The following is a 72,089-nucleotide window of genomic DNA, read 5'->3' as shown; positions in this document are numbered from 1 at the left end:
TACTCTACTGCTCTCTGCTCTCCTAGTAAATTTATAATCTGAGAAGCCCTATAGCAGAGATGATTTTTGTGCCACCCTTGGAATTCCCAAAACTGATATCTTTGCTTGGAAATCCCAAAAGGCAGAGTCTCAATATGACTATTCTCCTTGGAATTTCTAGAATTTCCTGAGTCTGAATGCACAAGTGATTAATGACACATCTCCTGAAAAAGATAAATGATGCCAAAGTTATTGAGAAGTCTATGATTAACAAAGGCAGAAGCAAATGGATACTTTAGAAGGTAAAATGCTTCCTGTTGGTCACTTTATTGATTCTGATGACAAAACTGGAGAGAAGTAGGGGAAAGGAAAATTGCATATGATCTCCTTTTGTTCATTTGCATCCTTCATTTATGGGAAGATGAATGCCCACAGGTGACAGTGGAGCCTGATCAGCATTTGATATCTTGGAGAAGATGAGCAGGTGGTCAGGCCGCTCTTCAGAGATTTCTGAAGACAAGTTGTTACAGAAAAATAGTTCACCTTGTAGGACCTTGCTCAGAGACTTTAATACACTCAGGAGGTATTGAGGCTGTTGACACAGCACCAAACATCACATTCTCAGACAACAGCATGTAAGACTAGGAAGACACAATGGGACTAAACCTGCATGTGCCATTGTTTTTATTAGGAGGGAAACAGTCCCATGAACCACTCCTGAGATGTTTCCTCAGGTATCTTTGCCAGAATTGTGTCACGTGCCCATAAAATAACTGGAAAAGCGGTTATTAATGCAAACCTATGGCGTTTTAACTCCATGGTGGGAGGTGGGAATGGTCAGTTTGGAGGAATGGGGAGAAATTGTGGAGTAGTCAGCCAACAGTGCTATGTAACTTATTCCTAACTTTTTTTGATCATGGCTACAATCAGACACCACTACCTCTGAGCTTTCCATGAAATCTCATTTCCCAGGTGGGATCAGTGCCACTCAGCTTTGCTTTCGTCAAAACCTTTGCCTGTCATCATTGCATCTCTGTGACCTTGCATTGAAATTGCATGTTTCTCTATCCCTCCTTACAAAGGGTGAGCTCCTTGAAGTCAATGAATATATCTAGCTCGTGATTACATAAGCACCACCTGGTGTACTGCTTGGCATACAACAGATATTTTAAAATATATAACATTTAGTTGAATGCTTTCAAGACACATTTCATTTCTAATTTGACAGCATTTGGATTACATACTGAGGGAAAACTTGTCTACAGGTTTTGATTTTCCAACCTGTGTTTGAAAGAAAAATAATATAAAATATGAAACTCAAGGAATAATTTCTTCTGAGGCCTGGCATTTAATCATTTCATTAGTCTCACTAAAGGGATAAATTAACTGCGGCCTCAGAGAGAGACTTGCTTTAGCAATCTGGGCTCACTGTAGGGAACAGAAACCCCTGTAAGTATTTTAAATAGAATGTAAATTAACACAAGGAATTATATGTTTATGGAATCCTGGGAAGACTGGAGGAGCTTGCAACAGTTAAGCTTAGAATACATTCTGCCGTAGGTGCTGGGGGATGCAAAAGTGGCTGATACAGCTGCCATCACTACTGCAGCAACCACTTCTTGGTAGCCACGTGGCCAAAACTTGACATTCTGCCAGAAATTACAGCAGGAAGACAGCCTCCTCTTCACTCCTCTCTTTTAAATCACTCAAGTGAATGTAATTTGTAGAGCCAAATTTGTGTCGGATGCCTGGTTGCAATAGAGCCAAGAAAAGTTGACTTTGCTTTCCAGCCTTTATTACATTAAAAATAGCAGAGCAAGATGACAACGTGGATGCTGTCCATTGAACATATCCAATGTACTTCCTGAGACTCATTCCAATGGGTAATCGGTAGGGAAGGACCTGATCTTCTAACCTACAGTCATAGGTAATATTGATGGTATCCAAGGAATTAGCACTGCGGTGGCTCTCAATTACTGGGAGAGAGCACGAAGATTTCTAAGGTAGAAGAATTGCACAGTAAAACCGGTCTCATGTTCTCCAGGGTACCCACTAGCAGAATTCTTGACCCATAAACATTTGCTTTTCTCTTTTCAGTTTGTGGCTTTGCTGCTCCAATGGGATTATCACAACACACATGGGCTTAGTCAGGAACTTGAAAGCTGGATGCTACAGCCTATTTATGGCTACCATGCACGGTAGAAAATACACATTTTAAAAATCCCACTCATACTTTTAGATTTAAAAAGCGATTTATGTTAATTTAGCATTTTAGAAAAGCTTCAGAAAGGAAATAAAAATCACTTTCTAACTGAGACTCAAGCAGATGCTAAGCCCTCGCAAAAACCTGGGCTGATACAGTCACTGTGCTTGTATAATCTGCTTAGATCTCCACTTGGAGATGACACCCAGCCTAGAGGAAGACGCCACTTCAAGTTTTACTTAAGTCTGAAGTCTTACCACCATGAGCTGTGGGCAACTAGGAGGAAAAATACATTCAGGCACCTGATTTGTCAAAAGCCTGATTTGACATTATAATTGAGAACCCAGAGGTGATGCTTGAGAGCGCCCTGGCGTTCCGTTCATGGCCGTAAGTCTTAAATCTGTCATCACGTCCTTCTGACCTGTCTTTGAAATGCTGCTCGTGTCTGTACACACTTAGATAGGCTCTGAGGTATCTAAGGATACTTCAGACATGGGATATATCACCTAAGATATATCATCTTGTGTGTTCAATTGTTCATGTATTCGTTTACTATTTTAAAATCAGATGATTTAGTATAGAAAAATCTTTATGTCAGGCTATCCATTCCTTATATCCAAACAATCTATTCTCTATATTAATTGTAGAGTTTTCTTCTTAAAGCAGGGGTCTAATATTTCAATATTTTTTCAATTATTTGTGTGGGAAACAATGCCAGTGACTAGAGTCTAAAAATCAGATAAGCAAAGTCCATACCCTGAAGAAATTCATAGCCAAATGAGGCAACACATAATAGCAGTTAAACAGATGAGCTGAGCCAGGCACGGTGGCTCAGGCCTGTAATCCCAGCACTTTGGGAGGCCAAAGCTGGCAGATCGTGAGGTCAGGAGATCAAGACAATCCTGGCCAACATGGTGAAACTTCGTCTATACTAAAAATACAAAAATGAGCTGGGCATGGTGGTGCGTGCCTACAATCGCAGCTACTCGAGAGGCTGAGGCAGGAGAATCGCTTAAACCAGGGAGTCATAGGTTGCGGTGAGCTGAGATCACGCCGCTGCACTCCAGCCTGGCAACAGAGCGAGACTCCGTCTCAAAATAAATATGTATCAAGTGCATGTGCTTATATGCCCAGCTTGGTAGAAAATGCTTTGGCATTGGTGACCTTTTTAATGCCATCCACACAAGATTATCATGCAAATAAAATTATCCCTCATTTTTAAGTGAGAAAACTAAGGCTTAAAGTTGTGTAAACTAGACAGGAAGAAAACATAACTTAGTGGTTATGATTATATGTTCATTAAATAGTCAGCAAACATTAAAATCTGGGCTCCAAAACTTATCAGTAGTACTATAGGTAAGATCTTAAGCTTCCTGTGCTTATCTCACCAGTCAAATCTCAATAAAACTTGTACATGACTCATAGAGTGGCTACAAGGACAAAACAAAAAGCTTTATGGCATTTCTTAGGTGAGTGCTTGGTGATTAGTAAGCTCTCTAATGTCAGTTACTATAATCATATAACTTGCCAAAAATCCTTGATGTTAAGATGTTACAGAGCTGAGATTTTCACTCAGATTGATCTCATTCCTGACCTCATTCTTTTTACAACATTACATTAACACACCTCCAACAGCATTTTGTTATTCAGTAAGGAGGGTAATTAGCAACACTACCCAGGTCAAATGTGCAGTCAGATGTGTACCTTAGATGAAAGCTACTACTGCAAATTTGAAAAGATTAAAATCTTGGAGGAACCTAAAGAAGCCAGAACCCTCCTATAGATGCTATTGTGGACTAGACTGTCGCTAAATAGGTACAGACACAGTTAATTCCAGTTTGAAAATTACATTTTAAATTATTGACTGTAGAAACTTGCTAAATAAGTGCAAATGAGTAAGTGAATCAGGATTGAGAATACTGTCTAAATGGTGTTATTTTGTCATGCCTAGAAACTCACTTCCCTTAATGAGTACTTTGTTTATTCAAGATTTCGTTTTCTCCTTCAGCGAAATTTCTAACTTTTAGAAAAAATTTCATTCCATCGAAGTTATAAAATAATTTTTTGTGATGTTTTCATGGAATTTTTTTTTTTTTTGGTTTGTTTCCGCTCTATAAATAATTATCTCATTTTCTTTATTCTTATTGGGGTTTTTAAAGGTTTTATTGAAATTATTGAAATATACATCCAGGAAAGAGTTCAAATATAGAGCTCAAAGCATGGTCAGAAAGTGAACACATCTGGTGACTAGTACCCAGTAAAACATCACCAACACCTCAGAGTTGATTTTGTGCCCCTGCCAAATACTAATCTTTCTCTACTTCTCAACATAACCGTTATCTTGAATTCAAACCCCAAAATTACTGTGGCCTTTTTGGTTTTTTTTTTTTTTTTGGTCTATTTTAACATACATTGAACTAAATATCACTTAGTTTTGCCATTTTATCTCTTTTAGGTTATTTTTATGAATTTGGCAAATCTTTGTGAGTTTTATTCATGTTCCTTTGAGGAAGCACTGTTTATTGGCCCTTTGGATGTCCTCTTTTGATAGAGGCCTGCTTATGGCTTTACCCACCTCCTATTTTTAATTGTTGGAGTTATTTTTTCTTATTGATTTCTAGGTGTTCTTTATGTATATTCTAGTTATGAAACTTTCATTGATTGTAGGTGTTCATAAATACCTCCTCCAACTTTGTGGCTTTAGTTATCACTTCGTGATAATATATTTTGATGAATAGAGGTTATTGATTTTAGTAGAGACTTATTTATTGATATTTAATGTCTGCTGTTTTTTCTTCCATTTCAATTTTTTTTCTCTATTAATATCTAAAAAATAATCCATTTCATCTTTCACATTTAGAGATAGAATCAGGCCACATTTTATAATTCCCTTTAGTATGGGATGGGGGTCTACTGTAATATTTTACAGTGTTATATCCACTTGTCTCAGCAACATATATGAGAACCCTTGTACTTTCCTACTGTTCCATAATACCACCTTTACAATAAGCTATTTATCTTTTATAAGTGGCACTAATTTTTAATTCTCTTATCAGTTATGTTTATATTAACCATCTGCTACATTGAGTCTATGCTTGTGCTGATAGAACACTGTCCTGATTACTATAACTTTCTAAAATGTCTTCACGTTGAGAGAAGTGAAATATTTTGTTCTGCTGTTCTTCAATTTTGTGTAGACTATCCTTGCCCATTGCATTCTCAAACACAATTTAAAGTTGAGTGGAAAAAACACCTGTACCTGGATTTTTCTTTGTGAGAAGATTTTAAACTACAAATTAATGTATTTAGATTTATAATACTATTTAGATTTTTTGTACTTCTGTCAGTGTTAATAACCTGTTTTCTTTTCAAGGAACATATTTTTTATCTAGATATCCATGTGTGCTAACATGAAGCTACTCATTATACTCTAATATTTTTTATGACAATTGATCTGTAATAAAGTTCTCTTTTTTTTATTCCTGATACTTACCTGTTTAATCTCTCTCTCTCTCTCTCTCTCTGTCTCTCAAGTTTGACATCAACTTAACATGTTTTAGGGAAATTTTAAAGAAAATAAAATGCACAGATGTAAAATACCGAGTTCACTGAATTTTTATAATTTTATTCACTAATGAAACCACTACTCCAAAAGGACAGGTAAGGATTTTTTACTCAAAAAAAAAAAAAAAATTTTTTTTAAAGAGTTGGGGAATTCAACCCTAACTCTGATGACACAGAAAATTCCCCCAGACCACTTTCTTCTGTCAGATTCCCCACACTGGCAACCTTTTACTGATTTATGTCAACATCGATTATTTTTGCTTGACCTTGGTGTGATTCCATTTATGTGACACCAAGGTCAAGCAAAAATAATCTGTGTCTTCAGTGTCCTCTTCCTTCACCCAACATACTGTGTTTTGTGAATTATTTGTGTAATTTTTTATGTCAGCATTCTTTTCTTTCTTATTGCTGAGTAATATCCCATTATATAAATATATCACAGATTGCTTATTAATAACCCTGTTGATAGACTTTGGGTTGTTTCTAGATTTGAGTAATTATAAATAAGTCCATTATGATGATGAACTGTCTTGTATAAATTACTTATTGAATCTGCGTTTATATTTCAGGTAAATGCCCTTAGACATACATGTCCTGCAGCAAAATGCAGATACAAGTTTACACACACACACAAGCACACACACATGCACATACATTTACTAAACAGCTTTTCCTAGTTATAATGACATTTAAAGTTTCCACCTGGAGACTCGGTTTATGTGTGATGCCGAGAGCTGGAAAAAACATTGCTCCACCTCTACAACAACAGAAACTGACTACAAGTTCATGACTTGTGTGAATCTGTGAGAAATAAGGTCACAGGAATGTGATGCATCAGAAATCTAAGGAGACAGGCGCCTATTTATTGTTGCAATTCTCTGAAATTCTTGTTTGTTATTCAGAAAACAGAAGCAAAAAACTTGATATATGAAGGAAATTAAAAGAAGTGGGAATTCTGCAGAAATCAAATTCTGCTGTCAAGAAACTAAACACACAGAGGGCCCAGAATCGAAGGAATTGACTGAAGATCCAGGAGGAAGGGTAAACAGTAGCAGGCTCAAGTTCAGCTTTGCACTCCAAGTGAATCAGTAGATCAGCAACAATGCATGTTTGCTACGAAATGGATACTGCCTCCCTCTCACCTTTCAATCACTGGGAGAGAATCTCTGAAAACTGAAATAATACTAGCAAGAGAATTCTGGGGAGTGTAGTTCAGCCTAGGCAAGTTGACACATCAAAAATTCACCACAGTCAACTCTATGAAAATCCATTAATTATCAAAATACAAAAAATTCAGATAAACATTGTGTGGTATAAATCTAATAAATACCTGCCATGTTAAACACCTGTCATGTTAAAATGTTTATTTTCAGTTTTATATTGTTTTAAATTAAGCTATGCCTTCAGTCTTCCAATGATGAATATATTTCACAAATGAAATTGTTAGTGTCATCTTTATATTATATAATATTCGTGAAAGAGAATTTTCAAGTCTAATAGCTCTTTTAGAAAAGATATATAATTGTCTCATGAATAGTTACATTTCGGGAAAGAAGAGAGGAAAGAAAGAAAGAGAGAGACAGAGAAAGAAAGAAAGAAAAAGAAAGAAAGTGAAAGAGAGAAGGAAATAGAGAAGCAGAAAGAAAGAAAGAGAGAGAGAGAGGAAGGAAGGGAAGGGAAGGAGGGAGAGAGGGAGGAAGGAAGGAAGGAAGGGAAGGAAGAAAGGAAGGAAGGAAGGAAGAAAGAAAAAGAAAGAAAAGGAAGGATGAAAGGAAGGAAGGAAGAAAGGAAGGAAGGAACGAACGAACGAAAAGAAAGTTGACACATATTTGATGTCAAAAAGTGCTAGTGACTATTCTATGAACCATGACATGCAGTTAAATGTTCACAACTAGTCCCTCTCTCATAGGGTCTACAGATAAAATACTGGAAATGCAGATAAACAGCAGAGTCTGTTGTTGTTTAGTAAAAGTGAGTCCCAAGTATTATATGTCTAATGCAACAATATTTCAGATAAATAACACATACACGCACACACACACACATGCACACACTATCCTAAATATTGCAGGAGATGTGTTTATTTATAGTAAACAGTTATTTGAGGTTAATCTGGAATTCAAGTTTAACTCTGCATCCTACATTTTTATTTGCTGAATCTGGCCACCATATTTGGGGATGAAAAAGCCCAACTGTTTCGATTTTCCAATTTCTGTGATGTAAATACACCTGTGGTATAAATACCCTTAACAATACTCTGTGACCAAAGTTTATGTCCATTTTATAGATGAATCAATTCGTAAAATAGAAGTTTGGTTAAGAAACATGTTGAAGTTGACATAACTAGCGTTACAGAGGGAATTCAACCTCAACTCTGATGACAAAGCTAGATTCTTCTCAGAACTGCGACTTGCTTTTCCGGGTTGATCCATCTGTGCTGGCATTATGCAGACTTTACCACAAGAGGAGAGGATGCATAACTAGGGGCTGATTTGTGAATGCGTATCAAGGTTAGAAAACAGTATGTTTTACCTCCTGAAAAGAACCAGCTGTGCTTCAAGTATAATCGGTGAGAAAAAGTACAGCTAGAAGACAAATCAGGAGACATCAGCCAGTCACACCAGGGATTAGCTGTATGACGTTAGACTAGCCTCTTGGCATTTCTGAATCTCAATTTTTGTCTAATTAGATAGTAAGTTCTGAAGGAGCGAAGACTAATGCTAAATAGCCCCTCAGTAACAATGCCAAAAACAAAAACAACAATTGAGTAATTAAGAAGCCACAAAAAAGTGAAAAATCAGAGTCAAAATTTATTTCATAAACATGCCCAATCCAGACTTATTTATAATGGTAAAATAATGAGAATGACTTAATTTTTCTTTTATAAAAGGTAAAATAAATGACACTATAATCACAGAAGAGAATTATTCTGTCATTAAAGTGATGTTTATCTTATCCTTTTAGTTATCTACATTATACCTTTAAAAACATGTTAATTGAATAAATACTAGACACCAAATTGCATGCACAATATCATTTCAACCATCCCTACCAGTCCTGATGTATAGTAATCACATCACAAGTATTTATCAAGTGAAAACTGTAAAATAAATAGAAAAAAGACTATAAAAACTTAGATATTAAATGAGATTGTCCTTGCTTTTTGACCTGTATATATTTTGTCTTGCTCCTTTTTGTTTTTTATATATGTCTTTGTTTTTCTCAGTTGAGTACATATTGAGTTCATTGTAAAACATAAGCTACAACAATCTAAAAACAAACAAACTAAAAATACTGCTGATTGATCCACTGTATGGGGATCTCACATGTAGGGAGATTCACTAAAGGCTCTGACAGTCCAATCCTAATTCTCTAACTCAGCCTCCCAAAGTGCTGGGATTACAGGGGTGAGCCACCTTGCCCCACCCAAGTTATTCTGTGATGCCTACATCCTCATATAAGATGTCCACATCCTCAAAATTTCTCATGGGCCTGACAAGTTCCCAGGACGCTAGACTGTGTTATCCACAGGATTCGATCAGAGGTGTGGATGGTCCACGCTTGAACATAGCTTGGTGCTGTGTCATTCTTCCTCCTTTTTTTCCCACTTCTCTTATTCTCTCTGGAGGGCTCTGACATCTCCATATTTTTCTGTCTTCTCAGTCCTTCTTCCTTTCTACTTCCCTTTTTCCCAGCTTTATCTAGCCATTGAGATCAATCAGCAAGAAGAATAAAAATCTTTATTTCTGCTTAAAGTTACTCAGGGGGTGCTCAAAGGGATGCCAGTGGAAGGATAGTAGTAGCACAGAGAAACAGAAAGACCAAGAAAATGAGCACAGTCATAACTTGAGACATAAATCTGACCTCAGACCACAACAAAAACCTAGAGAAAAAAAATGATCGTATAGGTAGTAAAGCTTGCACATTCGTTCTACTTCTGTAATTCCATGGTCTTATGAATCACCGAGGTAGCATTTGAGCTACATATTGAAAGATACTATTCACTATTTATAGTAAGAAAGAGAAATCATAAAACGCCACAGAGTTAAATAACCTGAACATTTTGAAAGAGGAATAAGAAAATCCTATATAGTATCTGAAATTTTCATAGACGAAATATTGACACTTCTCATTTGTTTTGGTCTTTGTTGTTTATATAGTTCAACTTAGGAAAAGAAAAATCCATCCTGTATTAAAAAGTAAATAGAAAAATACGCTGTTCAGGGTTAAAGTAGCCATGGTGCTTTTGGAAACGAAAACCAGTGATGCTGTGTGTCTCCTTTTTATATTGATTCCCTGCCCCTTGTCCCACGGAGGTGACATTTTACAATTCATTTGCTTTATGAAAATTTGAGACTTTTTTAAAGCCTTACATTTAACTTGAATTTCTTTTTATTCAATTTCCAATGATGGAGGTGACAGAAGATTGAAGATACCTTAAATCAAATATTTTAATATACAGACAACCAGGTTTTTCTGTTTGAGCACAGAATTTGATTTAACTGTAAGAGTATATATTTTGAATCCTGCTTAAAACAAACAAAAAGCAAACAAGAAACCTCACATTTTATTGGGTACTTCCTGTGTATTAACATTTATACTGGCTTTTTTTCCTTATGTCATTTTATTTAATCATTCCAAGAGTTCTGAATCTCAATTTTTGTCCAATTAGATAGTAGGGTTTCTTTTCTCCTAGTTTACAGATACAAATAATTGAAATGATTGTTTTATGACAGGTAAAATATACAGATAAAAGTTAACAAAGAAAGTCTCAGGGGTAATCCACATAGACTTTTGTTCAGAATACTCATTGAACTATGAAATATAAATGTGCTTATTATATGATAATATTTAGAAATTACTGGGAGAGCCCACCTTCCTATTACACTCCTCCTTATTGTTACAGGATTAGTGACTCTTTTCCAAATGGCAGTGTTTTTAGTAAGAAAAAGGAATAAGATTTTATTACCTTAAAGTTGTTTATTAGATTCATTAATTTAAAAAAAATTAATTGACCTTCCCAGTTATATTCAAAGGCCTTCTCTAAAGGATTGTATTTTTATATAGGCAATTATTTCTTATCTGTTCTCAACAGAATAGCCAGCAAGATTGTTTTACTCATTAGTCAGATATATTAAGGTTCTTCAGAGAAACACGGCCAATAGCAAATCTATCTATGCACCTATCGTCTATCGATCTAAAGATACTTATTATGAGAGATTGGCCTAAGCAATAGCAGAACAGATGGTGTGAGCCCTAGGTTAAGGATGGGAGAAGACAGATGTCTGGGAATAAGCAATTAGGCAGGGGGAGCAAATTCTCCCTTCCTCCACTTTTTATTCTATTTGGGCCCTCAATTGATTGGATGATGCTCCCCTACAATGGTGAAGACAGATTGTCTTTACTCAGTCTACTGATTCAAACATTAACCTCTTCCAGAAACATCCTCACAGACACACCCAGAAATATGTTTTATCAGCTCTCCAATCATCTTTCAGCCCAGTCAAGTTGACGCAGACATTTAACCATCCCAAGGGGATTTGGGACATAGGCCCTATCACGTCTTCCCTGGAACTCATGGTAGTAGAGGACTGCTGTGGTGCAACACAAGACCTAGGTTCGAATCTGCTCACTCTCCTTCTAGCTGTGCCACCATGGGCAAGCCACTTACCCTCTCTGAGCACACTGCTCATCATCAGGAAAACAGGAATAACAGTAACCTGTCTTTCAGAGGCTACCCTTCACTATCCAATTTAAAACTTTAACAGCCTTTAACATTTGCTGTCTTTCTCCATGTTATTTTCTCATTAGTATTTATCATTGTTTCACATTTTTATTTTTTTAATGATTTTCTAAAGTAGAATACAGGCTGTAGGATAACAAGGTAGGCACAGTCTCTACCCTCAGAACCTACATTCCTTCAAGGAAGATGTGTAACTAAACCAGTAATGACAAGAACATACACTGTTATGACAGAAGCCCATGGAGGTCTGGGAATCCAGAAAAAGGGCCACTGGTCCGGGCTTGTTTAGAAAGCGCATGAATCTTAGGATATTTACCATTATTTACTGTCCCTTAGATGATATAGTCTCTTTATGCTAAAGGGATAGTAGAGTCAGAGTTCCCCAGGATCTGAGCTGTGCTGTTGATTGACCACTCATAACCAGTGTCAGAGAAATGTTCATACTCCTGGGATCCGTTCAGACATGGAGACAGATGTTGCCTGAGGACATGATGTGAGGTTCAGAGAAGTGAATTGTTTTGCGCATGGCCGACAGACAACTGTGTGCTGTAAATTGCAATCATTGTGACCAGATTCAAGGGTTTTTCTCCAGCAACTTTGTTCATCTTTTGTCATAGGGTAACATGATAAAAGAAATCACAAATATTGATGGAATCAAAATATTCTCAAGAAACTAGTGGACTGCACAAAGTAAGTCAGAATAGAAAGTTCAACTCAAAGAAGCGCATTGTGACCTTTCTGAAAATGGATTGCACACACCCCTTCTGCAAAACACAGATCAGGATGCACCTTTGATGCTTGTGTTTCTGGGACCTCATCTCTTTCAGGCATTCGCTGCATCTTTGCAGCTCCCCCATCTCTATTTTACATAGCTCATACCTCCCTTGATTTTCTAGAATTCAGGCAGGCAATTCATTTTGGCAGATCACAGATTTTAAAAAAATGGATATACCACAAATATTGGAGTTCTATAGGAGAGTCATAAAATAAAATAAATATGGGGATAGGATCCATATATTTATTTTGAAACAAATAGCTAAGAAATTGAGGAATTAGGAAGTATTGCTGCCAATGACTGGCCTTAAGGCTATGCTGCCTTAAGATAACAGTAAGTCCTTTGCTGGTAGTAAAAGAGAGAAGAAGAAGGTTAATGGTGTGCAAATATTAAAATATTGTAACACTAAGATTCTCTGTCTTCAATATGTGTTAATTACTAGAATAGACCTTTCAGGGAAATTAGTGTATGGCTGGTACTCATCACCATGGCAATTTTTTAGCTACTTATCTGCTGAGCAGGCGTCCTTCCTGCCATTTTCTCCCCATATATTCAACCTCTTCCCAACTCTGAATGGTGTCCAATACAGGATGCTTTGCCTAAAATGTAGTGACTAAGTCCTGATAATTATGAAAATATGTCAATTATTAAAACGCTGTTAAAGCATGCAAATGGGATCATATGCTAAAGAGAGGGAAAAAGGATTTATTACCCCAATTACAGGTTATGAGGGAGTTAGATAAGGAATTTCTGAACAGAGAACAGTTTCTACCACTTACAAGAAACAAGCTCTCTGTTATTGCAGTGTCTCTTTATCCTTTACAGGCCAGTAGGGCTCATGGATACCTGTTCCTGAGAAGTGCAAGGGGAAACTCACGCCGATGCTGTTATATTGGAGGGCCTTTTGAGATCCTTAGCACAAATCTGTAAGTTCCTCAGATTAAACCTGCTTGTTTCCAGTGTGTGTCTGCTGAGTGGCTCATGAAGTTCAGCAGTTAAGGTGCTGGTTTATCTGAGAGGGGCCACACCTTCTGCAGAAACCTAGTGATGAAACCTAGCCACGTGCAACCAAGGTGAACGTAGCTGCCATAGTTCCCTCGAAGTCTGCCACTGCTGTGATCCTTATGATGTTTTGCCACTGCAGTTTCGCTGGAAGCCACCCCACCACCACCCCCATGGTGGTTATTCCACAATATCCTACTATCAACACACCTTCATATTTTATCTCTCAAATGTAATATTGGATTGGTTAACTTGCACTCAATTGAAAAATTTGAGATTATATAGCCTTTTCAACATTATTATAGGAAAAGGTGTCAATGTAAGGAAGGAGCAGGATGTCTTCCACTTATGGGTGGATAGAAGGATGTTGGTAAGCCTCTGTTTGGATCTACAGAGAAGCGCATGAGTCCTGTGGGGCTGTCAGTTACCATCTGAGAAATTCATTGCTTAACTTGTGAACACTAGCTCAGGAAGAATAATGTAAAAGAATAACACGTCTGAGCTTCTGGTCACCTTTTCATATTCACCATGTTTATAGGCTTATTTTTGGTCATAGTAGAAGGCAGTAAAACCCTTGAGGAAATAGACAAGTAAACAACAACAACAACAAACAACAAAAAATAACAACCAAAAAAAAGCATTTTTTTTTCCAAGAAGAAAGAAGGGGAATCACTATACTGAATTTCGCAGGTAATTTTGGCTGCTAATGGAGACAGTCATTGAGGAAGGCTGAATGCACTCTGAGTCTGAAATATGGAAGAGTGGACGATTCTGCAGAGCAGGCCTACAGTGGAGGAGCATAGGAAAATATTCAAAGCAGGAAAAAATTGTGGACCACCTACTTAAGGAGGAATTCCAAAGATTTGCTGTACAACATTGTACCTATAGTCAATAATATGGTATTGGGCACTTTAAAATATGTTAAGAAAAATAGGTCTTATGTAAAGTGTTCTTACCAAAAAATGAACAAACAAACAAAAAACACAAGGAAATCTGTGGAAGTGAGAGAAATTTAGTACCTTGATTGTGGTGATGGTGTCATGAGCTTATCCATCTGTCGAATTTCATCAAACTGTGCACATTAAATATGTGCAATTTTGTATATCAAGTATTTTTCAATACAGCTAAAAATACATACTTTATTAAAAAATAAGAATTTTTTTGAATACAGAACATTGAATAGTTTTAACGAAGAAGGCATCTATGGTTTGACAAGAGGAAGTTCTCAACCCTACCTCAGCCATTGATTAACCACACACTGTGAACTCTTCTCCCTGGTGTTATGGTCTCATTTATTTAATATAAGGGCAGGAAAGTCATTCTCTCAAATTCATGTAGATTTTCACAACAGCCAAATGATCTATGCTACAGAAATATAATCTGTTAACCAACAATTATGATATATATTTTTCTTAATGGGCAATCTGAACATAATGATAGCAATGTTTTGTATTAAAGGTTAAAATAACAAATGTAAAATTCCTAGCAGAGTGCCTGAAACAAATAAATACTGTTACTATTAAGACTATTATTATTTATTATCATTATTTTTATTTCTATTAAGCCAGCAAATACGGTGAAATCTTCCAGATGCCCTTGCTGAAGGACTCCAGGTATCAAAAGAGAAGTAGCCATTTGTTAGACAGCTGTTCAGTTAACCTGTCTGTCCTGATTAAAAACACCTGCACATACTGTCCCCAATTCAATCTGAGTCTATGGCAGTGACAAAGTCTGTGGGATTTGGGTTACCTCATGGGTGGTGAACCATATCGTTTGATAGATCACTCTCTGAAAAGCCAGCTATCCTTCATATTTGAAACTATTAAACATGAAAGCTCATTACAACAATAATGACTGTTTTGATATTTCCAACTAGCTCTAGTGAGGTGGCCACCAGAGAGTCCTCAATGAGGCGTAAAGCATTGGCTATGCGGTGGGTGTGAAGCCCAACTGGCCCATTGGTTTTCACAAATCTTACCTTCTGGGGATAATGTTAAGTACAGCGATGACTTGGCACATAGTGGCCTAATTCAAAGTCAACCACCCATGTTCTTTCTACTACGGACTACTGAAGAGTCAAGTTCTTTTGATTCTTAGCACCTCTTATACTAAAAAGCACCATATAGTGGCTATTTGGATGCTATTATTATTATTGATGTAACTCTGTGCACTTTACAACACTCTTCCAAACTGATTTTTTTTCCTATAGTCCTTAAAATTATTCTGTAAGAACAGAGCAGTTTATTATACATCACTTTAAACTGCAGCTTATTGTTAGCCACTATTATTTATAGCCACTATTATTTAAAGATTCAGAATGTAATTCACATTTAAACAAGTAGTAAGAGGTGTGTTGCAGACACATTCATGCCTATGCTGACTGCCATGCAGAGCCCAAGGGAAAGGAGAAGATGTGAATTCCCTTCAGGAGTTTATATTCCAGGATTAGAATGAGATTTGTTCATTCACTTTTTATGTGTCTCTTTACTCAGTAGATGATATGGTTTGGCTGTGTCCCCACCCAAATCTCATCTTGAATTGTACTCCCATAATTCCAACATTTCGTGGGAGGAGGCTGTGGGGAGGTAATTGAATCATGGGGGTGATCTTTCCCATGCTGTTCTTGTGATAGTGAATAAGTTTTCAAAACAGTAGTTTTGAAAACAGTAGTTTTCTTGCACAAGCTCTCTCTTTGTAAGACATGACTTGCTCCTCCTTGCCTTCCACCATGATTGTGAGGCCTCCTTAGCCATGTGGAACTGTTAAGTCCATTAAACTTCTTTTTTTCATAAATTTCCCAGTCTCAGGTATGTCTTTATCAACAGCATGTAAACAGACTAATACAGTAGACTTATTTTGAGCAAAGTCCTTCCGCCTAAGTGGACGTAGCTGAAGGTTTTGGTACCATTCTTTGTGTAGCTGATGGTCAAGGGGAGGGTAGACGTCTGTTGGAGGGGAGAGGGCCAGCAGCATGAAAATCGTTCATGGAAATTGTGCATCATGGAGACTAGGCATGAGACACTCACAGGCCAAAGTCAGTTGGCCACACTGCGTGACATATGATCTATGAATATGCACCTCTTACAGAATTCAATGGATGTGTAATCTAGGCTTCCTGAGACAATCTCAGTCTCCATTTAGTGTCCTACACCACTGTTTAGAGCTGAATGAGACATTTCTTTCTAAGTTCTGATTCAGAGTATACCACGATATATTGCCAACCCAGAGAAGATTAGGAGGAAGTATACAAGTGCTGACAAAGCAAAAAAGTCATTTCAGAGAGTAACTCTTTAGTGAATGAATAATGACATTGTAAATATTGAAGGGAAACTGTGATGTCTCTAAGCTCTCTTGCTTATTTTCTGGTTTTATTTCTTTTTGTTTGTTTGTTTGTTTTTTCTTTTGCTGCCTTAAACAGCCAAAATAAAAGAGTCAGCCAAGAGAAATCACCCAAGTTTGGCCTTGGTAATCATGTGCAGAAAGACAAAAATTTCTATAGTCTTTCTTGAGATGTTCATTCCCCTTTATCTCAGAAAGATATAAAAAAGGCTTCAATTCATAGCAAACACCTTCGAGCTTCCCATCATTCAGAACCTTAGGTTCTTATATAGAGAGCTTCAAAGCTAACTTAAGTCAGTCGCAACCACTATTATTCTTTGGGGAGGACAGTATGGGTGATAAGGACCTACATGCTCATCATTGAGACCATGCCACTTATTTCATAGTAAGGACACTGAGCATTAGAATTAGGAAGTAAATGTCGAAATCACACAAGAGGTTGTACTAGCAATGTTGTTAGAAAACTTTTCCCAAGTTCAGAAACTCTTCTAAAATTCCACTAGAGAAAGAAACAGGATAATACTTAATAGCATGATCAATGGTTCCCGGAAACTCACTGGCACAGCTGGAAATAATCAGGTTCCTGTCTCCCAGTCCACTCCTCTTTCCCTTGACCACATTAAATCACTGACCAGGCTTATGGAAAACTGGACTGCAGTCTGCAAGGGCAATTGGATAAGATGAGATGGGAAATAAGTAACATGAAGAAATGTAGAAGAAACTGAGGTTGCTTAACCTGGGAAGAAAAAACCTTAGGTATGGGTTCATAATCACTTATATTCAGATATGCTGAAGATACTTTAGTGGGTGAGTTTCAAAATTAATTCAGCTAGTGTTTATGATCAGATATTGTGGAGCTTAATTGGTTGAGTTTGAATACCAACTCTTTCTCTTAATCAGTTTTTCTGAGCCTAGTTTCCCAATTGTCATGGAGATGTTTGTAGTACCAATCTTAGAATCTTGATGTGAGAATTGGATAAATGTTTACATTTAAAACATCTATCACAGGGCCTGGTAAATAGAAACCACTCTATGTATAACATATCACTATAAATATTTCCTTCAATATACAGAGCCTGGTCCAAAGTGGAAAAGATAACAGGACACTGAACTCAGTCCCAAGTCAGAGCATTAGGAGTCAGAATTGTCAACAAATAGAAGAAGTTGATCTACAGGGACAGAATTCCTTGATATTGGAAGTGTGCAAACAGAGGAACCCACTTAGCATTCAATGACATCAATAAGAAGAAAATTAAAATGAATCCGGCATTCTTTTTGAGATCTAAAAACTTTCAAAGATTCCACAGCTTAGAATAAACATTTTCAGAGACATTTTATTTATTTTTATTTTTATTTTTATTTTTTGAGATGGAGTTTCGCCCTTTCACCCATGCTGGAGTGCAGTGGCACCATCTTGACTCACTGCAACCTCTGTCTCTTGGGTTCAAGTGATTCTCCTGCTCCAGCCTCCCCAGTAGCTGGGATTACAGGCACATGCCACCATGCCCAGTTAATTTTTTGTATCTTTAGTAGAGATGGGTTTTTGACATGTTGACCAGGCTGGTCTCGAACTCTTGACCTTGTGATCCTCCCACTTTGGCCTCCCAAAGTGCTGGGATTACAGGTGTGAGCCACCACGCCTAGCCAACCACCACATCCAACCTTCAGAGACATTTTAAATGACCATTGGTCAAGGTAATATTCCTGGTTGACATTTTCAGCCTTATATTATCAATGATAGGCTGACTGTAGAATATGTTGTCTAAGTAACAATGATTTTTAGAGGAAAACTGTGATGGTATTAATAATTATGCTGGAACTTTGCTGGGTTACCTAGACCCTGTAATAACCTTGGTTTCTGACTGTATAACTGGATTGCATGTATGTAAGCAAAAAGTATATGCATTTATGTTATATAAGAAACCAGTATAAGACAAATTCCACCTTGAATCCATCATGAAGAATGGTATCAAGACCAATTTTATTTCAAGATGTAAAGCTGGGGGACTGAATTTAGATTTAAAAAATAATAATATGAGTATTTCAAGAATGGTGTCATTTGGAACTGCTCTATCTATTCTGCACTCTGTTTTTAAGAATCCATGTCTACATGGTCAATACTGCTCCTGGATTAGGCAATGCTACAGACTTCTTTCATTACATTGCTCCTTAAATCTCTCTCTCTCCCTCTCCTTTTTCTTTTTCTTTCTTTTTTTTTTTTTTTTTTTTTTTTTTTTTTTTTTTTTTTTTTTTTTTTTTGAGACGGGGTTTCTCTCTTGTTGCCCAGGCTGGCATGCAATGGCACAATCTCGGCTCACTGCAATTTCTGCCCCCTGGGTTCAAGCAATTCTCCTGTCTGAGCCTCCTGAGTAACAGGGATTACAGGCGCCCATGACCACATTGGCTAATTTTTTGTATTTTTAGTAGAGACGGGGTTTCACCATGTTGGCCAGACCAGTCTTCAACTTCTGACCTCAGGTGATCCACCTGCCTAGGCCTCCCAAAGTGCTGGAATTACAGGCGTGAGCCACGCCCCGCCTGATAGTTCCTTATCTCTTAAATAGTCTCCTGTTAGCGATCAGTAGTCCTCCATTTTCTTGGTCAAAAGTTCACCTTTATACTATTTGAGATGTTGATAAATGATCATGGAGCTGGGGAAAGAAACAAAAGCCAAAATGTTTACCTGAAGTATCTCAAGATGTTGAGAGAACAGAGGAAGAAAACAGATGACTTAAATTAAGGCAAATATCTTCAAATTAATGAAGATGCCCTGAAAGAATGCTCACTCCTTTCGTGACTATATAGCATAGGTGATTACAATGGCAGAAAGGAGTCGGAAAAGCGAGGACATGGAGATAACTATGTTTCCTTCTTGCTGGAGGAAGATTGAGACCAGTTAGAATGAGCATGAAGTACATACATGTACTTGGTGCCCTTTCTATGCCTAGTGCTGTTTATAGACTCTATTCCATTTAGTGCTATTCAAGAGGAAGCATTCTTTGTCTACTGCAAGTGTCCTGTCCTTGGAGTGTGCTTGTGTGGTCCAAATGACCACCTGGAGAGCATGTCACCGAGACAACTCCAGTGGCTCATCAGGAAGAACTAAATAACCCTTAAAGTCCCTAAGTTATATTTCCAAACTTACCTTAAGGGAAAAATAAAAATTAAAATTAAAAAATTTAAAACGTCCCAGCCAGGCGCTGATGGCTCACGCCTGTAATCCCAGCACTTTAGGAGGCCGAGGTGGGCAGATCATGAGGTCAGGAGTTCGAGTCCAGCCTGGCCAACGTAGTGAAACCCTGTCTCTACTAAAAATACAAAAAAATTAGCCAATCACAGTGGCAGGTGGCTGTAATCCCAGCTACTCGGGAGGCTGAAGCAGGAGAATTGCTTGAACCTGGGAGGTGGAGGTTGCAGTGAGCCGAGATCACGCCATTGCACTCCAGCCTGGGCAACAAGAGTGAGACTCCATCTCAAAAAAGGAAAGAAAACAAAATTAAAAAGTCCCTAAGAGTCACAGAATTACAAGATTTCTACCTACAAGAACTCTCTGATATACTAGTCGACCTTAAGTATATGGGGGGAAAAAAAAGGAACAAAAAAACTACAGACTGTATCTATATGTCTACATGTAGATCTGTGTCTTTGTCTCTTTATATCTATAGCTCTCTACCTAGGCTAGATAAGTGTACATTGGAATTAAACTTAATGACGTTATTTGAATCTGCTTTTTCCCTTTCATTTTCCTGTACGGACTGCATCTACTTCAATAACATTAATAATGATTTATTACATTTTCAAACTCCTCTCTATTTTATGCATACCTTTTTCATATATGTCATTTCATTTCTGCCTCACGATAATAAAATTATGGAAAGACCTTCATTCTTCACTTAGCCACCTTCAGAATATAGTTCGGTTTTACCCACTAGACTGGGTAAGAAAACCTTTACTCACAATATGATTTAATTCCATCTTTTGCCACTTTTTTCCAGATGTAATCGCCACGTTTCCTCTGCAGAATTATTGACACAGCACTGGTAAATGTATCCCCTTGAGGAGAAAAATCACTGTAAATAACTTCTCTTTAAAGAGAAAGGCGTATTGGATTTTATACCAGCAACATGAGTGCTTGTTAAATACAGAATGATGCTCATGTCCCCTCTGGCATTAAAAAACCCAGTGTCAAGCTCTCTCAAGCCCAAAGGTAAGTCAGAGAAAAAGGATGCCTTCGTCTTTTTGGAGTGAAGCTATGGCTGCCACTGGAAATTAATAAAGCACCAAAGCAAGAAGAATGTCTTTATTTCTACCTTCGCAATCTGTTGAACCCACGTGGAGTAAGTGAAGGAAAAGTTGTAGTTAATTCATTTTCAGTTAGCACTCATGACTTCATCAAAAAGAATATTTTTCCCAACGAAAATAGTATTGTTATTTTTAAAGTTTGGCTTTGAAAAATATGAAAATCTATGCTAAATAATTTGCAACATTTGGAAATTATTCTCCCATGAGCAGCAATGCAGTTTGAATATCACCTTGAAACAGAGACTGCTTACCTGTCGTTGCCCTTCTGGCCATTAAAAATGTGATTTGTACACTTAGGAATGTTCTGTCAGACTGTATGATTAGGGATGATAAATAAAATACCCCCTCCCTGCTCAAATTTTGAATAAATACTTGGAACTAACACTTGGAAAATACGTGGCAATCAGAGAATCCACATTTCATATTTATTACTGACAAAGATAGACTGGAGGATACATACCACGACAGCTAAGATGAGCTGGTTTGATCCCCATCTAATTCCTCCATAATCCACTTAGACATAGGAGAGCCCAGCCAAGTGAACACTTGAATCTACAGAGTCACACTTAACCAAATATGTTTCTCACTTTTTCACATGCATGGGATAAAGAGAGCAAATAAGATGCTAGTATTTCAGATATTTGAGAGATTTGAATCTATCCACTCAGGACATGTGGACTAGTGGCTGTGGCCCAACTGTGATGTAAGTAAGTCCCTCCAGGACTACAGAATATTTTTGTGGTTCAAAATGGGAGGAGAATTTAGAGAAAATTCCTTAAAATAAAAACTAGATAAATGGGGGAACAAAACATCTCTTTCTAAAACGAATTACTCAATAATGCATATGGAAGAACACCTAAATGAACGTATTAATTAAGTCACTTTTGATAAGAATTACCATATTTTTGAGTGTTACTAAACCTGGGGATTAAAATAATTTTAAAAACTATGTTTTACTACACGTGCTTACAGAAAATGGGAGATCAGTAGTGAGTTGACATGTACTGAAGAATTAGCATGTGCTACCTCATTTTCTGTGTACTTTCTATCATTCTAATTCAATTAGCCAGAAGGTCCTATAAGGAAGGTCTTATTATGTTTCTTTCTTAAAATATTTGGAAATTGAGACACAGGGAAGTGGAGCAACTGCCTGTGTTAGTGTCTTAGTCCATTTTGTGCTGCTATAACAGAATACCACAAACAGGATAATGTATAATAAATAGCCATTTATTTGGCTCATGTTTCTGGAAAAGCTCAAGAGCATGGTTCTAACATCTAATGAGACTCTTTCTGTGAGGAAAAACATCTTCATGCATGTTCTTGAAAAAATATGACATCACATGGAATTATGGGAGTGCAGCATCATCAATCTATCCTGGTTTGTTTTGTTTATTTTGTTGAGATGTAGTCTCACGCTGTCGCCCAGACCAGGCTGGAGTTCAGTGGCATGATCTCAGCTCACTGCAACCTCTGCCTGCTGAGTTGAAGGGATTCTCCTGCCTCACCCTCCCAAGTAGCTGGGATTACAGGCGCACAACACCACGCCTGGCTTATATATATATATTTTATATATCTATAATATATAATATATATAAATATTATATATAATATATTATATTTTTATATATAATATATAAATATTATATATTTTATATATCAATATTATGTATAATATATATTATATATATATAAAATATATATATACACACATTTTTTTTCATAGAGACGGGGTTTCACCATGTTGGCCAGGCTGGTCGCAAACACTCAACCTCAGGTGATCCACCTGCCTCGGCCTCCCAAAGTGTTGGGATTACAGGCATGAGCCACCGTGCCCAGCCCATCCTGGTATGTTTTAATCTCCTTGAGAACAGAAACTATGTTTATTTCAACAGTATTACACTAGGGGAGGGACTTGAATAGTTGACCAATAAATATATATTAAGTGTTAAATAAAACAGTCTTCATGAATTTCCAAATAATAGCACAAATTAAGTTCCAGATGCCATCATCATTCTGTGATTATTATCAACTATTTTCTTTATCTATGGAGACTCACTAAGGCCAGACACTGATGACTTAGGAAGACTATCTGGTCATCTGGAGGGTATGATAAACCAGCATGAGATTTTGGGTTATGACCATACCTGTTGGCGGAAGGTCAACAATCATGTAGGTAAGAATAACTGCACTGAGACTCTAAGAAACATCATTCAGCTTCTGGGGTAAAAAAAAAACTAAATGGAATTAGTTACGTTTTTCCAGATGATATCCAAGCAATGTGGCGATAAAGCAAAGGTGGTACACTTGGGAAAGCAAACCATAAGATTGGTCATGGGCACATGATGCAAATAGAAAAGAAGGGTATATCTGCCCACTTACACCTGAGTCCGTTTCTAGCATGATGTTTTACCATAAGGCATACCTTGAATTCTACTTCGCACATTGGTGCAAAATGAAGCTGCAAGTTGGAATGCAGAGTACAGGAGACGTAAACTCTCATTCCTCAGGAAAAAATTATAGTGCAAGTATCAGTACCTACTAGTAAATAAGAGTTCTGCTGATGGGCCTGAAGCATAAATGCAGTCAGCCTTAGGAAGAATTGGCTCTGGAATTATACAAGTATTCACTTTCCAAGGATGACCAACTGTCTTCCACTGGTCTCAATAAAATGGCAAGGGATGATGATTTCAAATAAACAAGGGTCCCAAATTTAATGTATAGGAGTTGACAATTGATTGTCGTATTTCTCCAGCCTTCAGATACTCCTGTTTGAAATCTGCCTTTGCAATCACTAGGCATGTGAATCAGATTTGATCACTAGCCATCAGAGAGCACACACACACACACACACACACACAAATGGAGTATGACAACAAGATTGTATCACTTCTAAAAGTAAATAATAATAACATCTGCCATATTCAGGTCGTTGTAAGGATTAAAAGAGGTTATAAATCACATAACACAGTGTCTATTACCTAGGAGAGTGCTGATAGAGGCTATCTGATTTTTAAACGAGATAGTGATTAAAACAGTTTAATAGCCTTAACACAGCCGAATCCCCACTATCACTTGCCAGATACCTGTTTACTGAGGCACAGTTTTGGTCATAGAACACATGGGACAATAATATTTATGCCACTAATGCAAGCATCCGTGGTTCTTGAATAGTGTCCAAGCCGTCTTTTTCATTTTAATATTTTGCTGTGCATGCCCAATGTGCATGCTAAGCAGATGGAAATGGAGTCTATTTTCCATACCCATGATTCCCATTTATGTCTTATGTTTTTCTCTGAGATGTCAGGAATTCTCAGCCACGGGCCCTGTATTACTTCCAGGAGTAACTACATGCATTTTAAAGCAGAAATTGGCACACTTTTTCTGTAAAGGATCAGATAGTAAAGATACTAGGCTCTATGTCCACAGTCTCTGTCACAATTACTCTGTGCTGTTGTGGCACAAAAGAAGTGGTAGACATAAATGGGTGAGAGTAGCATTTCAATATAAATGTACTTACATAAATAAGTTGTAAGTGGTTTGCCAGTCTCTACCTTAAACTATACCAAACAGCTAGGTTAAAAATGCTCTCTGGAATTTGCACTTAGGAACATGACAATTAACTCCAGGATCTGAATTCAGAAAAGCATAAAATGTCTCTTTGATGTCTCAAAGATTTTTTTGCCTAGTATAACCTTTTTAATTTCTTTTTACTTTCTGCCAGAGTGTGATTCTAACTGAGAATGGAAAAATTACAAACAGATTCCCTGCTGCTGATGGGAAAATGAGCGAGCTCCAATGGGTAGGAAATCCTGACATGCCACTGACCTAAACTGCTGATGTTGATGCCTAGAATTAGAATGAGATTCTCTGCCACTTAAATGTCTTTACATTTAAGTTTCTAACAATTGAAAATTTCTAAAAGGGCCAAATTTTCAAACGTATGATTATTTTTTGTTTATCACAGAAGTCTTTTCAGTATAACAGAAATACAGAGATATTGGTAACAGGGATACAGGTGGGTATATATTTATACTCCAATTTTTCCCCAAGAAATTAATTCTTTTGAGACATTTAAAAAATCCTGCCAGGCCGGGCGCGGTGGCTCAAGCCTGTAATCCCAGCACTTTGGGAGGCCGAGACGGGCGGATCACGAGGTCAGGAGATCGAGACCATCCTGGCGAACACCGTGAAACCCCGTCTCTACTAAAAAATACAAAAAACTAGCCAGGCGAGGTGGCGGGCGCCTGTAGTCCCAGCTACTCGGGAGGCTGAGGCAGGAGAATGGCCTAAACCTGGGAGGCGGAGCTTGCAGTGAGCTGAGATCCGGCCACTGCACTCCAGCCCGGGCTACAGAGCGAGACTCCGTCTCAAAAAAAAAAAAAAAAAAAAAAAAAAAAAAAAAAATCCTGCCACATTGTAAATACTATTCATGATACTGGGAATACAATAATAAGTAAAAACCAATACATGTTCCATGTCATCATAGCACTTGTACCGTACGAGCTTTGTGATCTGGATAAAGTAATGGACTCTTCTGAGGTTCAAAACTAGTTTATATTGTGTGAGGTGGAAGTATTTAATGCACATTTGCTGTATGAAGTTCTTCACATAAATGAAGGTAACTATTAGATGCCTAGACATAGTGGTTCCCTTCTCTATACCCACATCACATCCTTTTATTTTTCCTGATTGCAGGTTGTAATAAATTAAAGGCATATAACATGTTGCTTGCAGTATAGGCAAAAGCTTATTACACTAATTAAGTCTATAAACAAATTATGAAAGTTTTATTTCTTTAAAAAATCTTAAAAGATGCAACTAATTATTGATACCTTAGTAATCTATTTACAGGTTAACCAAATAAATGATTGCAAGTTTACGAGAAAGGTAAATTTGTCGGCAAATAACCACTACAGATATAGTTTTAAAAAACTTAAAAATTGATGATAAGTACTCATAACAGGTCTATGATAAGCCTGGATTTTGTGGAATAGAAGGGCCTCTGACCTGTATGTGGGCATCTCTTCCACTGTGCAGGAGGTTTAGGAAAGAATGACTATCCTTTGTGTCTTTTGGCAGGGGGTAGAAAGGCGAGGTTACTTAGTCAGGTGGAAATGGATTTCATATGGTTTATAAAGCATCTGAGCCAAAGATTCTGAGTTTAAGAAGATAAGCTCTGCTGCTATCTCTTGTCCAACTAACGCTTCCAAGTGCTGCCCATAAGAATTTAAAAGAAGATCCCCAAATCTCCCTTGAATTCCTTCAATATTATGATGTTTGGTCATCATTGGCTTACCATCCTCTGAATGTTTCAGACAAATCGGAGCAAAACCTTGTCAGGTTAGCTTTCAGTCTGACAAAGTCCCATGATTACAGAAAAGGAAAAGTAACTTTTAGATTCACATAATCACTCACAATTATATTTGGAGACGTATCATTGATCTATGTTGTTGGTAGTTTAAGCATTCAGTGGTGACGAAGTCAAGCCAACCTCAGAAGTGGAAGTCCATATTGTTGAATCTATGGCAAGTCTGCCACCATGGCCACTTTGTAAACATTCAAACTGAGCAACCACAAGAATGGCTAGGAAAGAGGCTGACATTTCAGAGCATACCACTTTGTACACCTTTTCACTGAGAACATTCTGAGTCTGTTAAGAAGTCACATCACCTACAAATAACTTCAATGTCTGTGTCCACTTCGATAGGTCCAGCTACACAGCTCTTCTTCTGATCACTTTGTGCCAATATTTGTATGTTTTACTTTGAAGTCCATAACCATCCAACCAAGTTATTAGCAGCTACTCCGAAATCACTAAGGATCTGCACATCTGGGCAACTTTTGGTCCAATAAAATATGGAAGGTGATACAGAGAATCATAGAGCAGGATCTTAGATAGGCAGGCAGGGTGTCAGATAGGCAGGGAATATTTAAGGCTGACTTTATGGAAGGAGTGAGTCTAGCAGACACCTAGAAGAAAGGAATTCTGGGCACAGAGAAAAAAAAAATAAGGAGGACTTACTTAGTATGTTTTAGTGACAGCAAAGAGCCCAGTAGGTAGACAGAGAGAATGGAAGTGGGGGCAGGAAAAAAACAGTAAGAGCCAGACAGCCTAGCTGTCTGAATTCTCCACTACAACATAGGCTCCAACGTTAGTCAGATAGCAAGAATCCTCACCTTCCTTCAATCTCTATTATAACACTTATGTCACTAATTGAAAGCTATCTCAATTTTTCTTTTTCCCTTTTTTTTTTTTTTTTTGTGAAAGCTGATACAATGAATGACCACAATATTCAGTCAGGAGTTTAAATTTCAAGACAAATCTTTTCTAATTATTGGCTTTGTGATGTCAGTAAAAAAATTGCCAGAGCCTAATTCTGCATCTGTGAAGGATGATTGTTATCCATAATGCACTGTTTCTTATGAGCTTAAATAAGAAAATGTTTTTGAAAAAATTTGCTTGCAAATGCTAGACACTGTATCCATGTTCAATGCATTGCAGTAGAAATTCAAGTCCTCTGTTTTCCCTTCAGCAACTCTAGCTTGAAGGAAAAATAACATCATCACAACCATGATGAAGTAGATCCTGATGACCATCACAAATCAATATTTCTCTAGTTTAGTCCTCACAAACAACTGTGAAAACTCTAATTTCCTGTACTTCCTCCCAGCTAGCTGAAGACAAACCTTTAGCAGGTAGGTACAGTGATCCTGGCTGCTTTGCATAATCCTGGATTTTCTGGAGCGTACTATAGTGTTTTCAAAATATTTGTTAGAGAAACTTTGCAGAAGCCACTGAAAGTTGCTTTACAACTTCTCATCCTAGAGCCTTGCCTAGGGCTACCATTAAGAAAACAATTTAAGTAACTTATGCCAGAGGGTCTGAGCTCTGTCTTTTCTCTCTGTATTTGATTTGCATAACTCAAACCAAATGGGCGCACATCAGCATTCTTTACTTCTACCAACAACCGATTGACTGATACTTCATTCATTCAGTGACTATTAATATTTTTCAAAGACCTTCCAGGCTCCATTTTAGGCTCTGTATCATTGAACATAAATGCCAAGTTTCTTGTCCTCATGGGGCTTTTATTTCAATGGAGAGAGGAGAAGATCATAAGAACTACAGTGTATTATGAATAATATTATTTAGGGAAAGTATTGTTTTAAAATTCCAGTATATAAAGAAATAGCTTGAGAGTTGGTAGGGTAAGTCACTTAGCAGTTTTTTTTGTTTTGTTTTGTTTTCTCAGAGAAGGTGTTTACACTAAGAAACATGTCTCTTTTCTTATACCAATTAGTTAGATGACTCTAAAGTCTAGTTTACAATGGACAGTGCTGGTTAATCCTGTTACCTAAATGTTATTATTAATGGTACTCCTTCACCATGGGGTTTAGAAGATAAATCCCAGTCATAATAACAATATGGATTCTATTAAAAAATTGATAGCTCTAGTAATATTTCACATGAGACTAGCAGTCTGTCCAGCCATAATACTTGTTGTAAAAATTTTAGTATGTTCCAACCCTATTGCCTATATTAGGAAACAATTTGAGGATAACACTATTTTTCTGGTTGATTATATGTGATCTTGTCTATAAGACAAAGAAAACTGCAGCAGAATCAAGTTTTATAGGAATATTTAAAATGCACAAATGTCAAGAGTGTATGAGTGACCTCATTTTCTGCCAGGATTATGAGCCACACCCATTCACAGATGGTGTTACACCCTTCCGTCTGATTTCAGGTCACCATTCTTTCACCATTTCACAATATCTCACAACTTGGAGCTGGTCTGAAACCCAAGTCCATAGGTAACCTCCATGCATTCTTCAAAGTAAAGTGCCACATTTACTGTAGTATGTACATAGGTCTTGACAGAGCAGGAGCATCACCATCTTGGACAAGCACTGTCATTCTAAAATTCCCCTTGATCAAAAACTGCCTAAATCTAAAAAGCATCAGCCTAATGACTAAGGCCAGCATGACCATAAACCAGAAATGACATCTCCAACAAGAAACATTCTAACCCTAAGATAAACCCTTCCCTGACCAGAGACATGCCAGCCCCGAGATAACCTCACCTCCAGCCGGAGAGATGTCAGCCCCAAAATAACCTCCCCTCCAACCAGAGACATTCCAACCCCACAATAAACTTCTCCCCGACACAGAAACATTCTAACTCTGTGATAAGTTTACTCACCCTGAACCCTTAAATACTCCTAGTCTGTAAGAGAGAGTGCTACTGACCAAACTCGGCCAGAAGCCCCTCTCAGGTTTATTCTCAAAAATAAACCTGTGTTTGACTGTTGAATCGCTTTTTGTATTTCTTTCCTCTTTAACTCTTACAGTTCTAAAACGTTTAACATGTAAAACTGTTACCACCTTTGTATTGGATTCCTATCTTTTCATTGCTTTTATGATTCACCGATGAATTGTTTTAATCTCGTGTCTCCAACCCCATTCTTCCTGTAAGTTCTGTGGTTGTCATTGTACAATTTTGCAAAGTGTGGTGATTTTTAGGAATCCAGGGCCCTCATTATAGCAGAAATGACTAAAGTTTCTTATTGATTCAATCATACATTCTTTTATTTAACAGCAACTAATTCTTAAAATCTTCTTGATTGACAATAATTAGTTTAAATAGCATGCTTTGTGTTCAACCAGTGAGACTTCTTGATTAACTTCCCTGCTTTCCTAGATAGCAGTTATGTGGCAGGCCAGGTCTACCTAGTGGCTGAACAGGCAAACCTCCATACCAACAGTTTCAGCACTGACTGAATGGTTAAGTTAAATATTAAAAGCTGAAAGAACCAGTGCCCTTAGACAAAGGCTGGGATGTAACAAAAGCCCACCAAGAGTTTTGCCCAGGCTTTTCCTGGGCCTTGAAGCATGACAAGATAATGAAGGAATTCTTAATAGAACCCAGTTAGAATTGAGCAAATTTTACTGGGGGTCTGAAGAAATTCCCCAAGCTTCCACAAACAACCCCACAAACAACTTCTACAAACCCCAAATTTTACTGGGGGTCTGAAGGAACTCTCCAAACCTCCATGATTTAGCATGAGACAAAATAAGAGTAATCACCCCAGCACCTGGACCCATTTAGATTAAGTAAATTTACTGAGGCTCCAGAGGAAGGTCTTTAGGACTCAGATCTTAGTTATAGATTGAAAGAAGTTAATCACTTATGTCTTTAGATGAATGCACGCAGATATATAGCTTAGAAGGTATATAAGTTTCTAAGCTATATATACTTACATGTAGAAATATAGCTTAGAAGGTATATAAGCTCTGGAAAACTTTGTAATTTTTGAGTTGGTCTGGCGATATTTTCCAGGACTTCTTCCTGTACCTGATTACAGAAATAAACTCCTTCCTTTCACAGTTCATCTGCATCTCCATATTGGGCTGTGAGAATAAACAGCCCGACTCTTAGTTTGGTCAGGGAACAGTTAAATACTCAGCTCAGTTCTCAGCAGAACAGAGTCAGGAAAGTAAAAATAGGCAGTAAAAAAAAATAATGTTTTACGTTTCTGCTACACATTATATGTTTCACTTAAATAACATTTAGTTAAACCCTATGAGGTAGATTTATAAACTCATTTTTATAAGTGAAGCAAAAAAAAGTTTAACTAAGAAATTTAGGCCAGGCGCAGTGGTTCACACTTGTAATCCCACCACTTTGGGAGGCTGAGGCAGATGGATCACTTGAGGTCAGGAGTTTGAGACCAGCCTGGCCAACGTGGTGAAACCCCTTCTCTACCAAAAAATACAAAAATAATCTGGGCATGATGGCATGCACCTGTAATTCCAGCTACTCAGGAGGCTGAGGTGGGAGAATTGTTTGAACCCAGGAGGCGGAGGTTGCAGTGAGCAGAGATTGTGCCATTGCACTCCAGCCTGGGCAAGAGAGTGAGACCCTGTCTGAAAAAAAAAAAAGCAAATTACAGTGTATTGAGTTGTCCATATTAATACACTGATGAGCAGATCAAGTCAGAATTTTCAACTCGTGGCCTATCCAATTCCAAAGCTCATAACCTGTCACTCTAGTTCTTTATTGGCTTAGATAGAGAAAAATTGATATTTCAGATTCTCAGTATTTACCACATAACTCTCTATAAGGTAAACCTTCTTAAAATAAATGCTGTAGATGAAGAGGTAATTTGTGGTTTTAATTTTGTGGCTGGATGTTATAAGAGTGAATCTCTTTGATAGTTAAAAAAAAAAAAAAAAAAGAGGTAGCTACCAAGTTTAAGTCACATCCATAGTCCAGTGTCTATCACAAAGCTGGGTTGAGGGGGAAAAAATGAGGAAGGGAGAAAGAAAGGAAGACAAAGAGAAAAAAAAAAAAAAAGACAAAGGCACACAAGAAGAAAGGGAATTAATAAATAAGTAAATATTGTTCATCTGCAGTTTATGTTTCATATCAAAATTCCTCCCCATCTCGGTCATCAGGATGTGGAAAGCAATGGATTTTCCCTGTCAAAATAAATTACCTTGATTATTCGTGCTGATGAATCCCAGGACTCACTCATTGCAATACAAAGGATTTTGTGGTCTCTAGCTAGTTCCTGAGATCTACAAGAGCATGCAGACCGAAGGTTAATTACAATATTCTACTAATTGCATTTCCTTGTCCTGTACCATATGGAAACAATGGAATAAATGTGTCTATAATTAAGACTTGAAAACTCTCCACTGGGTAGCCAGTGAAAGCTTCACAATGCAGGTCTCAGATGAAGAGAAATCATTGCCTTTTATCTTTCAAAGAAAAAAAGCCTCTGATAACAGTGTATTCATGGATTCTAGATCAGTCTTGTAACTTTTTTGTCACTTTTAGAAGTCCTTGTTGGACTTGTAACAGAAGTGGGAGATACTTGGATTCTTAAATAACACTTATAATGACACAATCTTAATAATTTAGAGTAAAATCAGACCTCCTTGTTCTCTTGCAATGTGTGCCTTGATCAACAAGTTACGTATCCTTTATTTACAATTATGATGTTATCCCATGGGACCAAACTAAAGCTATGGATTAGGCAGTTACATCTTGGAATAGAGTACAAATTAATATTAAACAAATACAAACTATACATACAGAAAAATTTTAAAAGATACTGATGTTTTTTCAAATTATTAAATGCAATTTCATTCAGGGTCACTAAGCTTCAACAATCTTTCCCTATTAATGTGCAAGAAAACACTGTTGGAACTAAAGTAATCTGAGTACCAATTTTATCTTCCTGGACATGTCTGTTATACACAAAAGAGAAAAATGAAACAGTCCACTTAAAGGAGTCAATTATTTTTGGAGGCTTGTTGTGTGAATGGAAGACATTTTAGCTTTATCCCAGTACTTATATAAACCAGCCTAGAGGCTTAAAGGAACCAATTCACAGATGTCCTCAAGTGAAGTGGCTAAATGGTGTGATTTCAAAAGTAAAAGACTTGAATATGTAATTAGCTGCCTGTTCCTCATTCAGTAATTTGCTCTATCTAGCTGTGAATTCACCTAACTTCCTCTTTGAATATATGCATTAGATATCCATAAATAGCAATGCATAGCATTTTTAAGATTCTTTAAGAAATGAATCTATGACCATTTTTGTTCATATCAATTGGTTGCTTGATCTGAATACATTCAATGGTTAGTTCTGCTAAGCAAAGAAAAGTGAGCAGTACCAGGTGCTGTTAAAGTTAATGATCAAATTACTTGTTCACACTACATTTGTTTATTAACTGCATCTCCTTCTCACTGAACTGGCTTGGAGCAGTGCATAATAACAGATTAGCTGCATGATGCATTTGTATGGTGCGAATGGGAAGCACAGGTCTTTATGATCACATTTGACTCAGAGTCTGAACCAGTGCAATAGGTACAGTAGGTAATTGTCCTGGTTTATAGATTAGTAATGAAGATTGGAAAGATGAAATAGTAATGATAAAATTATGCATTATATTCTGGCAGACTCAGTTTAAATTTGTGTCAGTCCAGATAACACCAACAAAAAAAAGAGTAATAAAATAAAAAGTAAAATGACTTTAGACAAGTTCCTGAGAAGTCTGGCTGTACTACTGCCTCACTCTTAGCCATGGGCAATTCTCCTAACATCCTACATCTCCATTTTCAAGTTTTGAATCCCTCCAATGAAGGGATTGGTTTTACCTACTAGAGATGATGTGAGAATCAGTGAGTTTATGCAGGTTATACCCTTAGTACAGTGTCTATCACATATAAGCATCAGGAAATATTGACATATAAAATAACTCTTAGATTTTGCACTGTATTTTAGAGCTTTCAGAGCAATTTTATTTACTCCTCAAATTTTAAATCAGTTCATTTTCCTACCCCAGTTGACAACATCACTACCAAGGGAGAAAAGCCGAGCAAGGAGGGGAATGTAATGGGTTGCAGTCACTTTTGGGTTGAGCTTTAATATCCTAGTTGGCTCAGCATCTGTGTTTGCAAAGAAAAATAATCTATGCTGATAAATCAAAGCCCCATCACTAAGGTCACATAACTGTATATGAAGCAGAAGTAGGATTGGAACCCAGTTTTTAAAATTTTTGTGGGTACATAGTAGGTGTATATATTTATGGGTTATATGAGATGTTTCAATACGGGTATGCAACATGAAATAAGCACATCATGGAGAATGGGGTATCCGTCTCCTCAAGCATTTATCCCTTGAGTTACAAACAACCAAATTACACACTTTAAGTTATTTTAAAATGTGCAATTATTATTGACCGTAGTCACCCTATTGTGCTATTAAATAGTAGGTCTTATTTATTCTTTCTAACTACTTTTGCCTGTTAACCAACACAACCTCCCCTCCCAGGCATCCACTACCTTTCCCAGCCTCTGCTAACCATCCTTCTATGATGCCGATATATTCAATTGTTTTGATTTTCAGATCCCACATATAAGTGAGAACATGAGATGTTTGTCTTTCTGTGCCTGTCTTACTTAACATAATGATCTGGAGATCCCAGTTAAGTAGAACTCAGTTTTGAATGACTTGAAAATTCATACTGTCTCCTCTATTCCAGGTGTTTGCAAACTTTGGCCTGTGGGGCAAATACAGCCCACAGCTTTCTTTTGTTGGATGTGTGAGCTAAGGATGATTTTTACATTTTAAAATCGTTCAAAAAAATATTAAAAGAAAGAGCATATTTTATGATATGTGAAAATTACGTTTTTGGGGTTTTTTTTTTTTCTTTTTTTGAGTCACAGTCTCGCTCTGTCACTCAGGCTGGAGTGCAGTGGTGCAATCTCAACTCACTGCAACCTCTGCCTTCCGGGTTCAAGTGATACTCATGTCTCAGCCTCCCAAGTATCTGGGAATACAGGTGTGCGCCACCACAACTAGCTAATTTTTGTATTTTTAGTAGAGATGGGGTTTCACCATGTTGGCCAGGCTGGTCTCAAACTCCTGACCCAAGTGATCCACCCATCTGGGCCCTGCAAAGTGCTGGGATTACAAGCATGAGCCACTGCACCTGGTAGAAAATTACATTTTATTAATATTTATTGTCCATAAATAAAGTTCTGTTGAAACACAACCACACTCATTTGTTTGTGTATTGTCTATGTCTGCATTTGCATTACAACCGTAGAATCAGAGGTTGCAACAGATGCTTTATGGCATGTAAGTCTAAAATATCACTTCATTGGCTCTTTATGGAAAATGTTTGCAGATACCTGCTCCATATTGTTACTTTCCCAATATTTTTCAATAGTTCAACATTACTGATCTTCCATATATTATTCCATATATTATTATTCCAAATAATAAGTAATATTGTTTACTTATTTTCATATTAAAGCAATTTCATTGCTTAAATAAATTTATTTGTTTAAAAAAACATTTGGTGTTACTTAAATATAAAGCCTTTATTTAAAAGTAAACATAAATACAATAAATGCATATGTATTAAATTCATTTATGAGTATACCAGCAAAGTGAGTTTTAGTATCTCCTGTGGTTGGTATAATATAATTGGAAAGCACTTTACTGTTCTATTCAATAATCAAGGTAGATTATTTGTCATAAAAACAGATGATGCTGCAATTTTTTTCCTACTTCAGGTTCTGGAGAGATGCTGTTGCCTCGTGTCTTCAGAGACGATACATCAGGGAGCAATGTAGGTTGAAGGATTGGTATTTATAAATGAATGAAAAGAGAAGGGGAGAAATTGTAGGAGAACTAGCAGAGATAATCTGAGTAGCATAAACTATGGTAGTGACATGGGAAATCCCAGGTGGTAGTGGCCTTATGGAAGGCAGAGTGGGGTTTGTGGGAGATGTTTTACCTCAAGTACAATACGGGAAACTGCTTATAGTATTAGGGACTTCCTAATTTGGTGCCTGGGATACCTAGATGTATTTACACATCTAATATAGGAGAAATTAGAAATTCTAAAAAAAAAAAACCTATTCCCCATCACTAAGCTTGATTCATTCATTTGTTCATGGCATAACCCTGTACCAGGCACCACTCTAGGCTGTTTAGTGATCAAGAGAGACAAATGACATGCCTTTATTTATTTATTTATTTATTTATTTTTATTTTTATTTTTTTATTTTGTCCGGGCGCAGTAACTCATGCCTGTAATCCCAGCACTTTGAGAGGTCAAGGCATGTGGATTACGAGGTCAGGAGTTCAAGACCAGTCTGGCAAAGATGGTGAAACCGCATCTCTACTAAAACTACAAAAATTAGCTGGGCGTGGTAGCAGGCACCGTAATCCCAGGTACTTGGGAGGCGGAGGCAGGAGAATCCCTTGAACCCGGATAGCAGAGGTTGCAGTGAGCCAAGATTGCACCACTGCACTACAGCCTGGGTGACAGAGTAAGACTCTGTCTCAACAACAAAAAAATATATATATTTTTTCACATCTGGCAAGATTACCTCCATCTCCCACCACCCTCCTCTCTGGAGAAGAGTAAGAAAGATTCACAACATTTCTCCTGACATTCTTTACACACTCAATTTAGTTTTCTTTCTAAACTATTAGTATCTTCTAGGTGTTTCTCTTTCCCCTGCCATGTGTGATTACATCAGAAAATGTCTTTTCTTTCCTCCTGCTTGCAGCCACAAAGGACAGCTCTGGAAATGGCCTTCTCTGTGTAGAGACAGCACTGCCTTCATTATTAAATCATCCACAAGTGCTTTGATTGGATTGCTTGAGGCTGGTAGAGCTATTTCTTTTTATTTTTCCCCATTCTTTTTTTCTTTTAACCTCCTCTTCCTTTTATGTTGTAGATTTTGTAGACTTTTTACAAGAATTTTAGTAGACATTCAATAAAGAAAGACTTTCTAGAATTATAAGTGACTTTTATCTGAGAAGAGGTCATTGATAATTACCTGTAGAAAGGCAATACATGTGTATGGGGGGTAGCACAGAGAATAATTTCAACTAAACAAGGAAGACTCACACTGAAAACAGTCTCAGAGAAGGATGAATGTGGACAGTGGAGTGTGGGTTAGGTATAGTAAATTGCAGGCTGGGTGCAGTGGCTCACACCTGTAATCCCAGCACTTTGGGAGACTGAGATGGGTGGATCACCTGAGGTCAAGAGTTCGAGACCAGCTTGACCAACATGGTGAAACCCCATCTCTACTAAAAATGCAAAAAGAATTAGCTGAGCATGGTGGTGGGCACCTGTAATCCCAGCTACATGGGAGGCTGAGGCAGGAGACTCGCTTGAACCTGGAAGGCAGAGGTTGCCCTGAGCCAAGGTCACGCCATTCCACTCCAACCTGGGCAACAAGAGCAAAGCTCCATCTAAAATAAATAAATAAATAAATAAATAAATAAATAAATAAATAGCAAAGTTTCTCAGTGTTAATGTACAGATCCTTAATAACATAGCCTGGTTGCTAGTAACGAAAGCAGGTCTTCTCCTCTTCCTTCTTCCTCTCTCTTTTTTGATGGTCTTTTTCACATGCCCTCATAAGTCATTTGAAGCCTGAGACCAGACCCTGTTTATCACAGTCCTCAAGACCTACCCCAGGATATTGCCAACTGAGGGAGGACCCTGAACAGTTTACTTATGTCTTTATACCCAATAACTCTTCTTGACCCCCCTTTAGCCTGTCTCATCTCCACTTTAGAGTTGGGGATAGATACATCCTCACTGTCTCAGGTTGGGCTAGCATGTGACACAATTCTGGGGAAAGCGGAATAAGTAGACATTCATTGGGAGCTTTCTGGAGTCTAACATCCACCCACCCATTTTCCCTTTGCTTTTACACAAACATGAGGGCTCAGCCTTGCAGAAATAATGTATATCCATGATGGAACACCCCAGAAAGCCCCAGATATAAAGGCCTTAATTTTGCTAAATCACAGAATCCTTGTTAGTAGCCATGTGCAATTAGACTTTCTTCATCATGAACAGAATAAGTTTTATTCAAGTGAAATGTTGGGTGACTTCTGTCCAAGCACTTTACCCTCTCTTAAGCACTTGTGATAGACTAGTGAACAAGACAATGAGATATTTTGCTACATGCAGATGAAAGCATTCTAGGCTCATGAAAGATGTAGTTCTTATTTTCATCAGTCATTCAACCCTGAGCTGAAGTTTATCCTGACCCTTCTTAGAAGACCCTCACTACCTCTGAGGCAGTCTGTGATGGTGGCTGTGACAGTGGAAATGCTGCTGTCCATAATAACATCTTCACATAAGTATAATCTATACATTGAGGAAAGTGGCATCTTAATATTTACAAACTTTGGCCACATCCTTGTTCGTATGGGAAAGGTACTACCTTTTGAGACTAAGAGTGGAGGTAACAATAGCCCAATTAATAGATAAAGATAAAAGCAAAAGTCAAAGTAAAACAAATATGAACAACTTTCCCTAAGTCATGCACAGAATAATAGAAAGATTCTAAGACTACTCTCTTCTTGTACCAAATCTTTAGTCACATGCTGAATATGATGGGAAGGAAGCAGGAGTACCATTTGGCATTAAAAAACAAATACTGCTGGTATTCCCTGCCTTGAATGATCTAAATTTCAGGAGTTATATCTGATTCACGATCATTCAATCTTGGCTCATGTGTTCAAATCCCTTTGACAAGGTTGTTTATTTTCAATGGAAGCCATTTGAGTGAACCTCTTGGCATTCAAACTAGAATGTCTATAGGATCAGTCTATGTGGATTCACATTGTAAACTAGCTTGCTTCATATCCATTGAAAGTCAATATAGGAAAGTGGGAAATTCATTTCTCATTGAATGTCTCAAAGCTTGATATCACACTTGGGCTATTTCAGTAGCTAAATTATCCTCCTCTTTGCTAGAGAAGGTTCTCTGCATAGCTACCTCTGTGTGTCATAATCATTGAGTGTTTTATGGTGTCCAGAACCCCACCAGGAACAATTCTTTCTCTCCCTCTCTCTGACATAATCTTGACTTTTATGAAACATCCTCTATTCATATCATAGTTCTGTTAGTAGTGATGATAATTATCTTTATAATAACCCAATCCTCCATGAAATCCTAAATGCTATTCTACAGTTTAAAGGGTGGGTCAGACAGAATAAGAAAAATATGGTTTTGTAGTTTGCACTGGAGTCTAGACAAAGGTCATGAGCAATAATAAAAGTGCATATTATAATAAAATGAAATATGTACCAAATGTGAGGCACAGATGAAAACCTTAATAAGAGTGCAGGAATAACAAGAGATCACTGAGGCTACAAAATTAAGGAAAGTCTGATTAAACAGATGATATTTAATTATACCTGAAAGAAGACTAGAAGGCTGTTACTCAGATATATATATATATATATTTATCTCACATAGGATTTTATTTCTCAGTCACTTTGCCAGCTGGAGACCTCTAGCTGGCAGTGACACTGCCTGACCTTCTTTGGGCCTGGGCTCACTGCAGGAGATGCCTTGTCTACTCAACTCATGGCTCCAGGGCTAATTGAGCCCCAGTGCTGCTTCCCATCACATGGGGTGGCTGCCCTCCACTGGCAGAGGGCAGAGGGCCACTGTGCTACTGCTTTCTTCATACCTGCATTCAGTAGGGTCCCAAGTTCTTGTCCTGCATCCAAGAAGAATGAGGTTACATTGACAATTGAAGAGTCCGGTGGGTGGAGAAAAGTTTTACTGAGCAATGAAACAGCTCTCAGCAGAGATGGGATGCGAGGGAGGTTCCCCACCAGAAGTCAGAGGGTCTCTCCCTCAGTCTAGCTGGATGCAAGACTTTTATCAGCTCAGAATGGGGGAGCTGATTGGTTTGTGAGTATGCAATAAAAGACTAAAACAAAGGCACCATTCAAAGGTGGGCATGACAATGTATAAAACCAATTAGGTGGCTAACATGGTGAAACCCTGTTTCTACTAAAAATACAAAAATTAGCCATGCATGGTGACACGCGACTGTAATTCCAGCTACTTGGGATGCTGAGACAGAAGAATTGCTTGAACCCAGGAGGCAGAGGCTGCAGTAAGCCAAGATCATGCCACTGCACTCTAGTCTGGGGGACAAGAGTGAAACACCATCTCAAAAAAAAAAAAAAATTAGGGAAGGATAGGTATATGTAAATTGGGTGAAGGGTGGGGATCCATCAGAGGAAAGCACACCAAATGGGAAAGGGGTTCTAAACCTTGACTGTGGATTTCAGGCTTTAAAATGTCTTTGACTTGAAGGTGCAGTTTCACTGGGGACCTTCCCCTATCTGCCTAAGATTTGTCTGCCTCCAGCTGCTCTACATATATATCTATATGTGCAGAAAAAGTATTACAGACTAGTGAAAAAGCACAAGCAAAAGCCCAGTGGTAGGAAAGAGCTTGCCATATTTGGAAGGGTTGGCATGACCCACTGCACTGCAATAGACAGTTGCTATGAAAGAATACTGAAAAATCAGATTTGAAAGATGAGTGAGAACTGTCAGGCATCTAAGCTAAAGCTCAGCCATTATAATGCCAGTGACCTGCACATATACGTCCAGATGGCCTGCAGGTGCAAGAAGTCTGGAGCAGTTGAAAAATCATGAAGTAAAACAGACAGTTCCTGCCCTAACTGATTAACCAACATTACAACATTCTACCATTGTGACTTGTCCCTGCCCTACCTTAGCTGATCAATCAACTTTGTGACATTCTTCTTCTGGATAATGAGTTTTATGATCTCCCCACCATGTACCTTGTGACCCCCTCCTCTGCTAACAATAGATAACCACCTTTTACTGTAATTTTCCATTACCTACCCAACTCCTATAAAGCAACTCCTTCCCCATCTCCCTTCACTGATTCTCTTTTCAGAGTCAGCCCACCAGCACCCAGGTGAATTAAAAGCTTTATTGCTCACACAAAGCCTGTTTGGTGGTCTCTTCACACAGACGCGCTTGATATTTGGTGCCAAAACCCGGGATCGAATGAGGGGATGTATTCGTGCAGGCTTGGGCTCAAGGGCTGACAAGAACCACAGAGGGAAGCCATTGAATGACAAACCTATGTGTTAGGAATTTATGCTGCAGGCAGTGGAGAGCCTTGAGGGTGTTCTGAGCATGGCAGTGAGTTCTACATGCCAGAGAGTTGGAAACCAAGTCCAACACCCCAGGAAGTGGGAGAAGACTGAACATATAGTCTCTCCCTCTACTGGGCCGGATTTGAGAAAGCATTTTTCTTTCATTGTAAACTTTTTCTTTGCCACATGAAAGCCAACACATCCAACAGAGGGTCTCAAAAACACTGACAGTGCATTTACTGTTTTCAATGCCCCCTTCTAAGAAGCAGTAGCCCTCTAATCTCATTGAATTCTGGCTTAACTTTGAACTTGCAATTCATAATAAAACCCTGTAATTTGCTATTTCATAGTGCTATTAAAAAAGTCAAAGGAATGTTAATGATTCTTAACCTGCATAATGAGTTCTATAAAGGAAAGGAAAGGGCAACAGGTACAACTGAGAAGAGAAAAGAGGTTGTCTAGCAGCCACAGTGAAAGTTTTGGAGGATGACTACAATAGGCACTAAAAGACCCTAGAAGGACCTCAGTAATTCAATTTAGCATAATAATGTGTGAGTGCTTGAGGACCAAACATCAATGCTACTTAAGGTCAGAATCTTTAATTTTCTTTAATGGCCTTCAGATAATAAGAAAAAAACATTAAATTTTCAGAGGTTCTGTAGCTGTTGAAAACAGACTGATCAGAACATTCATTTTAATAAGTACCCAGGTGATTCTGATGAAATCAGAATCAAATCCACAGAAATAAACCTAGAGAAATTCTGGTTTGCCCTTCACTTGTTTTTGATCCTCACAAAAGCCATTTCACAAATATTTTATGTACAGGGAATCATAGACTTGAGAGGGGTTAAAAGATACAGAGGTCACAGCTCCTGAGTGGTTCTGCTGTATCTTAAAGCCATGTCTTCTAATCCAAGTACTGGTTCTGTGTCTACAGTCCCTTAGTTCATATACAGTAAAACTAAATTCATAGTGGATTGCTTAATTCCAAAAGTTAAATCAGTCTCAATTCTAGAATTCAAACACTTTACTAGAGTCACAAAACCACGCCACCTTCGTCTGCAGTTCACTTACGAATTTCTCTAGATTCATGACTCCATTGACCATGATCCAGTATTGCACTATATACACAAAGCCTAACTTTTTGCTATATATGCAACACCACCATATGTGCAAAACCATTGCACTATATATATGCAAAACCTAAGTTTTGCACTTGTATTAAAAGGTTCACCCTCTTTGTCCTCTGAAGTCCTTGAAGGAAAGCAAATGTGGCATTTTGCTTGTTTGTTTTTGTTACGATTTCAGAAACATAGTAAATTTATCTGTGGTTTGAAGTGGGGAGCTGGAGCTGAAGACAAGACAATGGGGCTCTATGTTAGTCTCTCTATTATTTGAGGCAGGTAACTTCCCCTCCGAGCCACAGGAAACTCTTCCGTGAATGGGGTCTGCTTATCTATCTAGCAGGAGAAACTAGACAAGAAGTCTGAGTTAGTTTTAACTGCCACCTCAATCTTTGATGCCTCCTCAGAAATTAGGTATTTTTATATTTATTTTAGCAAACAGCAGAGTCTCTTTTTTCTAAAAGGGTATTTGAATAAAACAGATAAAAGTGGAGTTCTCTAGTTGTAATTATGCCACAATACAGACTCTGAGGTGGTTCTTGGGGGAATCTTCAGAAATGTTTACAAATCTGACAAGCACAAGAGTAAAACTTCCAGGGCTTCAAATTCCAGGAGTGTGTAGGAAGCAGCACGAACCTGAGAAGACTCAGGGGACCACTGGTTTCAGTTCCAACCAGTAACTTTAGTTACCCACTAGAGTAACTTCTCACAGATCACATCCCTTTTGCTAAATCTATGTTTTACATTTTAGAATAACCAACAATTAGCATATATGATTTCTGAGGTTTATTTCAGCTATTTCATACTACATAATAAGTTATAATTCAGAGATGAGGTCAGTACTAGGGCCTTTAAAAATCTCACTAGATGGTAAGCTTCATGAGGGCATCTGCATATGTGTGCATAGCACTGACCATGTGGTAGGCAAGCCAAAAACACAATAAAAAAACAGCCTCCGTGGCTTTCATAATACAAAACACAGATGGCACCAAAATCATTTACATTTGATTTGGAAATGTATCTTAGGTTTAGCTTTATTTTGTCAAAGAATGCTTAAAGAATGTTTTAGAGTGTGTGCTGTATATCACTTAAAACATTTGGTATAAATGTTTGAATTATATCCCTTCATGTTTAAAATTTGCTATTTATAAGTAGTCAGTTCATGTGTGTGTGTATACACACACACAGATATATATATACTAGCACAATGCATAATATATGACAACCACTGAATCAATATTTGATGGATTATATAAGACATGTGTGACATATCCATATACAGGTGTGCTCATGTGTGAATATAACCACATGTCTGTGAGTGTGTGTGTGCGTATATGTGTAATTATTCAACTCTGACTTCTAAACATGCCCCTGTATAGTTAAGTGAGAAAAAAGCCAGATTAACTGACCCATTTGACAATACATCTTTTACTCAATACCTGTCTGACACCTCTTAGAAAGTCATGATAAATGATTAATGAGTACTTAAAGTACAAATGCCTGTTTTGTTTCCAGCTATTTATTTAGATAGCCCATTTCGGTTTCTAATCAAGACAGAAAGTAATGCATCCAACATTGAGGGCCCACACTTTGAAAGCATTTGAGGGAAAATGCCCTGGAGCATAGGCCTCCTCTGGCACAGGCAGACACACACATACTCGCAGACTGACAGATCGGTGCCTGCCCTTCCTATACATATATCCACAGTCCACTATGATTTTAGAATGAAGAGCAATTGGCATATGATCAAAATAATTTTTTAATGTGCAAATAATTACTCACCCTAAATTAGCCTTCAGTCTCCACATGAAGAGGTATTTGTTTTGATGCCTCCACGATAGGGAAGTGGCAAGACACAGCCTGAAAAACAGACTTCTTATTTCCAGTTTGAGCCCTAATTTTCTTTGCCTATCACACTCCACATGTCATCTCACATGTCACTTCTAGAAATTCCAAAAGTGGATTTCCTGTAGTTTCCCCTGCTACTTTCCCTTTTTGAACATGAGGCACACTTCAATGTTTTTTATTTATTTATTTATTTGTTTATTTGTTTATTTTGAGATGTATTCTCACTCTGTCACCCAGGCTGGAGTGTAGTGGTGCAATCTTCGCTTACTGCAACCTCCGCCTCCTGAGTTCAAGTGATTCTCCTGCCTCAGCCTCCTGAGTAGCTGCGATTACAGACACACATTACCATGCCCAGCTAATTTTTGTATTTTTAGTAGAGTCGGGATTTCACCATGTTGGTCAGGCTGATCTCGAACTCCTGACCTCATGATCCGCCCATCTCGGCCTCCTAAAGTGCTGGGATTACAGGTGTGAGCTACCGCACCCGGTCACTTCAACGTTTTATTAAACTGCGCTATGCTTCTCCAGGTCAGTCCATCTTCTGGTTCAGCTCAGTTCTAGTATCTTGCCCTCTGGCACAAATCCTCACATATGGTGCCTTTGCCTGGTTCACTCTAGCTCTGAAAATTGAACGCATACACCCAAAGGGTCAGAAGATGCTCTACAAAGAAGATCAACATGACATGATGAAAACCAAGACCTTAAAAGACTATGACTAAAGGCTGGAGAATGGAGGGGACTTTTGCAAGTTCATACAGTTACATTGATTTGAAGTACCTGGGTCTTCTCATTCCTACATTGACAGCAACCTACTTTTCAGAATTTAAAAATTCCTGCAAATATGCCTACATAAAAAAAAAAAAAAAAAAACCAGTTTCCCTGTAAAGCAGAAACAAAAGGTAGCTTTTCATTAATTTAGCAGGTTACTTCAAATATTATCGCACCACCAAAGAAAGTTACTGTTATTAGCCAACAAGCAAACCTCCTAATTCCTAATCGTCATTCTCTCTTCCTCTCTCCCTCTCTTTTACTCAAAATAATCCAATTACTGCAAGTGCTAGATTCTATTCTCATTGATAAGCTTGAGGAAATGGGGCAAAACATTTGATTCCCACCAAATGTTAGCGTCCCACCAATCCAGATGGGTTCCCAAAACTGTAAATCAGAAGCCGGATAACTCTGTGTATGCTGAATTCTTTTCAGAAACCTCTCTGGCAAAAAGGAAAATGAATCAAGTTACTTGATAAAAATCCAGTATATACCCTCTCATTCAACCTATGTAGTTAATTGCTGTAATGCCTTGTTCCAATTCACGCAAGGATTGGCAAACTAAGACCCATGTGCTAAATCCATCTCACTGCCTAAAGGTTTATTGGAACACAGCAATGCCTCTAGTTTTTGTATATTGACAATATATAAAACTTATATGACTCATGCTATAATGTCAAAGTTAAGTAATTGTGATTCTATGGTCCCCCAAATACTAAAATGTGAACCACCTGGCCCTTCACAGGAAAAAAAAAAAACAAAAAAAACCATTTAATCCCTGGTTTATAACCTTGCAATTCTTGCCTTTTCATATTAGATGAGCCATGTACCAGTGGGCCAGGGTTCCTGAGTTTTCTTACCTGATATACCGGGGCCGGGTGCGGTGGCTCATGCCTGTAATCCCGGCACTTTGGGACGCCGAGGCAGGCGGATCACGAGATCAGGAGATCGAGACCATTTTGGCCAACATGATGAAACCCCATCTCTACTAAAAATACAAAAATGAGCTGGGCGTGGTAGCACGTGCCTGTAATCCCAGCTACTCGAGAGGCTGAGGCAGGAGAATTGCTCGAACCAGTGAGTTGGAGACTGCAGTGAGCTGAGATCATGCCACTGCACTCCAGCCCAGTGGCAGAGTGACACTGTTTCAAAAAAAAAAAAAAAAATAGATGTATCTGTCAGAGTGCAGACAGGAAATAAAGACTCATGGTTCATAGCAAGTAGTTTATTAAAGAACACTAAATACAGAAAGATGGTTATAGATACGGTTTAAAAAAAAAAAAACTAAAAATATGGAATTGACTGTTTCGGAATGACACTCCTAACCCTAGGGCTGAGTGATAAAGGAGGAGGTGGTTTTACCAGCGCCAACCTATGGAGCAGGGATCCATGAGGAGGACTTACTGAGTGGGAGCTTCGACCCTAGAAGGAAGGTTGAGCAGCAGGAGCTGGAATCACAAAGACAGAGCCACTACTCCAGGTACCACCAAAGCAGAGACAGAAGGAGAGGACACCATAGTTTCTCCTTTTCTGGTTTCACTCTTATCTCAGTGTCCCTCATTGGTCAAGCCCAGTGGAAATTTAGGAGCCAGGGAGGCCTGGAAAATTTAGTTTACAGGAGTCAGATTCTTGCAAAATACAGCGGAGCCAGCAAGGAAGTGGAGTCAACAGAGAGAAAGAGGCATATGACAAGTGCAGCTGGTATGTGATTTTGGACAAGACACTTCAGCAGTCTCGGATCTCAGCTCCCTCAGGTGCAAAACGGAGAGGCCATTTATTTGTTGTGAAGTTATTACATGGACTTCCCTAAAACAACATATTCTAACACATGTAATGTATAAGCCCACGAGACAGCAGATGCTGCATTTGTCCACAGACACTGTTCTTGAAAATACTTTCCTTCTGTTTTCTTCCATGCCCACTCCTTACCCTTCAGCCTTTCCTTGCTCTCACTACAGCTATGACCACTTGAAAATCTACTGACAGGCTAAGCCTCCCCACAACTGGTACCATCTTACAGCTCATTAGAGTGAATAAGGATCTTATAGTTCTTGAGCATTAAACCTGAAGACAGGTCTTCAGTTAGTTTTGTTCCACCTTTTCCTGGTTTTGGTACTTTGAGCCTCTGGATTAGGCCGTTGAATCTGATGTAGCCTCTTTGCTCTTGTAGTTTATATGTTTATATGTATTGATTTGTGTGGACTGCCAGAACTTCACTTTCATTAGGACTAGCATGCTGCTTCCATTTCTAACATCTTTGTCCTTTTTCTATGAGTGCACCACAGATTAAAATTGAAAATTTAAATCACAAACAAGTAATAGAGATGCTTCTTCCTGCTGAGAGATATTGGTAAGCTACTATATTTCTGAACTTCCAAATCATTTCACATTCTAGATGTCAAGTTTCACTATGCGCCAAAAATTGTCTTTTTATTATTTGTTGGATGTTTGCAAATTTACTAGATCCCTTTGGTAAAGAAAATTCAAGTAAACTAGTTACTATGACATAATGGGAAAGTGCAGTCCTTATGGGAGGTGCAAGTTTCCAGGGAGGCCCAGAGCAGAAAGACATTTATTGTATCTGTAATGGTGAGGGAGACATTCAAGAAAGACTGGGCAGATGGACTTAGTATTGGAGATGAACATTTTAAAAATGAGACTTACCCATTTTGAGACAGACAGAAATAATATTATTCCAGGTTGAAACAATAGCAAAACTCATTAGAACTTATAGAGACTGACTGAAAGTATTTGGGAGTTGGCGTGGATGAATCCCTTGTTCTTGTATCAACTTGATGGATATTCCAAACATTTTAATAAAATTCAGAGGGATTAATGTGGCTAGTAAAGTCAATCCGTAAATTAAAATCTATGGAGTGCTATCTACTTATCTATCTAAATTGTTTAGGTATTAATAGTAAAAATATAAGAAGAAGATAACTATTGTGCTTTATGTATATATAAAAATATATATATATTTATATTATAAATATACATATAAATATGTATATATTTCCTTAGAGCTCAGGGAATTTCAAATAATCTCAATAAATCTTTTTCTTGTATCTCAGTGGTCAGTCAATAAAATGATACCTCTTAAAAACTGTCCTGAATTTTAATTGCAGTCAGATCAGTGGTAGATTGGAACTAATGCCTTTCACAGTTAGACAATATGGCACAGCTGGCAGGTACTCCTAGATGCAAGGTACCTGCCTCCCTTGCAATCTGTGTAATGTTGATCTGAAGCCTCTTTGTGAGCCTGGAGCTTTAATTTTGACCATTTTTCCATAGATGTGTGAAAAACAACATGTGTAATCATTCATTCTCCCAGGAGATATAAATAGAAATTTCATATAAAAAGTGTGATTTGCTGTCTCAGTTTTACCCTGAACTTTCCTATATTCCCGAATTGTGCACATTAATGTGGCCTTACCTGTAGGTTCAGCCCCCGTCTGAATTTTTGGTCCTAGTGTAAAGAATATCAAGGGCTGGTCAAGACAACAAGAACATATATATCATGTCAAAGTTATGTTATCTCTTACCATGGCTGAAACACAGATAGAAGGTAGTAAAAACAAAAGACAACCTTCTATCTGTTGAAGCTACTATATCCTAGTGCTATATATATTCACAGTTAATCCTAATATAATACAGAGAAGAATGTGCTATTATCTTCATTTAAAGAAAATACATGTATCTTTGTCCATGTGGGTTGCTGTAACAAAACACTTTAAGCTGGGTAATTTACAAGGGCACTAATCCCACTCAGGAGGGCCCTGCCCTCAGGACCTCATCACCTTTCAAAGCCCCACCTCATAATACCATCACTTTAGTGATTAGGTTTCAACATAGGAATTCTGAGGGGACACAAACATTTAGAGAATAGCACTGTGATGAATGAATTAAAGCTTAGTGGGATTAGGTAAATACCAGTTCACATCACCAGTAAGACAGGTGTAAGGATTGAAATCTGAGTCTGATTCCAAGTGTGGATTTCTTCCCAACAGAATATTCTGCCCCATGACTCAGAATCCTCTTTAACTTGACCGAGATGTCAAAGAAAGTGGTGCTTCTCTGAAAAGGAGCATAGTAGAGCTCTTGCTCTCCAGCATGAGTAGAGCTTTACCAAAAACATGGTATATGCATCTTGTAGATCCTTGTAAGCTAGACATTGTTATTCCCCTTTTACCGATAAAAAAGCTGAGGCTCAGAGAACTTAAGAAAGTCCTAGTGAATTACATTAAGTGTAGGTTCCTGAATTTCATTAACTATTTGATTCTAGTGTTATTCTATTTCCATTCCACTTCACTGAACTTCATCAGGGATGTGCTATTATTAAAGATTTTTGAAGAGTTTGTTTGTTACTTGATCTGATTTATTTTTATTTTTGCCAGAAAGTACAAATCTACTAAATTCAAGGACATTTTTGCCTTCTCCAAAACACAGCCTAGAAAATCTAGGCCATATTCAGATTTCTTTCCTCAGAGGACAGAAGTCTTACAGCCCATTACTAACACAATCACAGTGGGAGACATTTATAGCTTTAAGTGTAAGGAAGGGTAATTAACATGTTGTTGGTATGCATTTTTTTTTTTTTTTCATTTCCCAGAGTTTGTTATATACATCCTGTGCCATGGGCATCTTCTGTTGCCCTGCAGGATATATGAGCAACTAATTTGTTAGGGTTGTGATTTTGCTTGGAATTTTGATGAACTGCAATCGAATCTTTGAGCTGTGTACTCTGACAGCTATGGGCACAGCTCCCCCATGCATTCACAGCCAACCCACAGTGCTTACGACCAGTGACAGCTCATTTTTATTCAGCTCTTCTCTGATTCTTCACAGAACTCTAAAACAACTGAGGCCTTTAGTTTTTCAGGCCCCGAGTTTTCTTCTATTTTCCAAACGTAAGTGTTTGTTGTGAACTAAATTGTGTCTCCCTTCATGTGTTGAAGTGTAAAATCCCAGTGTGACCCTATGGCAAGTTAGAGATTTTATGGTCATCATTAAAATTAAATGAGGTCATAGGGTGGGGCCCTAATCCTATATGATTGGCATTTTCATATAAAGAGAAAGAGACACTAGTACTTGCTGTCTCTCCACACTGACACAGAAGAAAGGCCGTAAAGAGGATACAGTAAGGACGTGGCTACCTACAAACTAGAAGGAAAACCCTCATCAGAAGCTGAATTTATCAGAACCTTGGTCTTGGATGTGGAGCCTCCTGAACCATGAGAAAATGCATTTCTGTTGTTGAAATCGCTGAGTCAGTGGTATTTTGTTATGGCAGCTGATGTAAAGTAGTTCAGCATCTATATCCTTTTCCAATAAAGAACCATTTTTTACTCCCTCATTATTAATAACTCTTTATTGTATATGACAGCATGTTTTCACTTCTGAATGTTCCAGCTCAGCCTTCCCTCCTCTAAAAACCCTTGCTGTTCTTCCTAGGCTGGGTGACTTGGTCTTCTACATGTTCTCCGCAAAGCCGGGCACGGAATCTTTCCAGTAACCACCATGGACAGCGGTTGGAGTAATTTGTTTTCAAATATTTATCCCCTATTAAACTATGACTTCTCATGGGTGCAGACAAGATTTTGCTCCTTTTCAAATCCCCAATGTAAAAACAACAAACAAACAAACAAACTAAAACATTATTTGGCACATTACAGCACTCAGGACATTTGAATAAATAAATGAATTTACATTTTTTGCTTTGAATCCCCACAATAAAAAATATTGCATGTAAAAATTAATAATTAAAAAAACCCTAATTCATAGAAGAGATTAGATATTGCTTGCTGAAGACCACAGAAAATAAATACTTACATGGATACGAAAGCCAGGACTATAGACGTTAACCCCTTGTCCTTTTTCTGCTCTTTCATTGTGAGCTGTGTTGAATAAAATTTCTGAAACTCAATCTTCCTATGCTGTAAACGATTCACAAACACTGTGTGAGGGTGGTTGCCTGGTAGTTGGGTGAGGGAGTAACAGCACTAACTGCAATAAAATCACATAAAAATTAGCTTTTTTTTACAACTGTAAAATATTGACGATAATACCACCTCCGCATAGCTCAAAAGTGTGTTGTATGAGCAACTGACATAAATAATATAAAAGTAGTTTTATTTTCTTTTGTCTGAATATGTCAGGCAACTATAAAATATTAAATTGTAGGAGTTACTATAGATAATCTCTAAGCCTCTTCTGCATGGAAAATTCTAAGATATAACTATTTTCTAAAACATAATTATGGATACACCTGAAATTTTTGATATGTTTTATCCTTAACAAAGGTGAGATAATTTCAAGCATTGCTCTAAGATCTACTTTAAAATTACTGTATTTGTTAAATCCCTGAGAGGTTTTCCACTCCCCCAAGACACTGTCTAAGTTCAATATCATAGCACACAGTCTTCACGGTTCAGCAATCGTGTGAATCTAAATTACATCTCCCAAAAGACTTTTCACCCATCTCTTAGTTTATACTTTAGCACTACTCAAGCTCTGGGAGAGGCACGCAACACACCATGCTATTCTATGACAAATTTACACATGAATTCTCACTTCTCCATAATATCTAACACAGATAGATAATCTACCTAAAACACAGATAGTTTTATAGGGAATTTAATTCATTCTTTATGTCTCATTTCAAATATTACTATTTAGAAGAATCAAGAATTTCTCCCTCTGCAAGTCATTCATACTACTATTATAATACTTATTTGTTTATTTATTTATTTATTTATTTTGAAACAGTCTCCCTCTGTCACCCAGGCTGGAGTGCAGTGGCACGATCTCTGCTCACTGCAACCTCCGCCTCCCGGATTCGAGTGATTCTCCTGCCTCAGCCTCCAGAGTAACTGGGTCTACAGGCATGTGTCACCATGCTCAGCTAATTTTTTTGCATTTTTAGTAGAGACGGGGTTTCACTGTGTTAGTCAGGATGGTCTCAATCTCCTGACCTCGTGATCCGCTCGCCTCGGCCTCCCAAAGCGCTGAGATTACAGGAGTCAGCCACAGCGCCAGGCCTTGTAATACTTAACTTATAGTTTTATATCAATCTTTTTTTTTTTCCTTCCATCCATTACCTATTTATCTAGATCAAGGCTTTCTCACCTTTTCCTTGTTGTGTTGGACTGACTGTCCTGTGCTTTGGAGGATTTTTTAAATATCATCCCTGACTTACCCACTAAATGCTGGTAGCATCCTTAGTCACGACAAAAAAACAAAAACAAAAACAAAAAAAACCTCCAGATTTTTCTGGTGCCCTTCTAGAAGCAAAAAGTCCCCAGTTGAGAACCACTGAGTTAGAGGCATCTATGGACAGGCATAAGCACTCAAACATACCATTACAGAGGGGTGTGGTAGGCTACATAATGCCCTCTACCCAAAAAATGTTCATGTCTTAATGCCGAGAAACAGTGCCTATTCCACTTTACATGTCAAAAGAAAACTTTATAGATGTGGTAGGGATCACTGGAGCACTCAGACTCATGAAACAAGTATTAGTAGACCTAAAGAGAGAGGTAGACAGCAATGCAATCACATTGAGGAACTTCAACACCTGACTCACAGCGTTAGACACATCGTCTACACAGAAAATCAACAAAGAAACATTGGACCTGGCTGGGTGTGGTGGTACACACCCATAATCCCAGCACTTTGGGAGGCCGAGGTTGGTGGATCACTTGAGGCCAGGAGTTCAAGACCAGCCTGGTCAACATGACAGAACACTGTCTCTACTAAAAATACCAAAAAAAAAAAAAAAAAAAAATTAGCTGGGGTAGTAGCGCACACCTGTAATCCCAGCTACTCAGGTGGCTGAGGCACAAGAATCTCTTGAATCCAGGCAGCAGAGGTTGAAGTGAGATGAGATTGTGCCACTGGACTCCAGCCTGAGTGACAGAGTGAGACTCCGTCTGAAATAAGAAAGAAGAAGAAACATTGGTGTTAAATTGGACTTTAAACAAAATGGACCTAACAGACATTTACAGAGCACTCTATCTAACAATTGCAGAATATACATTTTTTTATGTAACATTCTCCAAGATCGGCCATATGCTAGGCAACAAAACAAGTCTCAATAAATTTTTAAAAATTGAAAATATATTAAGTATCTTCTCAGAGCATAATATAACTAAACTAGAAATCAATACCAAAAAGCATTTTTGAAACTATACAAGCACATGCAAATTAAACAACGTGCTCCTGCTCCTGCATGACCACTGGATTAAAAAAATAAGTTAAGATGGAAATGGAAAAAAAAAAAAAGACAAATGAAAAAGAAAACACAATATACCAAAATCTGTGGGATGCAGCAAAAGCAGTTGAGGGGAGATTATAGCATTAAATGCTTACATCAAAAAAAAATAGAAGGTTCCAAATCAACATACCTCAAGGAATTAGAAAAGCAAGAAAAGACCAAGCCCCAAATTAGCAGGAGAAAAGGAAAAAAAGATGAGAGCAGAACTGAATGAAATTAAAAATAAGAAAGCAATAAAAAGGGATTAACAAGACAAAAGATTGATTCTTTGAAAAAAATAAACAAAGTTGATAAATTGCTAGCTCTTACAACCCGGAAGTGAGAAAACCCAAGGAAGCAAAATCAGAAATGAAAAAGGACACATTTCAACTGATCATCACAGAAATTCAAAAGAACACCAGGCTATTTTGAACAACTATATGCTTACAAACTAAAAAACCCAGAAGAAATGGATAGATTTCTTGAGAGATACAACCTTCCAAGATGGAATCAAGAAGAAATAGAAAGCCTGAACAGATCAGTAATGAGTAGCAAGACTGAGCCAGTAACAAAAACTCTCCTAACAAAGAAAAGCCCAGGAACAGATGAATTCACAGATGAATTTTACCAAACATACAAAAAAGAACTAATAACAAACATCCTGAAACTGTTCCGAAAAATTGAGGAGATAATGCTTCCTAACTTATCCTAGAAGGCCATTATCACCCTGATATCAAAACCACAAAAAAATAAAAAATGAAAACTACAAACCAGTATCTCTAATGAACATAAACACAAAAATCTTTAACAAAATACTAGCAAACTAAATCCAACAGCACATCAGAAAGTTAATCTACCATGATCAAGTAGGTTTTATACTAGAAAAGCAAAAATGGTTCAACATATGTAAATCAGTAAATCTGATGTATCACATAAATAGAATCAGGGACAAAAAATTTGATTATCTCAATGGATGCAGGAAAAAAAAGCATTTGATAAAATTCAATACCGCTTTATGATAAAAACTCTCAAGAAACTAGGCGTATCATAGAAGAAACATACCTCAAAATAATGAAGGCCATAAATGAAAAACCCACAGCTCATATTATACTAATGGGGAAAATTTCAAAGTATTTCCTCTGAGAACTGAAACAAGACAAGGATGCCCACTCTCACCAATTGTATTCAACATATACTGATAGACCTAGTCAGGGCAACCAGGCAAGAGAAGGAAATAAAAGGTATCTAAATTGGAAAAGAGGAAGCAAAATAATCCTGTTTGCTAGTGATATGATTTTATATTTAGAAAATCTTAAAACTCCACCAAAAACTCTTAGATTTAATAAAGGAATTTAGTAAAGTTGCAGAATGCAAAATTAATGTACAAAAATTAGTCACATTTCTACACACCAACAATGTTTTAGCTGAGAAGGAAATCAAGAAGGCAACCTCGTTTACAATAGCTACCAAATTAAACAATCCAGAGATAAATTTAACCAAGGAGGCAAATGATCTCTATAAGAAAAAACTACAAAACACTGATAAAAGAAATTATAGATAACAAAAACAAATGAAAACAATCCCATGATTATGAATCAAAATGTTTATATTGTTAAAATGGTCATAGTGCCCAAAGCAATGTACAGGTTCAATGCAAACCTGACCAACATACCAACATTATTTTTCACAGAATTAAAAAGCACAATCCTAAAATTCATATGGAATCATAAAAGAGCCTGGATACTAAAGCAATCCTAAGCAAAAAGAATAAGGTTGAAGACCTCACATTATCTGACTTCAAATAATATTATAAAGGTATGGTCACCAAAACAGCATGGTAATGTTATAAAAATAAACACATAGATCAATGGAACAGAACAGAGAATCCAGAAGGAAAGCCATATATTTATGGACAGCCAACTGACTTTTGACAAAGCTGACAAGAACATATATTGGGGAAAGGATATCCTTTTCAAAAAATGATGCTGGGAAAATGGGATTACTATATGCAAAAAAATGAAACTGGATCCCTATCTCTTACCACATATAAAAAATCAACTCAAGATAGATTAAAAACTTAAACTACAACTCTAAACTACAAAAATATTAGAAGAAAACACAGGGGAAACTCTTCTTGACATTGGTTTTGGCAAAGAATTTTTTTTTTTTTTTTTTTTTTTTTTTTTGAGACCGAGTCTCGCTCTGTCACCCAGGCTGGAGTGCAGTGGCCGGATCTCAGCTCACTGCAAGCTCCGCCTCCCGGGTTTACGCCATTCTCCTGCCTCAGCCTCCCGAGTAGCTGGGACTACAGGCGCCCGCCACCTCGCCCGGCTAGTTTTTGTATTTTTAGTAGAGACGGGGTTTCACTGTGTTAGTCAGGATGGTCTCGATCTCCTGACCTCGTGATCCGCCCGTCTCGGCCTCCCAAAGTGCTGGGATTACAGGCTTGAGCCACCGCGCCCGGCTGGCAAAGAATTTATGACTAAGAACCCAAAAGCAGAAGCAACAAAACCAAAAATACCTAAATGAGACTTAATTACCTAAAAAGCTTCCATACAGCAAAATAAACAACAGAGTAAACAGACCAGTAGAATGGGAGAAAATGTTTGTAAACTATTCATCTGAGAGGTGACTAATACCCAGAATACACATGAAACTCAAGCATCTTAACAACCACAACAAAGACAATCCCTTTAAAAACTGGGTAGAGATATTAGTAGACACTTTCAGAAAGAAGACATAGAAATAAGTAACAGATATGTGAAAAAATGCTCAGCATCACTAATTAGAGAAATGCAAATTAAAACAACAAGGAGATATCATTGTACACCTGTCAGAATGGCCATTATTAAAAAGACAAAAAAAAAATAACAGATACTGGTGAGGATGTGAAGAAAACGGAACCTTTTTTTTTTTTTTTTTTTTTCTCTCCTGGGACAGTATTTGACTCTGTCACCCATGCTGGAGTGCAGTGGGATGCTCAAGGCTTAGCACAGCCTTGACTTCTTGGGTTCAAGCAATCCTCCTGCATCAGCCTCTCAAGTAGCTGAGACTACAGGTGTACACCACCATGCACAGCCAATTTTTCCTTTTTTTTTTTTTTTGTAGAGAAATGGTCTCACTATGTTGCCTAGGCTGGTCTTGAACTCCTGCGCTCAAGTCTTAAGCTTCTCAAGTGTTAGGGTTGCACATATGAGCCACTGAGCCTGGCCCCAGGAACTCTTATACATTGTTGATGGAAATGTAAATTAGTAAAAACCCCTATGAAAAACAGCATGGAGATTTATCAAAAAACAAAAATAGAATTATCATCTGATCCAGCAATTCCAGTACTGCATATCTACTCAAAGGAAAATACGTTAATATATCAAAATGATAAATTCACTTGTATGTTTATCATAGCACTATTCACAATAGCAAAGATATGCAATCAATAGAAGCATCAATCAACAGATTAATGGATAGAAAATTACACATACATACAATAAAATACTAGCCATCTATAAAAAAAGAATGAAATCTCATCTTTTGCCACAACATGGACAGACCTTGTGGTTATTATTTTAAGTGAAACAAATCATATACAGAAAGTCAAATATCATATATTCTCACTCATAAGTACGTGCTAAAAATGTGTACACGTTGACATAGAGAGTGGAATGATAGACAAGGGAGACTCAGAAGGGTGCAGGGGTTGGAGGGGGTTGATGAGAAGTTAGTTAATTGGTACAATGTATATTATTTGGGTTATGGATATCTTAAGAGACCTGACTCTTGACCACTACACAATCCATGCATGTAACAAAATTAAACATGTACCCCCAAAATTTGTACAAATAAAAGTAAAATAAAAGGATCTGGAGAGGGAAGATTATCCTGGACTATCTGATGTGTCTTATGCAATCAAGATTTCTTAGAGAAAGACTAGAAAGTTAAAGGCAGAAGGAGATGAGATCAAGGAAACAGAGGTTGAAATTATGCTCTTTGAAGATGGAGAAAGTGCCTATGAGCTAAGGAATGCTGGTGGCTTCTGGAAGTTAGGAAAGGCAAGGAAATTGCTTGTTTTTTACAGCCTGCAGAAGGAATGCTTTGCTGATGACTTGATGCTATTAGCTCACTGAAATTGATTTTAGATTTATAATCTCTGGAAGGCTAACATGTAGGTATAATCATCAAATGTTAGTTACAGTGATGTCCTAATTATGTTGTACACCTGTCTTTGACCTCTCTAGGAGAACAGTCTCCTTGATTGTGTCCACTTGCCCTTGAATTCATCCCAACTTCTAACATGACACATGGCCAAGCATCGGTGCTCCAACATACTTGTTGAATGGATAAACGACTATCAATGAACATGGTACCTAATATATTGCGGTGTTCAAAAACATAGAGTTGAGCTCCCATAGATCAGTGAGAACATATGAGCACACAAAGGCATAAGAATGATACAGTGGACTTTGGGGACTTGCGGGGAAGAGTGGGATGGGGGAGAGGGATAAAAGACAACAAATATGGTGCAGTGTATACTGCTTGGGTAATGGGTGCATCAGGTTCTCACAAATCTCCACTAAAAAACTTACTCATGGAACTAAATACCATCTGTACCTCAATACCTTATGGAAAAATCCTTTTTTTTTTTTTTTTTTTTTAAAGAAACATCTTAAAGTATCTTTAAAAGAATATAGAGAGCTGAGAACATTATAGGCTCAAATTATACAAATAAAACAACTTAATTATGTTTAACATTTTTAGGTCAAATAACTCATCTCATCCCATTGTTTTTATAGGTAAGGTACAAAAATAATAAAATACAGGAATTCTAAAGACAATCAGAAATGGGTTTGAAACATGGATCATTTATTCACTAACTGGAATATTTTGCCATATCACTAGGTCTCTCTGAGCCTCAATTTTAACATCTATAGCAAAGATAAAATACTTAGGGAGAGCGTCTTGTACTACCCTAAAGTAAGTGCCAAATTAAAAAAAAAAAAAAAAAAACACCCACAATGAAATAGATGGTAAATCATATCAAAAGGACACAGGAGGTGAAGGAAAGATTCCCAGGGGCCACAGCTGTAATAATTTCAGCACCAAAACAAAGTGTTACTGAATTATAATACCCCAAAATAAAATAAATGTCTATGAGTCTGTTCTGCTATAAATAAGTGGTTGAATAAATAAGTAAAGGAGGAAAATAGACAAATCTCCTATGCAGAAGGAATCCAAATAATTTTACCAGACGCTTCATCCTCAAGGAGAGGGACCATAACTATATGTGGGTGGCCCATAGTAACTTCCTTTCAAGGAATAACAGTATGAAAGGGGGAGGAAAATTTAACTTACAGTGGAAAAACCAGATAGAAAATACCTCAACTCTATGATCGAGATTCACATCAACAATAAGAAGTCATGCTGATAATCTGACTTCATATGATGTGATGGAAATGACACTACCCCAGTCATACTTCCCAAAATCCATAACCCTACTCTAATTATGAGAAAATGATCAGAAACATCACAATTGAAATAGACTATACAAAACACTCAACGAATATTCCTCAGAAATGTCAAGGTCATTACAAATATGGAAATTCTAAAAAACTTACAGTGAAAGAGAAGCTTTAAGAGAAGCGGTAACAACATACTGTCATACTGAGTCCTAGAATATAACATGGATGGAGTTCTGGAAGAGAAAATGAACATTAGGTAAAAACTAAGAAAATAGGCTTGGCGCAGTGGCTCATGCCTGTAATCCCAGAACTTTGGGAGGACTAGGCAGGCGGATCATGAGGTCAGGAGTGCGAGACCAGCCTGGCCAATATAGTAAAACTCAATCTCTACTAAAAATACAAAAATTGTCTGGGCATTATGGCATGTGCCTGTAGTCCCAGCTACTTGGGAGGCTGAGGGAGAAAAATCACCTGAACCCAGGAGGCGGAGGTTGCGGTGGGCTAAGATCACACCACTGCACTCCAGTCTGGGTACCAGAGCGAGAATCTGTCAAAAAAAAAAAAAAAAAGCCAGGTGCGGTGGCTCACACCTGTAATCCCAGCACTTCGGGAGGCCAAGGCAGGCAGATCACAAGGTCAAGAGATCAAAAACATCCTGGCTAACATGGTGAAACCACATCTCTACTAAAAATGAAAAAAATTTGCTAGGCGTGGTGGCGGGAGCCTGTAGTCCCAGCTACTCCGGAGGCTGAGGCTGGAGAACAGCGTGAACCCTGGAGGCGGAGTTTGCAGTGAGCTGAGATCGCGCCACTGCACTCCAGCCTGGGCGATAGAGCAAGACTTCGTCTCAAAAAGAAAAAGAAAAAAAAAAAGACAAAGTGTGAGTTTAGAAAATAGTAACGTACCTGTGTTGGTTTATTAATTGCAATAAATGCACCTTACTAACGTTAAGATGTTAGTATTCAGCGGATCCGTGTGCAGAGTATATGGGAGCTTTCTCTACCAAGTTCACAGTTATTCCGTAAATTTAATTTTTTTTCTAAATAAAAAGCTGTGTGTTTTTTGGTTTCTGTTTTTATGAGACCTGACAAAGAATAATAAAATGAGGTTTCAGAGTGCCAGTTAAATAGGGCTAAGCAAAAGTTTGCATTGATAACAATTGGGATATAGTAAATGCCCAATAAATACCTTGGTATCAGTTGGTCATGACAGAGGGGCACGCCGCCTGAGTGTGAAAGGCGAGCTCCTTGAAGGTAGGCATGGCAAGCAATTCCATCTGTCCTCTCACTCCCAGAGCCACTAGAATGGGTTTTCTTCAACTATATAAATGTAATTTCTATTTCTGTTGTCTTTAAAATAAGTGAACCTATTTATGTGCCACATCTTTTATTTAAACTTTGATGATGCTTTGCTACCTGTCAGAGCATAGCTGATATGTGAATCTTCCCACTGCAACTTCATGTAGGATGATTTAGGCTTCCAATCTGCAATTCTGTCATTTATGCTTTTCTCTTTTCTATTTTGCCCTCACTGCATCTCTGGGACTGTATCATAGTGGATTGTATTGTTAACAGGCCTAACTCCCCTACTAGACTTAGAGGCCTTTGCGGACAAGGATTATGCAGTATTTATACCTTTTATAAATCAGAATCTCAGTGTGATATTTGATACATAGCTTATTCAATGATGAATGAAAGAATGGTTATTTGAAGGGAGGAAATGATTAAACAGATGAAATAAACTGACAACCAAAATGAAGAATGCATTTGTAGGTGTGTTATTACTTCAAACTCTACCACTATAAGCCCTAACGAAACATGCAGAGTATGAAGCATGTTAGCTCCCTACAGATGGATCCTAAAAGCTTTCAGATGACACTGCCTGGGTTGTCAAAGAATGACTTGCCAAATCAAAAGAGACGTCTTCTATTGCAATTCTTAAGTCAGCACATGGATAAAAAATTCCATTTAAATTCTCTCCTCTCTTCTTATCCTTTGCAGAGGCATCCTTAATTTTAGAGCTGAAAATGCAGCAATCAAATCCCTGGGTCATTGATAAGCATTAAATAATATTAACAACTAATATCTTTTTTAACATTTAGTTAAAAATCACAAAAAATGCATACCACAACATTTTTACTACCTATGGAATCAAAGAATTTCAAAGCTGGTAAGTGACGTTAATTTGTTCAAGTTATTGTATTTGAGTCAAATTATAAATCAAATCTTCTCATTTGTTTACTATGCCACAACACTGACTCTGGAATGCTCTGGTCTCTCAAAGCTCTTTGAAGACAGGGCTACGAATTGGTCATTTGAGATATTCAGCATCTTTGATATTACTTGGAATACTCTTTCAGGCACTATAGTGCTATTACAAATAATAGTAAGGACACCCATAATCCATTCCACTCATGTCAGTGACAGGCAATGTGTTAAATGATGTATATACATTATTTATTTTGAGGCTTACAACAATTTGATATAAGTTTTCTTGTTGCCACTTGATAGAAAAAGAAACCGAATCAGCGATATTAAGTGACCTAATCAAATTACACAGCTAATAAGAGGAGAATCGCGGTTTGCTGAGGAATTGTGACTCCAGAACTTTTAATGTCATATTTGCAAAATCTCTTGAATCTACACAAGTTCCATTTTTATATGTGTTGCACACAGATACTTCTATTTGCAGACAATGGGGCAATTTAAACAGTTCACCACTCAAGTTTTACTCTATACATTTGCATTAACACACTTACTAAATCTGCCCACTGGCAAATGACATCATATAATGAAAGATCTAAGATATCAGAGAAATCATGCAGCACAACTGAACCAGTTTACACAGGGAGAAAGCAAGACTCTGAGAGAGATGAGCTGTGTGTACAGTGTCACCTCTCCATAATGGTTTGTGGAGTTGGGAAAGGCTGGGGAAGACGATGTATTGTTTGATGGTTGCAGAAATGTGCTAGGGCTGCCATAACAAAGCCTCACAAACTGGGCAGCTCAAACTACAGAAATTTATTTTCTCACCATTATGGAGGCTAAAGGTCCAAGATAAAGCTATGAGCAGAGCTAGTTCTTTCTGAGGTCCATGAAAAGAGGATCTGTCCTAGGCATTTCCTCTTGGCTTGTAGATGGACAGTTTCCCCTATGTCTTTACATCCTCTTATCTCAGTATATGTCTGTGTCCATATTTTCTCTCCTCTCCAATAATAATGTTGGATTAGGGTCTACCCCAAGATTCATTTTCATTAATGACCGATAAAAAGGCCCTCTCTCCAAATACAGTCACATTCTTAGGTAGCAGAGGTTAGGACTTCAGCATATGAATTAGGTGGACGGGGGTGGGGACAACAATTCAGGCCCTAACAGTGTTTTCTTTCAAGCACCACGAGGTTAAACAAGTAGAACTTTGAATTTATGGGCCTTTGATTCCTTCAGAAAAGTAAAAACTAATCCACAAGTTAATATAAATATTAAAATAACCCTACTTTTTTTTTTTTTTTTTACAAAGCAAGAGGATGAGTTGTTAGGTGCCATGTCTCAGACATAACAGAAAATTGGAAAACTATATGTTTTGAAGATAGAAATTCACTGAAAATTTAAATTCCTTCTCCGCAGCTCCTTTCTGAACCACTTTCACCTTTTCTTCTTTCAGTGTCTAGGACACTTATAGTGTTTTACACTCATTTTAGAGCTCATTGAAATACCCTTTCTATTGGTCCATCACTTATGGATGCAGCTTTCTCCCCACAGAGAAACTCAGAACTCCTTATGATACTTGAACCACATCTTATACTTAAGTGTCAAGTACAGCATCCTATACTGGTCTGGGCTTACTCTGCAGAGGAGACATGTACTTTAAAATACCATTCAGAGATACAGTTTAGGAGAATAGTGAGGGTGTTGGAATGTAGAGGAGAGAGGTTCTTTGTTCTCTAAATAATTTTTTTCTTCCAACCTTTGGCAAAAAAAGAAAAAAAATTATATTTAGTCAATTATTTGCTAGCCACATGTATCACTCAATCATTTATTAATTAACTAGAGATTTTGATAATGCCCATGGGTAGGTGAGCAGGCAGAGACCTGAGATCCTTGTGTACTCTATTCAAAAGTCACACATTCGGCAAAGGGAAAATTCTCGACAAAACACACTTTTGGTCTAATTTCAAAGCCCAAATTCTTGTGTCCTCAAAAATGAGGTCAAATTTCAGGCTTTGCATATTGGCTGGTAGAGCCCAGAGTGTCAGCTGAGATTTGCACAGCATGGACCCATGAATAACACACCTCCTGTTCCTGGATTTCAAGGTCTTCGAAGTCCTCCCTGAGATTTCTGACAACAAGCTAGATTGACAACCTCAGGGCCCCCCTTTGCTCTGGGTTCCTTTGTTTCCTTCTGTTTCCTGTGTGCCTCACCGCAGACAAAGGATGAAACCCATCCCTCTACTGGTTTTCTCCAAATAAAAATAAATAAATAAATAGCACAGCGCACAGCCTTCCTGTCTATGACAGCACTTGTTGGAAAATTGAGGGGACCTAGCATGCACCATTAAACTAAAAATCTTACCAACAGCAAAGTAAAGAAAGGGTAACAAAAGCACAAGCCTATATTAATTTCTTAGATATTCTTGTATTCAAAAGAAAAATCCTTTCTGACCATCATTTCCCCAGTGATTTCTCTTTTTGGGCTCTTTGATCTGACTCAGAGTCTACAAATAATGTCTTCCCTATTAATCTCTTTCTTTCCTCTTCACCAATACCCTCTTCTTTTTGTACTCTCGTCTCCTGATAGAGTAAGTCAACCTCTCACTGTGTCTTCTGCAGAGAAATTCTGTCCTTTCCCGAAATCCTTGGTAGGACCTTGGGATGAAGATCTTCTGAGGGAGGAAAGCATGAGGCATGCCGTACTTTGTGCTGGAGAGGTTCTGAGAGATGACAAGACTGCAAGGGAGGCTCTTTGTATGAGATCATGACTAATTTTTTCCTTAAAGAATAAGAGGAATTGGCTAATAGTGGGACATTTTAGGCACAAGAGACAACCTTCCAAAGAAAGTAAAGTTTTTCCTGAACCATCTTTTGTAAAGTAAGTTCTGAACCCTTAGGCAAACAAGTCAAAACAAAACAAAACAAACATCTTCATACTTTTGTAAAAAAATTCAGAGACACCTATGAACAAAATCGTATTTGTTAAAAATCTGAGACCACCTTCTTTTCCATCACTGTGTGTGAGCGTCTGTGGAGCAGAGGGCAGAGAAGACTGATGGCAGTTTCTTTTCCCCCAGCAAATAGGGCACTGTGATTTTCACCCCGGTGTGTTTTGCGCACTTTCTCCAAGCATACTCTCTTTGTTGTGTGAATGATTCAGAGTGTGCCGCCAGGCTCTTATTTGCCTGGGCCTATAAAAGCTGCCGGAGTTGTCTTGTACTCAACAATTTAGTGTGAAAGACATGGGCACCATTATCTCTAACGTGTCTGAAAGATTATAATTAAGGGCGACAGCGTTGAAAGAGAAGTTCAGATTTTCTCCAGCAACGAGGCTATAAATTGAGGATGGTACAGGATTCGGACAATAGAACCTTCATGCAGGCACTCAGTCATAATTGGCATTGATTTAACAGTCCACAGCTCACCCCCAGCATCATAAATTGATTGGAAATGACAAGCAATGAAGATTAACACCTTTCAAGAACAGCATTCACTTTAAATAAATAAATAAATAAATAAATAAATATCAGAAAAGATAAAACGGTTAACTGTACTGCATGTCATACCTCCCTCTGCCCCATGAAAATGCCACGAAGGAGCTATCCACTAGAAAACCTTTCCCAAAGCAAATCCAGTGACTTCGAGGATAATATAAACAGGCTCAGTCTCTGCTTGACTGCCATCCTGGGAGAGCTGTTTAAATCATGGAGAATTCCACCCTTTAAACTTTACAGTTTAATTGAGGCTTATGTCTGTAGCATTTGTTTGCTTTGGGCATTTAGAGTAATGATGTGGGTGCAGGCTTTGGGTCCAGAAAGCCTACATTCAAATCTATTTGTCCCTCCTGTGAATGTGCTCTCCTGGATGAAGTGCTTATTCTGTGCCTCAGTAGTCTGGCATTGAGAATAAAAGCAACAGTGGGCCCTACCTCACAAAGAAGACAAGATGGTTAAGTGGCTTCCCTAAAGGAAAGCATTAAGCAAACACCCATATGCTATAAATGTTAGTTATTAAAACCAGCTAGCCATCACAGAGCCTGGGTTGAGGCTCCCTACTCAGACAAGGGGGTGAGGGGTATAGATGAAGCCTCTATCCTTAACAGGAATTAAATTGCTTTCTCAATTTTGAGTATAAAATAAGCCACATGAATCGCCACTCAAAACATATGAAAATGTATAAAAGAGAAACTCTCCACTTGTGTCTGCTCAGTTTTGACCCAGATGCCCCTGAATTTCTGACCCACAGGAACTGCATGAGATAGAGGATAAATGTGTCCTGATATTTTATGCCAACAGGTTTTGGGTTAATTTGTTCCTATCACTAATATGCAACACAAGGATTTTACATCTGGGCAAGCTATCCTTAAACATTTGAAGCTACAGACAAAAGCATTAAATATGCAAAAAGTCAGATAATATTTTTTCCATAAACTATATTTGCTTTTTAGCCTGATAGTATTCTCCATTAGTAAGTTTGCCTATCTTTCTCTATGTTTTATTTCTTACAGAGTCTTTTTTAATGCGGGTTCCTTTTCTAACATCATCAAATGGATGAGTTGGACTTTTACGCAGGAACTGGTCAGGATCATCTTCAAGGCATAGTCGCTTTCCATATTCCAAAAACTCTTATTTTCTGTTGCCAAAGAGACAGATTATCCCCTGCAATTACGGTTCATATGTTTCTTTTGATGTTGTAGCCTCTCCTTTGCTTTTGTAAACCAAACCCCACGGCTTGGAGAGGTTTTTTTTTCTAGCCCTAATCACCCCATTATTAATATTCTAAAGAAGGCATATACTTGTCTCTCTTTAGGATGTACCCCTCTCTTTTAGGAATAATGTCTTCGCTGGGATTTCCAAAATCTACTGATTCTGAGCTGGCTCATTAATCTTTATTGTCTTCCTTTTGCTTCTTCATTTACGTGTTCTATCTCAGCTACTTTTAGCCACCTTTTCTCATGATTGGAAAACAGGGACTTTACCTGGTAAACCGCCTTTGCCAAACATGAAGTTTGTATCACGTTTCAATTTTTATTTTTTATGTTTGATCATTTCAGGAGGGACATGAAAAATGCCAACACAGTTAGCCATATTCATATAAAATTCTTTAACGCTGTTTCACATATCTCTCTTCCACAAGTTTTTTCCCTTCCAATTTTCTATCAGTACCACCCGAGGCTGTTGTAGAGGTCAGATGAGAAACTACATAAGTACTCAACATATGGGTGCCAGATAGACTTCAAAGAAGTATATATGTACTGTTGTTATTAATACTAATTATAAGAAAAGTTGACTTCCTAAGAGGAGCAAGCCAGTTAAAAAAATGAATTTTGTGATGTACCTACCAGCATCATAGATCTTCCCACAGTGGTACCTCATTAATGCAGGAATCACAGCCATACCAGGGCCTTCTTTCCAGTCTTTATTTATCTTGTGTTCTGGAGCTGTGGCTGCCCAAGCCTGGGAGCGTCTACTGAAGCACTGAGTCTTCTTTTCCTTTAGGTACTTTGTGCCCAGCACTTCGGAGAAATTGTGGAATATTTATTGAATCAATAAATGGCTTCACATTGCATTTCGGTCTCTTCCAATACTCTGTTACTTCCTGTTCTTTATTCATTTAAGCAACAGTGCTGTCATTTCTTAAAATATATATGCCTCTTCCCTTGCAAAAGCTGGCACCTAATACCAAACTGATTTATGCAGAAGCATACTTTTGTATATTCTGTGAATAATGGTGTATACAATTATCAAGCCTTGGGTTTTTTAACCTTTTGGAATGATTGATTTTTCTGGCCATTTCTATTCATGTTAGTTTTAGTCTGATCCATTATGCAAACAGAATGGGATCCATGAATGAATTAATCCTTGTGACTCACCATTTCCTGGGGCTACGTATTAGGTTGGTGCAAAAGTCCTTGCAGTTTTTGCCATTTTTTTTTTTTTAATGGCAAAACATGAAGTTATTTTTAATGGCAAAAACAGTGATAACTTTTACATCAACCTCAAAACTCTTGCGCTCTAAAGACATAACCAAGTCTCTTGTGTTTTCTCTACTAAATCACCTGACCGAAAATCACAAAGAAAGCAGAACAGGGTTAAATGATGTTTATTATGAAGTAAGTGCAGTCAGGTCTACTCATGTGTGACTCTAATTTGAAGCAACGACAAGCATAATGAAAGGGCAGCATCCCTTGGTAGAGAATGCCCAAGCTGAGATAGTCCTTTTGATTTCCACAGTCAGTGTTTTACATAGGAAATGGGATTGGGTGAAAGACAATGCCTCTTGAACCGAGACCTTAAGAGATGAGACTATTTTAGCCAGCTGGTGCTAAAATATATCTGATAACCTGAGGGTGGGGGGAGTTCACCCATAATAGACTTTAGTGTGAATAGACTGATGAAATATATTCTTTTCTTGTCTTTGACATCAGTGCTATTTATTATCGCACATTATGCTCTTGAAAAATGGAATTCAACTTAGACAAAATGTGATTATAAGTCCTCCTTTGGTTCTTTCACAATTTTGAGCTCACTACCTTTCAGTTTAGCTATATAGAATATACTGCTTTTGGGCTTTTGTTACTTCTGAGTCGTTTTGTCTTTTTTGGACATAGGCTTTCAACTTCTAATTCATGGTGACAAACATACTCAGTGTGATCTCATCTAAAATGTTTTGTGAAAGTAATCTGAAAGCAGTTGGAAAATGGATTTATTCCTAAATATCCAATTATATATTTTTGCATATTTAATACCTATCAGGTATCACTGTTTATTATCTTGATACATTTACAAACATATAGGCATCTCCTCCTGAGACTAAGGGGCTCAAGACAGACAGACACGTTATTAGGACACAACTTATTCGCATTTAACCAAATCTCATCCAATCAAAGGAAAGCTTTTCTTACACCTGAGCATGCTCTTGTTTCACCAGTTTGGAAGCTCTCTATGATGCCATTGGTCATTCTCAGTCCCCTCCCTAGTAGGAGTTAGACCTTCTCCCCTCTTCTTTCTAAATGCATTACTTTATGTGTCTGTCTCCACCATACAAAGTAATCTTCTTGACTGGGGATGGGCTGTTGCTTATCACTGAGTCGTTTACTCTTAGCCCATTCTTCTGGGAAAAATAAATAAAGTCTTGTATGGAGGACAAGTTGGATCTCAAGAACTGGTTTTATTCTTGAGTAAGAGTTCTGGCCTGAGAATGTACCTGGCAGATCCACTACAGGGATTGTAGTTGGTGCAGGACCTCAGCTGCTGTGCTTTACAATCTGTAGCTGCCCTTACATTCAGGCCACACTCCTTGCAGCTGCTCCTTACCAATTATTCCTGCAGCACGAATGCTAAGGAAGACCTACTCCCAGGAGACGTGGGGACCCTTTGTCAGATGACTTTGACTCGAGGACCTGGTGGCGTTGCCGCACCTTTAGACTACATGGAAATTGAGGGCTTCCTCTCAACCCTCTTCCCTCCTTTTAACTTGCTGTCAGCCTTGCATCATGGTCTGATGAGTCTCTCAGCCTTCTTCATCTCAGGTATTTCCTCCAATAAAATCTTGATACATTTAATTATTTTATGTTGTGTGCTGCATGGATGCCCTGGACATCTTAGCAGCCAAGAATACAGTTGGATTTTCTACCTGGAGCTTATATTTTAGCAGGAAGGGAAGAATGAAATAAAAGTAGTATAAAGGAAAGAAGAAAAGAAAATAGGAAGACAGAAAAGAAAGAGGGCTGAAAAGGTGATTTAAGACACTGATATGTGCTACTAAGTAAAGCAAAGCATGTAAATTGTAAATTAAGGGGGGAGAACACTGTTTTGCTAAAGCTGGAAAACACTCTCTGAGGAGGCGGACATGGAGTTCTGACCTGAAATGAGAAGCAGGCATCCATGCAAAGGTAGAAAAAAGCATAATGAGAAAACATGGCAACTATCGTGCAGTAATCATTAGGGATGAAGGCTTATGCTATCTAAGGTGCAAAAGGAAAGCTGATGATATTTAAGAAAAGGATAGAAAATACTGGGGTAGGAGATTAAGCAGAAGCTAAATTCTGAAGGATTTTAAAGCCATTCTGGGAAGGTGTTTCCATCCAATATATAATGTTGTAAAGTCTCGCAGGCAATGGTGAAGAAGACAGTTATGAAGATCAGAACAGGACTCTGGAAAGCAGTTTGGAGGCCCTTGTGTTGTTGTGTCACCACAATCAAGACATGACAACATGAGGACTTAGTTTTTGGCAGTCAATATTGTGAAAAATGATGAGATTTAGAATATATTTTGGAGACCTGATGACGTATTGAATATGAGGTTGGGAAACTGCATGCATGATGGTGACATGTATTCAAGTGGGAAAAGCTGTAGGGAATACACTATATGAGAAGAATAGAATCAGCATTTTAATTTAACGTTATGTTTGGGTTTTTTAAAATTAATCCTGGCAGAGGTTTGAAGAAGGAATTTTAGTTTACAGTCCTGGAGCTCAGGGAAGAATTCTAGATGGAGATACAAATTTGAAAGTCTTCAACATAGTGATAGTATTTTAAGCCAAGAAAATGTACACAGTCACCTAGTGGGGCCATGTAGTAAGGAAAGTCAAATTTGCTTTTTGTTTTTTGTTCACTTTTTTTTGTTTTATTTTGAGACAGAGTCTCTCTCTTGTTGCCCAAGTTGTAGTGCAATGGCGCGATCTTGTCTCACTGCAACCTCCGCCTCCTGGGTTCAAGTAATTCTCCTGCCTCAGCCTCTCGAGTAGCTGGGATTACAGGCACCCACCACCATGCCCAGCTATTTTTTTTTTTTTTTTTTTTTTTGTATTTTTAGTAGAGACAGATTTCACTATGTTGGCCAGGCTGGTCTCAAACTCCTGACCTCAGGCAATCCACCCGCCTTGGCCTCCCAAAGTGCTGGAATTACAGGTGTGAGCCACCGCACCTGGACATCAAATTTGTTTTTAAAAGCTACAGGAACTTGGACAATTAACGTCTCTTTTCTCAAATAAAAGATAAAGTTGATAAAAGCAACACCACAGATTTGTTGAGAGGATTAAGTAAAGAAATGTGGCCATCAGGAAGATGTCTGGCTGACTAGAATTATTCCATTCAAAAGCCAGGCTTTCTTAGACCAATAAGACTTTGAAACTCTTCAGGCCTTGATTTCATACCAGGCTAATACCGGTTTAGGCCACAATCTGTCAGGAACCCAGCAGGAAGCAACTGACACACCCAAGGAGGTAAGGGGAGAACGTTCAATGAAGAATTATACATAAAGTTATCCACAGTGATAGCATAGGGAAAATAGGGGGCGGAGTGGGGAGATGAGATCTTAGATTTACCACCCTCAGGCATGTTGGCAAGGGAAGAGAGTGGTTACTAGACCAGGGGAGGCATAGCAAATAAGACAGGGACAGCCTGATAACCCCTGAGGCCATAGGAGAGAAACTCAGCCCTCCCCAAGCATGGCCAAGGGTCGAGGCCACAAAGTAGTGGGTTGAATGAACACTCTGACCTTCCTTTCCTTTTCCATTTGTATCCTCCTGGTGCCTCACACTGGACAAAATTTTCTGAAAACAAGAAGGCAGTGAAGCCACTTACATCTCACCTACTCTCTGCCTTTACATCAATGACATGGTTATAAAGCATACTTTTAAGACCTAAGTCTCTTGAAGCATTAAATAAAATGTTTGTAAAGTCTAATGTATTTCACCACAGAAATAAAAGGTCATTACTAGATTTCACTTAGAAGACGTTCCTTACAATGCAGTTGCACTTTTTTGTTTCAATAACTAAGATTCTTGTTAAGTTTTGGTCCTTGTTTTTTTAACCCAAGAAACCACGCTCCTTGATTGCTTTTTGTTTGTGGCATACTATCCCTCCCTAAAGGTCCAGCTCCCTTCCTCCTTGGAAATCTTTCACAATGCCCCACACTGGATTCATACTTCCTCTCTCAAATTTTTCATAGCATGCCGTTTTCATAAAATGCTAAGATTACATTTAATAAAATAAATACTCCAAGCACTTATTTTATTCTGTTTTTAATTATTTCATTTTATTAATATGCCTATTTCCCCAAGTACATTATAAGATCCCTCATGAAAATGAATGTTGCAATGTCATTGCAAATAGCAAATGGATGGCTCCTTCCAATCCTCCAGGCCTCTCTTTTTACTGGGAGAAGGAAAATCTTTCATATTAAAATCAAGGGTTAAGAGAGGGTACCTGAAGCAGAAGATGAAATGTTGGTGGAAGACACAAAAGAGCAGGGAAGTTTCTCCCTACATATTGTTCATTATCTTTCCTTTCATTGACTCAGTGTGGCAGCTAAGAAGAGCCTAAAATTCTTTCAGTTGAATTTACAAATGGCATAAGGCTCAGGTGAAAGAAACGATGGAAAATACACAATATGGCTGGTTCTGCTGCAGGCATTAGAAGAGAGAAGAAAATAAGGGTTCTTGATATTTCTACATGATCTAGGTGAGCTTGTTTTGGCAGCGGAACACAGATGGATTTGAGGCAGAAAATGTCATATAGCAGTAGCAGAGTGTGTATTTGCCTAGAGTATGTTTTGTCACACCTTGTAGTAATCAAGTGTGATATTAGCTGTTGAGTGCTGGATATCATCTTTAAATACAAAAATCAGAGTTCATGAGCATCTTGACAGAGACTAATAAGCAGGAGCTATTTTAACCCATCTCCTTAATTCCAAATTACCTAACACAGGACTTTGTACTCAGGATATACTTAATGAATACTTATTGAAAGAGTGAAACAATGTGTTTCTCCATCCAAAAAATAAGACCTGCAGGAATGAGTAGAATGGCGTTGCAAAGCCTAATAAAGACTATTATACAAACCAGATTTAAGATTTTGCTATTTTGAATGAGTACCCAGCAGTTAGAATTAACTGATGGATACAGCCTTTTGAGATCCTATTATTCCATCTCTTCAGATAGTGCACAGGACTCAGAAAAATTGATCTTCTATGATTTGCTGTTTTCATGAAGGACACAAAAGTATCTGGTATCAGAAGAGAGACACCTTTTACGGGTGGATGTTGGAAAATTGTTCTGCAATCTCATACTACTTTACAGAACTGGCCTATGATAATGTGAGTACTGAATCTGAGAGCTCTTGTCTCAAATGGAGATCGTAACAGATTAGACTGATGTAGTCCAGGAATTAGCAACACGATTTTCCATTTTGCAGCTTGTGACTGACAAAGTATCTTCATTTTTGGAAATACTACAAACAAAATAAAAGACCTATATGACTTCCATCTTTTATACACCTGAGGAAGCAAGTGAAGACTGTGACTCTATTTCTCTTGTTCCACTATTTCAATCAAGGTGGCTTACTAGTTTCTGCCTATGAACTAAACTCTACCTGTAATCATGAACCACACTTCTACCAAACTCAAAAGCCCTTTCTGAAAATTCTGGCTAGGACATGTAAGGTCCATCTTTCTTGCTGTTCATACATTGTGCCTGATATTCATTTATTATTTTATTTTTCCTAAGCTATTGATTATTTCATCTCTTACTAGTATAGCTGACTAAACATACGACATACTATATTTTAAACTATAGTCCTGTGATTACTGTTACTTGTTCTAGTCCCTCAAATAATTTATTTTTCCTCTGGGCATCTCTGACAATGTACCTGTGGAATAGGAATAATTATAGGCCAATCATACATTTACTATGAAAACATTCATGTAGAGTGGAATCATGAAAAATTCAATAAATATTAGTAATGATATTACTGTTAATATTATGACCATATCTGCTACAAGGAAAATTAATAATTATAAACATCTAAAAACAGTAACTAGCTGAAGTAACTATAAAAATTACACTTGACTATTTACTGTAAAACTAAAGACAAAAAGAACTTTATACAAACATATTGATCTATAGTTGGTAAATCTGTTTACATAAAAATATGAATTACTAATTCTGAAATTACTTTTAGGATAATCTAGGAGTAAACAAATTGGTAAACATACTGTGTATAATGAGTGCCTGGTTTTTCTATTGTTGGAG

Source organism: Macaca thibetana, chromosome 8, assembly GCF_024542745.1.
Source record: "Macaca thibetana thibetana isolate TM-01 chromosome 8, ASM2454274v1, whole genome shotgun sequence".
NCBI classification, from domain to species: Eukaryota; Metazoa; Chordata; class Mammalia; order Primates; family Cercopithecidae; genus Macaca; species Macaca thibetana.
The sequence above is the reverse complement of the archived record's forward strand: the minus strand, read 5'-3'. Positions refer to the sequence as shown.